Source organism: Nicotiana sylvestris, chromosome 5 (genome assembly GCF_000393655.2).
Source record: "Nicotiana sylvestris chromosome 5, ASM39365v2, whole genome shotgun sequence".
NCBI classification, from domain to species: domain Eukaryota; kingdom Viridiplantae; phylum Streptophyta; class Magnoliopsida; order Solanales; family Solanaceae; genus Nicotiana; species Nicotiana sylvestris.
In genome coordinates, this window is record NC_091061.1 from 27,087,471 (window position 1) to 27,159,335 (window position 71,865).

Genomic DNA, 71,865 nt, shown 5'->3' on the forward strand with positions numbered 1-71,865 from the left:
CAATTAGAAGTCCGAGAACTGGCTAGCCCGTGCTATTTTCACAAATATGTTGCCTCTTTAAATTTCTTTAAAAAAAGAATTATGTATACAGTGAATCCGGGGGGGGGCGATTTCCCCGTCATAGGGTCGTCTCGCGGTCATGCCCCTCGAAGCTCGGAGCCAAGGTCGAGACTCATCCTCGGGGTTCGGCAGATATCGGTCCAAAGGGCATCGCATTCCGACAAATACAGTGGGTTACAACAGGCGAGGGGGGAGTTCCCAAGGCACGCTGCTCAACCTGGCAAGGCTGGCCTATCTGAGGTATATTTTCAAGATGTCACGTCTAGCCATCCTATCTCTGTATCTTCACAGTTGACACGTTTTGTATTGTGACGGATTCCCTCCTATATAAAGGGGGTCCCCATCACTTTGTACGCCCCGACTCATGTTGCTCTAATTATTTTTCCACAAGATCAATAATCTCTCTCTCTCTCTCTCTCTCTTCTTTCTAACTTGCTCGTTCTCACTGGCTCGAGGTCACTTTAATATTTATCGCTTTCTTACTTGTTCTTCTTCCATCGCTTGGTATTGGACATGAAGAGCCTTGTTTAATCATATCTCAACTATTATCCTATTCCCAACTGCCCCCGATAGCTCGAGCTCGACCCAGACATCGACCCCGAGGTTCCCCATCGACCGGTCCTACACCCGGGCAGCCGACCTATCGGTTCGATCACTACCTCGTTTAAGCTTCCATTTCATCATTGAACTTCATCTTCTTAGCATCATCTGCTCAAACAACTAGCGTAAAAATAGATCACGTATTTTTAGAATCCTATTTACAAATTTAATTGTTGTTACCATTTTCACGGTAAACAATTTGGCGTCCACCGTGGGGTTAAAAATAATAGTGATTATTTTCTTGTTGGTTTCATTTCAAAAAAGCAAGTTATCTTTCACACTTTTTCTTGCCCAAGATTTTCGCTTTTAGGACAAAGCGCCTGGCTCGGCTAGTGAAATGGGAAACCAGAACCTCAAAAGCGATAGAGAAAAGGGCACGACCGCCCTAGAGGCCGGTACACCACCGCGTTCAACCCGGACGGAAGGGAAGGTTCTCCAACATAATGTCCTCATGATTATTGGGGGAACCAACATCCACCGAGGACCCATGTCCAAACAAACGAGAACGTCTGCTACGGAAGAGGGACCTACACGAAAACACTTACCCGAAGAAACCCTCGTATTCAGCGAAGAGGACCTCAAGACCATGATGGAACCGCACAACGACGCGCTAGTAATTTCGTTTCTCTTAGACAACACCAGCATAAGGCGCGTGCTCGTGGATCCAGGCAGCTCGGCCAACATAACCAGGTCAGAAGTAGTAGAATAGCTGGGGCTGCTCAATCAAGTTGTTCCCACCCCTCGAGTCCTCCATTACTTCAACATGATCAGAGAAGAAACGAAAGGAGAGATCACCCTCCTGATCAACACGTCTGGCACAATCCAATACACTGAGTTTTAGGTCATCGACGGCGATATGAGATACAACGTCTTACTTGGCATGACTTGGATACACACCATAAGGGCAGTGCCCTCGACCTTGCACCAGGTGATAAGGTTTCCCACGAGTGATGGCATCACGACCATACATAGAGAACAACGGACAGCGAGGGAAATGTTTGTGGTCCACCACAAGACGCCAACCCCTACATGCCCAATCTCGAACGATGTGGGAAGCGTGCAAATCCTTGAAGACGACGAGGAAGACTTCTTCGCTCCCCCGAACCTTCGTCACCCCCGGGGAATCAGATGCGACCAAGTCAACAGTCGAAGAGTTGGAGCAGACCATTTTTATCGGGCACCCCCCGATCGCAAGGTATACTTGGGAATGGGGCTGACCCCCGAACTCAAGACAAGGTTTATTTAATTTCTTAGTAACAATATCGACTGTTTCGCCTGGTCCCACCTAGATATGACAGGTATCCCACCGGAAATAACCTTCCACAAGCTAAGCATTGACCCCAAATTCAAACCCGTAAAGCAAAAGAGAAGGCCGCAATCCGAGGTAAAACATGCCTTCATCAAAGAGAAGGTAGCAAAACTTATCAAAATATGATCCATTAGGGAGGTAAAGTATCCCGAATGGCGATCTAACGTAGTGGTAGTGCCAAAAAGTGGAACAAGCTAAAGATGTGTATAGATTATAAAGATCTGAATAAAGTGTGCCCCAAAGATTCCTTCCCGTTGCCTAATATCGATCGTCTGATCGATGCTACGGCCGGCCACGAGACCCTCACTTTCCTCGATGCCTACTCGGGGTACAATCAAATCCAGATGAACCCCGAAGATAGGGAAAAAACCTCATTCATCAAAAATATGGTACATATTGCTATAATGTAATGCCATTCGGGCTAAAAAATGCGGTAGCAACCAACGCCTAGTTAATAAAATGTTTGAGCATCAAGTAGGTAAATCAATGGAGGTATATATTGATGATATGCTAGTCAAATCCCTGCGCGCAGAGGACCATCTGACCCATTTGCAGGAAACTTTCAACATCCTTAGAAGCTACAACATGAAGCTCAATCTTGAGAAGTGTGCCTTTGGAGTAGGATCAGGCAAATTCCTGGGCTTCATGGTTTCAAATAGGGGTATCGAGGTCAACCCCGACAAAATAAAGGCCATCAAAGAAATCACAGTGGTGAACAATGTAAAAGCCGTTCAACGGCTGACAGGGCGGATCGCGGCCCTAGGCAGATTCATATCTAGGTCATCGGACAAAAGCCACCATTTCTTTGTCCTGCTCAAAAGAAAGAACAACTTCGAATGGACTCCAGAATACCAACACACCCTAGAAGAACTGAAATGGTACCTGTCTAGCCCGCCTTTGCTACACACACCCAAGGAGGATGAAATGTTGTACCTATACCTGGCCGTGTCCGAAATAGCGGTAAGCGGTGTGTTGGTTCGAGAAAAGCAAGGTATACAATTTCCTATTTATTATGAAAGCCGAACCTTGGGGGCGCCGAAACCCGGTACCCCGATTTGGAAAAATTGGCTCTCGTACTGATAAGCTCCTCGCGCAAGGTGAAACCTTACTTTTAGTGACACCGTATCTACATCCTGTCGACTTATCCTTTTCGGAGTGTACTGCATAAACCTGAGTTATCGGGTCGATTGACCAAATGGGCCATTGAGCTCGGGGGTTATGATATCGAGTATCAACCTCGGACGACCATCAAGTCCCAAATCCTAATGGATTTCATGGCCGATTTTTCGCCATCCCTCGTGCTCGAGGTAGAGAAGGAACTTTTATTAAAATTAGGCACGTCTTCCGGGGTATGTACCTTGTTCACAGATGGTGCCACAAACATAAGAGGATCCAGACTCGGTATAGTCCTAAAGCCGCCCGTCGGCGTCATAATGAGGCAATCCATAAAAACCACAAAGCTAACTAACAATAAAGCCGAGTATGAGGCTATGATTGCAGGTTTACAGTTGACCAAAAGTTTGGGAGTCGAGACTGTCGAGGCAAAATGCGATTCGCTCCTCGTGGTAAGCCAAGTGATCGGAAGCTACGAAGCCCGAGAGGACAGGATGCAAAGGTATTTGGACAAAATCCAAATCACATTACGTCGCTTCAAAGAATGGACCTTAGTCCATGTACCCCGAGAGCAGAACGGCGAGGCCGATGCCCTCGCAAACTTGGGATCTTCCGCTGAAGAAGAAGACCTGCTCCCCGGAGCTGTCATTCAACTGTTCAAATATGTGGTCAAGGAGGGTCACGCAGAAATTAACTCCACCAGCCTGACATGGGATTGGAGAAACAATTAAATCGTTTATTTGAAGGACGGGAAGCTACCCGCAGATCCAAGATAATCGAGGACCCTGCAAACCAAAGCGGTTCGGTTCTTACTCGACGAAAATGGGACTATATACAGGAGAATTTTCGATGGCCCCCTGGCGGTATGCTTGGGACTGGGAGACACAGATTATGTGCTTCGAGAGATCCACGAGGGCACTTGTAGAAATCACTCTGGGGCTGACTCCCTAGTCCGAAAGGTGATCAGAGCGGGCCACTATCGAGACAACATGGAAAAAGATGCCAGGGAATTCGTTTGAAAATGCGACAAGTGCCGGAGGTTCGCTCCCATAATCCACCAGCCCGACGAACAACTGCATTTCGTTTTATCACCATGGCCATTCGTGAAGTGGGGGATGGACATCGTCGGCCCTTTACCGACGGCGCCGGGTAAAGCTAGATTCATTCTGTTTATAACTGATTACTTCTCAAAATGGGTGGAAGCACATGCATTCGAGAAAATAAGAGAGAAGAAAGTCATCAATTTTATATAGGAACACATCATATGCCAGTTCGGAATCCCATCCGAAATAACATACGACGACGTGAGGCAATTCATCGGGAGCAAGGTAACACAGTTCCTTGAAGACAACAAAATCAAGAGAATCCTATCAACATTATACCACCCGTGTGCGAACGTCCAGGCCTAATCTACAAATAAAACCATCATTCAGAACTTGAAAAAGAAGTTGGAGAGCGCCAAGGGAAAAAGGAGAGAAATGTTGCCCGAGGTGCTGTGGGCATATCGGACAACTCCAAAGTCAAGCACCGGGGAGACACCATTCTCCCTGGTATATGGTGCCAAAGCACTGATACCAGTGGAGATCGGGGAACCAAGCGCCAGATTCCGGCACACTAATGAGGGATCGAACAATGAAGCCATGGCAATAGCCCTTGAGCTGCTCGACGAAAGACGGGAAGCCTCGCTGGTTCCGATGGCTGCCCAGTAGCAGAAAATCAAAATATACTACAATAGAAGAACAAATCTCCGATACTTCGGGATCAGAGACTTGGTACTAAGGAAGGTTACTCTCAACATCCAAAACCCCAATGAAGGGAAGTTGGGCCAGAATTGGGAAGGGTCATATCGTATCCTTGGGATAGTTGGCAAAAGATCCTATAAGCTTGGCACTATGGAGGGCAAGCAGCTTCCGAGATCAGAGACTTGGTACTAAGGAAGGTTACTCTCAACATCCAAAACTCCAATGAAGGGAAGTTGGGCCAGAATTGGGAAGGGTCATATCGTATCCTTGGGATAGTTGGCAAAAGATCCTATAAGCTTGACACTATGGAGGGCAAGCAGCTTCCGAGCAACTGGAATGTATCGATGCTCAAGTGGTATTACTGCTAGGGATACTTCGGGATCAGAGACTTGGTACTAAGGAAGGTTACTCTCAACATCCAAAACCCCAATGAAGGGAAGTTGGGCCAGAATTGGGAAGGGTCATATCGTATCCTTGGGATAAATGGCAAAAGATCCTATAAGCTTGGCACTATGGAGGGCAAGCAGCTTCCGAGCAACTGGAATGTATCGATGCTCAAGTGGTATTACTGCTAGGGCATCCGGTTGCAAAACCCCACAAATATCCTCAAGCAAACGTCGCACTCTTTTCCTTCGATCGGGTTTTCTATCTCGAAATGGGTTTTTACCGGCAGGGTTTTTAACGAGGCGACGTCCACACACTTCCCAAGAAGGATCCAAATAGCCTACAAGACTTCCTTTGCAACTAGCCCCGCCTTGGGAAAATGACAAACGAGGCTCCAATAGGAAACAACGTACCAGATTAAAGGTCCAAGGAGTCGCGCCCGCACAAGCTGAGCTCACGACAACGAAGCAACGTGTTTTTATGCCAAGCAATAAAAGAATATCTTTTAGAATCTCATACTCCAACAAAGGAAATCTCATTGTACTCTCGATGGGGATCCCTCCATCAAATGCGTCCCGAAACACTCGGAGACTTAGAGTCAACAATTTGACACTCACACGACCCCAGGTCGGAACTCCGGGCTCATAAAGCCCCCGCAAGGTAACTCCGAGCTCACGAATAACGACCCTCGAGCCTAAACAAACCCGATGACTCGGAGACTGTCGCCAATCGCCTCACACTGGAAAACCTGAGGCCGTAAGACCTCGAGCGAGCAGACTCGGTATAACCAGATCTATTATACATAGCAACACAAACTGTAAGACCTCAACAGACATGACAAAACTGTAAGACCTCAACAGGCATGACAAATTGTAAGACCTCAACAGGCATGAAATTTTTGTAAGACCTTACTACAGGTATAAAACTCAAAATCCTGATGTTTAGGCTATACTTCGCATTTGTAAGAATCCCGAAAGGACATACCCTCGGTGTAGATGCCTAAACTATCACTCATGATAAAAAATGTCTCCGACCAAACACAGATGACTACGGTCAAAACGGCTGATCCAGCCAAAATAACGCGACTCGGGGATGCCCGACCGTCGCTAAACAAAATTGCATGCCATTACTTCGAATATACTTTGGAAAGAACCGGTTAAAACAGGCTTCCCTCAACAGGCAAACGAGCTTCGCCCATGTCATCTCCAAATCACAAGTCTTTGATCTACTCGACCTACGAGCTAAAAACCTTCCGAGGTGCTCAAACAGCGCCGCTAACGACTTCAAATCGAGGTTCTTCCCAAACCGACGACGGGTCAGGCAAAATTATTTCAAAAAGACCTTAACGAGAGGAATACAAAGCCTACAAAAAACCTACGGGCAAAAGTGTAAAAGCCATTGTCGCCAGCCAAATAAGCCTCCGAGCTACACACTACAAGGTCTTAACGACCAAAACCGCATAAGAGCCACTGTCACTAGCGTAGAAATTGAAAACTTGAGGATTAAAATGAGCTCGAGTCATAACCCGATTCGGAGACCGGATCCAAAATAGTTAAAATACAACATGCCTAAGGGCAGCGTAAGCACCATTGCTGCCAGCCAAATGAGTCCCCGGGTCACACACTCAAAAGGGCGCTTCGACCCAAGGCGCAAGAGCCATCGTCATCTGCCCATGCAGGCACAAAAAGCTCGAGGGTCAATTAAAGCTCGAGTCGCAGCACGACTCGGAGACTGAACCCAAAACAAGCCAAATACAAATGCCCAATGGCAAGGGATAAGAACCATCATCACCCGACTGTGCAGACACAAGAGAGCGGAAATCAATAAGGCTCGGGGCAAACTCGGTCTGAAAACTCAACGCAAATGGATGGGAAAAAGCGCAAGACCCCTCACAACAGTTCACACCAGAGGCTGCATCGACCAGCCGCATGACAATTCTCGAGCCAGCCTAAACGGGCCACAAAGCTATATTGCAGGTCTAAGGTTCTTTCGCCAAATCCTTGTTGAATTCAGAGCAGAAAGGGGAGCAAGAGAAACGAAGCCACAAGATTCTCTTCATACATATGCCAAAATAAAAGTACTATATACAAATACGAAGATCAACATGAAAAAACAACATATCCTAATCTATTGCCGAACCGACAACCTCAAAGGCTGCATCCAGGCAATTATGAGTCCCCCAACGGCCCCTTCTCGACGGCGTCCCCTTTCTCCGGGGATCCACCCCCATTTTTAACACCGCTCGATTTGCCTTCTAATATGCCCTTGATGGTCAGCCTTCGGAAGTCCGGCCAAAAACGATCTGAGGCTCGAGGTAAAGTTGGGACAGCCCCCTCGAACGTCCCCTCAACGCAAGAATCTGCGATGACCGCTGCTCCCCCATGCAAAGATACAAGTGCCTCGACCTCAGCTTTGATCCTAAACAATGTAACCACCAGCTCAGAATGGAGGTTCTTATACTTGCCACTATCCTCTTTCACGTCCTGGAGTTGACGCTCAATCAAGGTGACTCTCCCCCTAAGGTTGTCCCTCTCGGAAGCCACCTCACTCACATGCCGACTAAGCTCGGATATTTCAGCATCTCTGGCCCGAAGCTCCCCTCTCAGCAGGGCGTTCTCCTTCTCAAACTGCACAAATTTAGGCCCGAAGAGTTAAAAGCGATGGAATTTCACAGGGGCTCAAATGATAGTAAAAACATGGGATGAATAACCTATTCGGTGAAATAGGCTTTCTCACGTTCACCGTGGCTCACCTCATCCTGATACTGGGCAAGAGCCTAGTTGTAAAGCGTTTTGGCCTGAAACCGCATAAAAAAGTTAGGAGAATAAAGGCTAGAGCAACCCGAAGCAACAGACAAGGCTAGCAGGAGTTACCCGCTCACGAAGCCTACCCATCTCGCCAAAAATGAATGAGGCATTGGCCTTGGAACTATCCTCATGAATGATTGTCGGCCTCTCGATGGCGTCTCCACCTTTGGTCAGTGCTCCTGCCATGGAAAGCTCCTTGCAGGACTCGTCTAACACTCCGCAAGATGGAAGGATCTCCCCCTTAGGAGAATAAATAATAACCAACGGGTTAACGGGGTCAGCCAAAATCTCCGTCCTCTGTTCACCCCAAGTCCCAGATCGAGGCCTCTCCAAACTGCTTGCCAAGGGCGTCCCAGCTCGAGGAGGACTCCAGCCACCCGCCAATTCAAGGGTGGTGCTCGATACCCCATCCATTGCCTCACCGCCATAAAGCTAGGCTGCGTCAGCATCAGACTCCTGTCCGGAAGAATCTATCCCCACGGCCCGAGGATCAATCGATCCCAAACACTCTCCGGGGAATGCCGAGTAGCTGCTTTCTCCCTCACCTTCAGCACAAGGATTTCCCATCGCCCTAGAGGTCGGAACCAATGGGTCGACCTTGGAGCTCTCCACCTTGATCCTCTTGGGCTCCGGTGGCTCAGCCGACAGGCTTTCCTGCCTTTTCTTCTCCTCTTCAAGCATCAGAGTGTCCCCTCTAACAGACGGTACCTCCCTCATTGGTGGGATTCCTCCCAGACATGCATATATGCAGAGGTTAAATGCACGAGACGAAGAAAGCTACTAACAGCAAGCTACGTCAAAATGCACGGATGCGTCAAAGCTCAAGGCACACCATAGTCTTTCGCTTCCCACCGAGCTCGGGATAAATCCCGCCACGCTTGATCGATATACGAGCAGATTGAGTACAAATGACCGACCCAACCCTAGAGATCCGACACCGTGCCAGGATAGATTGCTATGGCTGAAAAGACAAAAAGAAGCATAGTTAGACGCATGAGGAGAAATCACCAAGAAGGGGCAAATGCACCATGTTTACTTACGCCCAGCGTTCCACTTCTCAGGGAACGACATATTTTCCACTGGGATTAGGTCTGACGTCCTCACTCGAACAAATCGGCTTAACCACCCATCATCCCCGAACTCCTCAGTGGAGGCAAAAAGGGACCTCGGGGCTCGACAATGAAGTTTGATTAAGCCCCCGTAAAGGAGACGAGGACTATACATCCGGATCAAATGGTTCAGGGTGAAAGGCATTCCCTCTATCATGATCGAATAATGCCTGATCATATAAACCACACGCCAGAACGAATGATGAACTTAACCAGGAATTACCTGGTAACTTCGGTAGAAGTCGAGAATCACAGGGTCAATCGAGGGCGATAATGGACCCATTGGCCCCAAAGTGAATGGGTAGGTGTACACATTCAAAAAACTGGCCCTATAAGCCATAATATCTTCATCCCGAGCGGGAATCTTCACGAGCACGATATTCCCCCAGCAATAGTCGGCCTTCACTCTTTTGACATTCGTTATAGAGCTGATATACCGAGTTACAGGCTCGCGACACCTTGACTTTGAGGAGGGTCTCTCGATCCTAAAATCGAAGGTCATCACAAAGGGTCCCAGGACGCACTCATCAGCACGGGGGAGGGGGGGAGAGGAGTGGCCACTTCGCATTGAGAGAAAAACGAAGAAGATGAGCCCGCAACCTCCTAGGAAGTAGAAGCGAAAATATTTGCCATCCTTGAGAAAATCTGAGGGAAGAAGAAAAGGGGTTTGCGTTCCTGAAGAAGAGCGAGAACGAGGGAAAACAGACCTCACTAAGGGTTTTTGAACACGAGGTAGAAACTAGAAATGAAGGGGTGAGTATTTATAAAAGCACCATGGGTACATTGAAGGAAGCCAACCGCCGCAATCAATGCTGAAATCTGCAGGAACGATGCACATAACACGCCTTGACATCTCGTAACCATTCGCAAGGACACCAGAGGAAGCAAAAGTTCAAAACCGTTTCTTGTTGCCTTCACTCTAAGAAACGCAGAGACTATCTGTATACGGCGAATCTGGGGAGCCTGATTTCCCCATCATAGGGCCGTCTCGTGGTCATGCCACTCGAAGTTTGGAGCCAAGGTCGAGACTCATCCTCGGGGTTCGGCAGATATCGGTCCGGAGGGCATCGCATTCCGACAAATACAGTGGGCTATAGCAGGCGAGGGGGAGTTCCCAAGGCAAGCGGCTTAACCTGGCAAGGCTGGCCTATCCGAGGCCTATTTTCAAGATGTCACGTCTAGCCATCCTATCTTCTTATCTTCAGAGTTGACACATTTTGTATTGTGACGGATTCCCCTCCTATATAAAGGGGGTCCCCAACACTTTGTAAGCCCCTGACTGATGTTGCTCCAACTATTTATCCACAAGATCAATAATATCTCTCTCTCTCTCTTCTTTCTAACTTGCTCTTTCTCACTGGCTCGAGGTCACTTTAATATTTATCGCTTTCTTACTTGTTCTTCATTCTATCGCTTGGTATTGGCCATTAAGAGCCTTGTTTAATCATATCTCAACTGTTATCCATTCTCGACTGCCCCCGATAGCTCGAGCTCGACCCAGACATCGACCAGTCCTACACCCGGGCAACCGACCTATCGGTTCGATCACTGCCTCGTTTAAGCTTGCATTTCATCATTGAACTTCATCTTCTTAGCATCATCTGCTCTAACAACTAGCATAAAAATAGATCACATATTTTTAGAATCCCATTTACAAATTTAATTGTTGTTACCATTTTCACGGTAAACAAATTAACCCAAATAGTCGTCCTTCGAATTAGTCTATACTATATTAAAAGTACAAAGGCCTTTAACAAAATGTTGTTCGCTTTTTTTACCCTTTAAAAATAGGATTCACACTAGATAAAATAGTCAATTAAGCATTTCCTAATATTTAGGACAAGAAAATTAAATTGGTTATTAAATATTTTCTTATTTAAACTAGATATCTAAAATTTAAGACTTTAAAATTGATTAAAAATTTATCTCAACTAAATGTTTAAAAAGTCAATTATTTGATATATGTTAGTACAAAAATTGTAGACGTTCATATTTTACGTAATTACATGACTTCCTAATGGCATTCTAATTTATTCATGACGAAAAATACAATTTTTAACATCAAATAAGAAATTTCTTTTAAGAACTATTTTACTTCATTTAGTATTTACAACAACTTAATTCTAATTATATGGTAAATAATGAGAGATTAAAATTAAAAATTATTTAATATATAGAAACATAACATTTCACTTTTTTTTTGTCTTCTCCGGTTACTTTAAACTATTATAAAAGTATGAAACTTCAATGCAAAATTGATCGACCTTTTTATTATTTAATAATAAATTATACATTGGACAAAATCTTCGTTTACAACAACAACAACAACCATCCAGTAAAATTTCACTAATGGAATTTGGGGAGGGTAGTGTTTACGCAGACCTTACCCCTACCCCGAAGGAGTAGAGAAGTTGTTTTTGAAAGACACTCAGCAAGAAAATAAAAGGACAAAAGGAGAAAATATTAGTATCACCATAGAAATCATATGTAAAATAGGAACAACATGAAATTCAGAAGGAAGATGCAAAACAAAGCAAAAGAAATAGCTATTAAATAGGCCATGTACTGAAAGGCGAGATAGTAAAACACAACATTGCCACTAGCTATTTTAGACAGACCCTACTAGACTAGTCTCACAATGTTACGAAGTAAGGCAAGACTCAACTACTTCCTAACCTACAACCCTAATACTCGACCTCCACAATTTTCTATCAAGTGTCATGTCCTCGAAAATTTGAAGCCTCGTCATATCCTGCCTGATCACCTATCCCCAATACTTCTTAGGCCACCCTCTACCTCTTCTCGTGCCCTCCACAACCAGCCGCTCACACCTCCTTACTGGTGCATCTGGGCTTCTCCTTTGAATATGCCCAAACCATCTTAGCATGGCTTCCCGCATCTTCTCATCAATGGGGGCCATATGCAAATTCTCCCGAATAACATTATTCCTAATCTTATCCATTCTAGTGTGCCCGCACATCCACCTCAACATCCTCATTTCCAAAAAATCATCGTTTAATTGTTAGTAAGCACTTTTTAATAATTAGGACATTGAAATCAACTAAAGTTTTGACTACTAAATCTTTTCTATTTAAACTATATAGGAAATCCTAATATGTAGAAATATATTCACAGTAAGATAAATTATATAATTTGAGTAAGTTAATTTTCACAAGAATTTATAAATTTTAAAAATTATTATTTCACCTGGAACAATAATAATTCAGGTGGCATTAGAAGTTTTCCACTTTAAAATACCAAGAGACGAAAACTTAAAGCAAATTGTATAGAAGTCATACTTACGGGCTCAAGATTATTTTTATATTGCTAAAATCTTAAGATTTAGGGTTGGTAATATTGAAAATGTTAGCTATTTAAGCTTTTCTTTAAAAGAAACTGTTAATAAAATATTTCCAAAAGTGTTGTCGTAGAGTTTCTTATAGTGTCGATAAATTTATCTAGCGAATAGATATTGCATGTAATCACGAACAAATATCAAATTAAGAATGTGTGGCAAACTGATATTACCAATTACTATCGAATTAAAGGGATTGACAATATATATTAGCAAGTATCTTCTCTAATCATGATAATGAACGAATCTACCTAGAAAGTGGCGTGAGAACCTAAATCTATTCCTAACGAAAGTCCAAATAATAAGGCATTTTGTAGAGAAGGGATCTTCTTTTATTGATTTAGATAAATGCGATTAACGTTCATGAATCTTTTCCCCAGTAATTTAGATATTTTTTTTATAATTCGAACACTTCTATGCATACTATCTATGTAATTTTTATAAATTTATATTTATTGATATGAAATACACGCGCAACACGTGTACTCTAAGACTAGTTAAATTGAAAAAAGCAATATACTATATATATAATTATATATATAATAACTGCATAATCTTTGTATACCTATTTAAAAAAAATAGTGAATCCGGCCAGTTATTTCTGCAAAGATTCCAAAATGAGAATGTACTACATTAGGGAAACCTCAATGGGCTTGAAGTGAGAAGCCCGCTCTAGGAAACAGCAAACCCAGTAGCTGTTGAGGCCCAGACACTGAACTATAAATGGCAGAGAGAGAATATGCTCACTTCCTCTCTTCGATCGAATCGGATCTAGGGTTCTTGCTAAATTCTGTGCCTTCTTCGACCTTCAGGTAAGCAAATTGCGCTTTTCAATCTATTTTTTCACAGACGTTCATATAAAACATTTACTTACAAATGGGCAGACGAAATGCGTGTGCGTAATTCATTTAGGAATTGCTTTTTTAATCGACAAATTTGTTGAAGAGGTGGGTTTCTTGTTTCTAGATTCGTTTGATGTTTTAATTGAGCTTCCATTTGTGTTAATTCATTTGAAAGTAATGGAGCTAATTATACTGGTAAGAAAAAAGTAATGGAGCTGATTAGATTGTTTTGTTGCAGAGAAGATGCCGCGGTATGATGATAGGTATGGTGGTACACGCCTCTATGTTGGACATTTGTCTTCCAGAACGCGATCTCGAGACTTGGAGGACGTCTTCAGCAGATACGGGAGGTAAATTTTTAACCATTCGTAAGTTTTGCTTAATGATTGAACACATGTGATCGTAAATTAATTTTGAGTAGTTGTAAATGAAGGTTCCAATAGGACCAAGACTAATTTTTTAGTGGTTTATTTAGTAGTGGAATGAAATGGGCCTGAATAGAGTAGAATGGATATTAAGGATTCTATAGCTGACCCAAGCTTGTTCAGAATTGAGATATAGTTGATTAGTTGAGTGATGTGCATATTGATTATCTTATTGTGATCACTTTTAAGATATGATGTTGCTTTTTTAGTAGTTCAGAGATCTCCGTTCTAGGAAGTAAGGTGGTCTTTTTGTTGGGGTTTGGGAGGGGGGGGGGCAGTGTTGTCAAAGGCGTGCGCACTTAAGCCTGAAGCAAGTCACAAAATATGTTGAGCGCGTCGCCTAGCTTAATAGGCGCTTCAATGTCAACATCAAGGCTCTAAGACATACTTTTCCTTGCCAATGAGCGTAATCTTGAAGAGGCGACACTAAACAATTGATATTTCACTTAATTGTAATCTCCATATCTTTGTCCACATATTTGTTATTCATGCTTATAAGTATTAGTCTTGAACTACACATATATGTTTTTATTTTTTCTCCATTTGTGCCTTGCTTCATTAAAGCCCACGCTTTATTTGCGCTCTGCTTAAAGCCCTAACGGGCCTTAGAGTTTTTTTGTGCTTCTTGCCTTTGATAACACTGGGGAGGGGGGGGGGGCACCCAAGTCGTTAAAATGGCTGTTCTTTGTTTTTTGAATTTGTACAAAATGTGTGAGAGCAACATCCCCCGTGTCGTAGTGTTTTTAACTCGAATGATGTTTATGAAGGTTTCTATGTTTTTGCCCATCCTGGAGGTTTGTGGTGGGAGGTTGCCTTGGTGGAATTGGTTCCCATTCTTGCGGAGTGTGGCGATTCTTTGTATAATGTTATTGCGTGTTTTTTTGATGGAAATGGCACAATCCCAAAGTGGTGTTTAGTTCATCTTTGAGGGGCGAAGTAATCAACCCTTCGGTTCTTATGACTTGATGGCCTTACTCTTTCTGGAACCCATTTACGCAGAGTACGTGATGTGGATATGAAGCGTGACTATGCTTTTGTGGTACGCCTTTCTTATTTTTTTTCTTCCCTTTCTGTTAATGATATTTTTTAAGGTTGCACCGGGATTACCTAATCCTTGTCTCATATATTTGAGATATAAGCTTCTGTCTGCTTTTCATCTAAATCTAGGAATTTAGTGATCCTCGAGATGCTGATGATGCAAGATATGGCCTAAATGGGCGAGACGTTGATGGAAGCCGTATTACTGTGGAATTCGCAAAAGGGGTGAGTTTACACAGACTGCATTTGTTATATGTTCCTAAATGTTATATGCTTTAGTTGTAGTATCTTTATGTTGTTGTTTGTACAACACTAGAAATTTACATTCACATGACATTTGCGTTTTGAATATTAATAAAAAAGATACATGAAAACACTCTCAGGCTGTATGGCCAATGAGTAGGAAAATATCATGGAGCTGGTTTGAACATAATTATTTTTGGGAACATGCTTTTGGAAGATTTGGAGATAATGTTTCAATTCTCAATATAGCTTTTATTTACTTTTGGCATGTCGCCCGGGGGTGGGGGGAGGAGGATCTTGTGTTTATCGCTATCCCTTTAAGTAATTAAGTTGCTTTCAAGGATCTGGTTTTCTTGGTATTTTTCAAGATATGCCTTGATCATGTGATTTCATTATTTTTCTGCCTTGATCTATCTGTTGTTTTCAGATTGTTTAAAACAAGATGTCCTTTTTTATAAAATTTATTTGCATTGCAGGTACCTCGTGGTCCAGGTGGATCTCGAGAGTTTGGCGGCAGAGGTCCTCCTCCAGGTACAGGTCGTTGCTTTAATTGTGGACTTGATGGCCATTGGGCTCGAGATTGTAAGGCTGGGGACTGGAAGAACAAGTGTTACCGCTGTGGGGAGCGAGGTCATATAGAAAGAAACTGTCAGAATAGCCCCAAGAAATTGAAGTATTTTCCTAGTTGCCATCTTCTTATTTCACGCTGTGTATTCTTTGATGCTCTAGTTTGCTTTAATGGTTAAGTTTTTTATTTGTTCTTTAATAAACAGACGTGGACGAAGTTATTCCCGCTCACCGTCTCCTCGTCGTGGCAGAAGTCGCAGCCACAGTTACAGCAGAGGTCGTAGCTACAGGTCTCTCGATTTGCTCTTCCTCCTTTTGGAATGTGCCCCGTTTCACTTCGTTGATGGCTTTGGCCTTATGTTTTGAGATACTGAATTGGCATTGTCACTCATGGTTGAAATAATACCATCAGATAAGTAATTGCATTTGTCATTTCATGATGTATCATGTGGATAATATGTGAAAGCTTGAGTTGCTAAACCAAGAAAGTGTTACTGTTGTGGCCCCAAGGGCCTAGCTCAAGTGGCAAAGGGTGGTGGATTTGTGTCTTAGGTCATAGATTCGAGCCCCCACACCATGCAAAGCAAAGCCTGGTATTTAAGTGGAGAAGGGTAGAGGGGCGGGCCCATTATCCACCGAGTTTCGAAGGCTGCGGTTGGTCCAAAGGATCGGCCCTAGACGGATTTCTCGGTCATTAAAAAAAAAAGTGTTACTGTTGTGCCGTCACTACTAACACATTCTGCTTATCTCATCTGCCTTTTATGATATTAAAACATATTTTTTACCATAACCTTATCTAAATAAATAAATAAAGTATTAACAGATGGTGTGTTTGATTTCTTTGCAGCCGATCCAGGTCTCCTGTGAGGAGGGACTCCAGGTCTCCTGTGAAGAGCGACTCCAGGTCTCCTGTGAAGAGGGACCGTAGCATTGAGCATGAAGAAAGAAGATCAAGAAGTCCTCGCCCTCATAGATCATCACCACCTCCATCAAAAGGAAGGAAATACAGCCCTTCACCTGATGAAAGAAGTCCACAAGAGAGAGGTACGCCGTCCCCTAGGGGTGATAGGGCAGCCAATGGTTCTGATCATAGCAGGAGCCCTACAGACGATGCTGGAATAGACGAACGCAGAAATTTGAGTCCTATTGAAGAAAATGGCCGCAGTCGCAGCAATAGCCCCATCCATAGGGACAATGGAAGCCCAGTGGAGAATGGGAGCCCAATGGGTGATGATGAAAATCATGCTTCTCCAAGGGGCAGCGAGTCACCTTAAAAAGGTGCATATGATACAGTCAGCTTGGCAAGTGTGTTTTAATCACAAGTAATTATTGTCCTTGCCCTTTAATTTTTAAAGTATTTCTCCTTCTATTTGGAAACATGTAATTGAATTATTTGGAATGACCTGAATTTGGAACTGTCTTGCACATGGTGTGTTCGAGACCGCTTTAAGCTGTGGCTTGTTATATTCAGCTTGAATTTGGTTAGAAGTGTGGGACACTATTTGGAAGTGGTTTAACTATGACTGTAAAGTTCCTTGTTGGCCAAGTGTTGTTATATCACTTCCTGAATATTGTACCAGAGCATTCACCAATTGTAAAGTTGAAATACAGCAATTGGTGCAAATTTCAGATTCATCTGGCAAATCGATTGGAAATATGATGAGAGACTCGCATGAATACATTCTGCTATTTGTGTTGACTGTCTCGGTTTCTTGTGATCTGTTGTTGGAAGTGGCAGATAGCATGCTCATGACCGTCTGTTAACAAAATGTTAACCATTCCATGGAGTAGTAAATTTGTTTTAATTACTATATAGACATCGTGTGAATATCGAAAAGCTCTGAGAGCAGTTCTATGCATTAAGAAGTTGGTGTATTATTGTCCATTATTTCTGGTTATGGACGGTCCAATTGGTAACATATAATTGTGAAGCATAAGCCTTGAATATAATGCTCTTTGTAGTTGCAGAAGAAGCTTGTTGTAGGGCAAGTGTTAGCTACCCTTGCCACTACACTAAAAGCTTCACTTATATTAAAGAGATTTACAACTGTTAATTACTAAAAATAGTTTGTATCCTAATTGCAGAGTATAATTCTTCAATGGAATTGATTCGTTCGAACTCCCCATATAGAGGCTGGTTTGTTAAGATTGCCATGAGAATCCATGTATATTTAAAACAAGTTAACCTCATCCATTTCTTGCCCTGTATGCCATTACAAGTATAAGTAATAAGAATGGACCTTGGGTCTAAGTTAATCCCAAAAGCTAGCTCAAAGGGTAAGGATTGCCCCAGCATCCATTTCTCAACTTCGGGGGCCTGGCTTTGATACCATGATGAGATGGAGCTGGGGCCTAATTCAACTCTTGGAGCGTGAGCAATTTACCGTAGGAGCTTAACTTTGGGGGGCCTGGCTTTGATACCATGATGAGATGGAGCTTGGGCCTAGCTCAACTCTAAAGGCTTGAGCTAAGGATTGCCAAAGCCATATAACTAATCACTGAGGGAAACACTAGTACTGAACCAAGAGAAGGCAAACCTTAGAGTTGGTTCTTTTTTGTAATTATTAGTTCTTTGATTATGTACCAGAGAATTTTTGGATGCTGCTGCTTTGAATATGGTAATTGTTAAGGCAAAACAGAAGCTTTTCTGCGGAGCATTATCTTCGTATAATCATCTTCGAAGCAAAATTTGCGTCCAGTCAAGGTGAGGTCTTGCAATGGCTAAATCTGAAAATTCTCTTTGTTCATCTTATCCTTTTGTTCTGAGGTTATATTACACAAGGGCGCATCCAGCCCTTCGGTACCGGTTCAGCTGAACCCAGTATTTTTGTCAACAACAACAACAACAACAACAACTACCCAGTAAAATCCCATATAGTGGGGTATGGGGAGAGTAATGTGTACGCAGACCTTACCCCTGCCCCGGTAGGACAGAGAGGCTGTTTCCGATAGACCCTCGGCTCAGAACGACGGAAATAAAGAAAAACAAGGAAAATAAGAAAAGAAAAGAGAATTCATTAGTAACTCCAGTAAAAACCATTATAGTAACAGAAACATAAAAATCAAAAGATGAATGACTTGCAATAACAGTAACCAGAGTCTAAGGAATCTAAGATAAACAACAAGAATAGTGTGAGTTCAACATAAACTGCAAACCATCTAAGATCAACCCTAATCCAATCCCGCCTCACCCCAGGCATGCAGCAAGGAAAGCTCCACTACCCCTATCCTACAACTCTAATGCTAGTCCTCCAGGCCTTCATATCAAGGGCCATGTCCTCGGAAATCTGCAGACGAACCATGTTTTGCCTGATCACCTCTCCCCAATACTTCTTAGGTCTCCCTCTACCTCTTCTCGTGCCCACCACGGCCAACCGCTCACACCTCCTCACCGGAGCATCGATGCTTCTCCTCTGTACGTGCCCGAACCATCTGAGCCTCGCTTCCCGCATCTTATCATCCACAGGGGCGACGCCCACCTTCCTCCGAATATCTTCATTCCTGATCTTGTCTAACCTAGTGTGCCCGCACATCCACCTCAGCATCCGCATCACTGCTACTTTCAACCTCTGGATATGGGAGTTCTTAATCGGCCAACACTCTGCCCCATACAACATTGCCGGTCTAACCACAACTCTATAAAACTTACCTTTGAGTATCGGTGACACTTTCTTGTCACACAAGACTCCAGATGCAAGCCTCCATTTCATCCAACCCGCCCCTATGCGGTGAGTGACGTCCTCGTCGATCTCTCCGTCCCCCTGAATCACCGACCCAAGGTGCTTGAAACTATCTCTCTTAGAGATGACCTGTGACCCAAGCCTCACGTCCCCGCCTATATCCCTCGACTCAGTGTTAAACTTGCACTCTTAGACTCGAGAGTCTGTCTCCAAACCTCCAATCTCTCGTTAACACCTGCCCTCGTCTCGTCAATTAGAACAATGTCATCAGCAAATAGCATACACCATGACACCTCCCCTTGAATGTGTTGTGTCAAAGCATTCATCACCAGGGCAAATAAGAATGGGCTAAGCGCAGAGCCTTGGTGTAATCCCATAACAACCGGGAAATGCTTCGAGTCACCTCCCACAGTCCTAACCTTAGTCTTAGCTCCATCATACATATCCTTGATCGCTCTTATGTAGGATACCAGCACGCCCTTCGCCTCAAGACATCTCCAGAGCACCTCCCTAGGAACCTTGTCATACGCTTTCTCCAAGTCAATAAACACCATATGCAGATCCTTCTTCTTATCCATGTACTGTTCCACCAACATCCTAATAAGGTGGATAGCTTCCGTAGTGGAGCGGCCCGGCATGAACCCAAACTGATTGTCGGATATAGACGTCGTCTTCCTCACCCTCACCTCCACCACCCTCTCCCAGACTTTCATGGTATGACTAAGTAACTTGATACCCCTATAATTGTTACAACACTGGATATCACCTTTATTCTTGTACAACGGTACCACTGTACTCGACCTCCATTCCTCCGACATCCTTTTCGTCCTAAAAATTACATTGAACAACCCAGTCAGCCATTCCAATCCTACTCTACCCACATACTTCCAAAACTCAACCAGAATTTCATCTGGCCCCGTCGATCTACCCCTACTCATCTTAGGCAAAGCCCCCACGACCTCGTCGACCCTAATACGCCTGCAATACCTAAAATCTCGGAGACTCTCTGAATGCCCCAAGTCCCCTAGCGCTATATCCCGATCCCCCTCCTCATTTAGAAGACCATAGAAGTACGTCTGCCATCTCTGCTTAATCTGGGGATTTCCCACCAATACTCTACCATCCTCATCTTTGATGCACCTCACTTGGTCCAGATCCCGGGCCTTCCTCTCCCTCGCTTTAGCCAGCCGAAACAACTTCATGTCCCTTCCTTTCTCCCCTAATTCCTCGTATATACGGCTAAACGCTGCATTCTTAGCCTCCGTGACCGCCAGTTTCGCCTCCTTCCTAGCCAATTTGTACCTCTCTTTATTCGCTCTCCTCTCCTCCTCGCTTGAGCTCCCTGCCAACTTCGCGTACGCTACCTTCTTCGCCTCCACTTTACCTTAGACTATGTCATTCCATCACCAGTCTCTTTGGTGCCTGCTAGAAAAACCCTTCGATACACCTAGCACCTCTCTCGCCGCCTTACTCACATAGTTCACCGTAGTTGACCACATAGTGCTCGCGTCTCCACTACTCTTCCAAGCTCCCATAGCAGATAACTGCCCCTCCAATTCCTGGGATTTATCCTTGGTTAAAGCTCCCCATCTAATCCTTGGTCGGCCACAAGCATACCTCTTCTTCCTCTTCATCATAATGCCGATGTCCATCACTAAGAGCCTATGCTGAGTCGCGAGGGTCTCTCCTGGGATAACCTTGCAATCCTTGCACAACCCTCTATTACACCTTATGAGGAGAAGGTAATCGATCTGAGTCTTCGCCGCCGAACTTCGGAAAGTAACCAGATGCTCCTCCCTCTTCGAAAAAGTTGAGTTCGCAATCACCAGCTCGAAAGCCTTAGCGAAGTCTAACATCGAAGTACCTCCTCCGTTCCTATCCCCAAGGCCAAAGCCACCATGCACCTCGTCATAACTACCAACAGCCGCCCCGATATGGCCATTAAAATCCCTTCCAATAAATAACCTTTCAGTAGGAGGAATACTACGCACAATCTCATCCAGGCCCTCCCAAAAGCGCCTCTTAACCTCCTCATCCAAGCCCGCTTGTGGCGCGTAAGCGCTAACTACATTGAGGGTGCACTCACCAATGACCAACTTAATAAACATTAGCCTATCATTCACTCTCCTAACCTCAACCACAGACTCTTTAAGATCCCTATCCACCAAGATACGCACTCCATTCTTACCCCTCACGACTCCAAAGTACCACAACTTATACCCGTCCACATTCCTCGCCTTCGACCCTGCCCACCTAGTCTCCTGGACACAAGCTATATTAACCTTTCTCTTCTAGAGAATCTTTGCCAACTCAATAGACTTACCCGTCAGCGTGCCTATGTTCTACGACCTGATCCTCAATCTACAACCTCCCTCTTTCCCCTTACCCTTCTTTCCTCTCGTCCCAACCCCTGACCCCTAAATTCCCACTTCTCACCCCCGGCACCCCTCGAGGACATGACCTTACTCTACCATCCCACTCCACGACCACTATACCTACGACAGACTTCGGAAGGCACTAACCCGGGCCCAAACCAGAAAATAGCCGGTTGCAACTATAAGTATACTAAAAATACTAAAAATACGCTTAAAATGGTGCTAACTAGATAGCCACAAATTATCTAACACAGAGAAAGAGACAAGAAAATGGGAGGTACCAACTCCTGATGGAAAGAACCTGGAAATATTACTTGATGCACCCGGAGATGCTCCGCTCTACTCGCCCGTATGCCTTGCGCTTGCCTGGGCAGCTGCAACAATTCCCGCAAATATAACCTGTGTGCTTTGGAACCCGACGTCCAGCCCTTTGTGACTGTCAAATGGCCTGCTTCGCTATGCTTGTCCGTGCACCTCCCACCCGTCACCAAACAGCCACCAAAAGTGCTACTTGCAACACACACAGCAAACCCCGAGGCCAAGAAAAGGGGGAGGACTGTCACCGGAACGGTCGCCGGAAAACAGTGCCTGCCCGAGAACTAGAGGTACGCCGAGGCAAGGTTTGAAAAAAGGGGAAACACATGGGAGAGTAGTGTGGCTGGGACGGAAAAGTAGAAGATAACTTGCGCCGATGGGTCGCCAGTCGCCGGCCTAGTTGCTGCTAGGGTTAAAAGAAAGGGAAATGAAGAGAGAGACCCGGGAGAGAGAAATGAGAGGAGAGGAGAGAGAAAGAGAGGGCCGAACTTACCTGGTTCACCTGGACGAATCACCTGCGCTGAGATTTGCCGGTGGAAATTTGCCGGTGGAAATGGCAGTGTTACCGTTAGAGAGACAGGCGTGCGTTGAACCCAGTACTTTTCTCGTGGAATATAAATTTATGTATAAAATAAATTACAATTGCAACGAATAATGGATGTGAACTCATAACTTTAAAAATATAATGGATTATATGCTAAAAATCTTAAAGGTTGAACCCGTAAAATTTAAATCTTGGATCCGTCTCTATTTATATCAGTGCGTGTAACTATAGATTTTTGCTATTTTTTTGATGTATTGTGAAGGTTTTTACTTTTGCCATTCGATACAGATAAGATGCATAATAGATGTCAATCGGGGCGAAGTTACACTCTGGTAAGGGTGGTCTTGTCGGAAAATTATACCACGTATATAGGTAAAATATTAGGTTTTGGAGGTATATAACATATATTGAACACCTTTTGTCAATTTTTTTTTTTTACTTTTTTTCAAGTTTGAACACCCTTGAAGAAATTCCTAACTTCGCCATTGATGTCAATCACTGAAAAAAGATTAGTACTATAGTAAGAAAAAAATCAGATACGATTCCCAGTTCCTACATGAAAAAGCACCAAAAGCACATTAGTCTAACATTTTGAGAATTCATGAGTAAAGCAAAAAAGAGAACAACATCCATCAACTGATATTGGACCAAATAGAAAAGAACGCGGCTAGAATTGTGACTAGCCGTGAAATTCAGAGAGGTTTTCATGTGTGCTCTAATAGTTAATAAAGTTAGTGACACAAGTTAAGAGTTCAAATACCTACGAACAAAAAAGATATCACGTCTTCTTTTCATCTGCTTAAATTTTGGTGGATATAATTCCCTAATATCAATATTAGTGGGGCTAATGAGAAACAGCAATTACTCGATCGAATGGTAGAATACGCGCAAATGGTCCAAACATCACTAAAAAAAGCAGTTAGTACTTCGTTGCACTAGATATTCCGTGTTCACGCATAATCAGGAGAGGGATCGCATCTTAGAGGGTATGATATAGACAACCAGGGGCGAAGGTACATTTCTTAAAGGGGGTCAGTTGACCACCCTTCGTCGCAAAATTACACTACGTATATAAGTAAAATATTAGATTTTAAAGGTATATAACATATATTTAACACTATTTGTCGAGGTATATAACTTTAACGTTGCTCCAAACACCACTAACATATGAAAAAGGTTAAGAGAGCCTTTCACGTTGATAAGCAAACACGACCTTAGCTTGGGGGGGGGGAGCAAAAGGTGATTTAGTCATTAGATTCAATTATAGAGGCTTGCATCATTATGTGCCAGAAAGGATGAACAAGCATGATTGCTTAATTGCTCTTGAAACTTTCTTGCATGTTTCTTGGAAATGAATATATTTTAGTGTGAATGCTCTTATTTGGTTTGTCCCTTTATTTATCGAATTTAATTAGTTAATTATATACTAACTTTGTAAATAATTTCCACATTATCTGTATATCTGAGCTGATTATAGCAGATTACTTAGTCAAATTTCTATGTTACCTAATTAATATTACTATAAACAGTTACATATTATTTTAAGTTATCTTAATCTTTTTACAGAGAATGATTGCACAGAAGTTGAAGGTCTGTTCTCGTTGGGATGAACAAAAGACTTTTTGATAACTAAATGTGGAATTTTGCACAACTCTACTTTAAAAATGCATGTGTTAGTGTGTGATTATAATATAATATAAGTAAATATTTATTTGCACCCGACAATCCAATTAATGCAAGACATATATTTTTCTTACACATTTTCTATATAATCGTGATTATGTTAGATATTTACTTTAATTTTTAACCGTTAAAAATATTATATATGTATATTCACGCGTAGAACCCCCAAAATGCACCTTTGGTCAGGGCGGATTTTCTGTGTGACATATTTGTTCACGTGAGCCAGATAAATTTTGCTCAGATATTATATATGTATTAAAAATTTCACTAAATATTTATAAATATTTTATTATGAACCCAATTATTATTGTAAATATACTTAAATATTTTAGTAAAAATTTATAAACTTCAAATTCTAAATCCGGTTTTACCGCTTATGCAATGCTTATTTGTGAAGTTGTATGTCGCAACTCGCATACAACTAGATTTCGCACATATAGATTTTTGTTACTAAACAAGAACTAAGTTTCATATTTCTAAAAGGACTCATTAATTGATAATGTAAATAAGCATTTAAGAATATTAATCTCAAAATCTGAAACAAAACAAGAATTTTGATTAGCTTAAAATTAATTGTTCTCATATATATTGACAAAGTTTTTAGGAATCACAAACCTTTCAAACTACAATTCCTTTGCACTCTAGTATTTTGTAATATAGTCTCTAAATTATTTTTATTTATTTATTTATTTTCCTCCCCTTTTGATTCCTTTTGTTAGAGCTATTGCTCCTTTGATGACTCGAACCCATGACCCTACGATTGTAGGTGGTGGTATGTGTGCGTGTGAGAGAGGCTCTTATCTTAGTCTCTAAATTGTAATTATTCAGCTGAACAAAAATCATTCACTTGGCAAATAAAGTGATGCTTTTTTTCACTGGTTGAACTTTCTAAAAAGGAAACGTCGCATTTATCCAGTATTTTATTATAGGTATTAGCTAATATCAATTCAAACTTTATATCAAAATAATGGTATTAAGTATTTATCCCACATTGAATGCAGGATAATAAATTTAGGATTATAGTACTTAGATTAACTTTATTGCTAATCAAATGATCGCTAAGTATTATGCAATATAAATTTATATATATTTTTCCTAATATATTAGTACTAGTAGTTATTTCAAAAATAAAAGAAAATGAAAAAAAGAAAAGAAAGTCCGCTCCTGAGGCCCACAGCCATAAGCCCATCCAACTAAAAAAGGAAGAAAATGAAACGTTACTTTTTTTTCGACCCTCGCTTTTTCCGCCACATTGAAATTTTAAATCTTTTTTATTTGGACAAATTTACCCCTTTCATTCAATTTAATTCCCTTTAAATCCCTTATTTTATTAGTCCAAATAAACAGTTCCTGCATTTTGCCCTCATCATCATATACATACATACACAAAAACTTCATACTCAAAAAATCTCTATTGAATTATTCTTTGATTCAGTCAACTCCGTCAACTCTTTGATTCAGTAATCTTTTTTTCTTTCATTTTCCTTTTTTCAGTTTGTATTTTTTCAGCACATGCGGATCTTGATTTTAATTGAGTTTTTTTGTGTGTGTGTGTGTGTGTGTGTGTGAGTTCTGACAATTTTATATTTCTGATTCAAGTTTTTAACATATATGCAATTCTCTTAATTACATGTAGGCATATGTGTTCTTTGTATCCTGCAAGTGTTTTCTTGTGATTTTGTGGAGAAATTAGTTAAGAAATTTAATTAGAATTAAATTTGGATTTAACCCTCCAGGTGGGATTTTCCTTTTTTTAAAAAAAATTTAATTATTTGCCATAAATGGTTGTAGACTATTTTTTTTCCCAGAAGGATTTGTAATAATTTTTGGTAACTTTATGAAGTTCTTTGAATTGTTCTTGTACTGTTTGTTTGGGTCTTTTTTATTTATATATTTGCCTCTAACCGAAACTTCAATGCTTAAAAAGAATGGTGATTTTGATTAATTAAGCTGTATAGCTTCTTGTTTTAAGGTTTATTAAAAAGTTTTATTCATCTCTTCTGTTTTTTTTTTTTTTTTTTATTTTCTTACAATTTGATGTGATAATTTATGTTTCATTCTTGGTAGTATTTGATTTAATAATTGATTTGGTATTCTGATGTAATAATTCATAAACTTGTGAAGGGTTTTTCTTTTTCATGTATAATTATATATGCATTAATAACCCCAGGTGGATATGAATAATTAAAGGGTGTTTCTAGGGTTTAAGAGGAATAGGGTTACTCTGGTCTTTTAGATTATGATATAGTATTTTTCTTAGATTGACAGAGAGTACTCATTACTGTTTCTGACACTAATGATTTTTTATCAGGAGTAAGAAACAACTTGATTGATTCTTTTGGGGTTCTCATGAATTTTTTTTCCCTTAATGAAAGGGTTGGTGAAATAAATGCTCCATTTGCTTCTCCCTTGTTAAAACTCATGGTAGGCTTTTCTTTTTGACAACGGTGGTGTTTGGGCTAGTTTGCACGCACATCAACTAATTCCTCCACCGACATAGGTATCGGGTAATTTTGTCCTCATTGTAGCTTATATACTGCACAACAAGCAGATGTGATTTACATTTTTTGCTTTGAGTTGTGCGATTAGTTTTCTTTTAGCCTTCTGAGAGAGTAGGGCAGATACTCGGAAAATAAGTTTGTTAGTTCTTGAAAACTAATTGATCAACTTGTGCCTCAGAACTAGCATGTAAAAAGTTAGTTTTTGGTGGGTTAAATAATATAATGCTCCTCAGTCAGATTGATCATCTGAATGTGTTGAAGAAAAAACATGTACAGGATATATTCTATTTTATGTTGAAGAAGAACCGTGTAGAAGAGAATTCTTTTACTTTGTTTTCTAAGTATTTAGTTAGCTGCAATATTTGCATGAATTTTTTATTGGTGAGTGGTTGTTTATGAGTGTTATCTGGTGGTTTTCTTGAAATGCACTTTTGATGTATCAGTTTTACAATCGAAAACTGTTATTTATTGTGATGTGTGTTAGAATTAAATGGCATCTTTCTAAGCGTGAATTCGATCATTTTGATATAAAGGATTAATGTAGCCAATTGAGGTGTAGTTTATCAATTGCTGATTGTGGGTCAAGGATAAAATAAGGTTCAGTCCAATGTTGTTCCAATATCTCTGTAAACTCCGAATTAATCTTGCAGTATATTCTCAAGGCCTGGAGCACAGTGTGTTTTTCCGCTCTTTGTCCCCTGAAATATCATGGACTTGTTTGTTTGTGCAGATTCATGTGCAGTGTCCATACATAGAGATGAAGAAGTTTTTCTTTTTCCGAACATCATCTAATGATGTAAATAACATCCCTTCAGCACCATCAAAGGACAAATCATCAGACAACATCGACAAATCAAAAAACAAGAAGGAAGTTTCTTCTCCAAGTCTTAGAAGGAGCGTTTCATTGTCATCTGGATCCTTTTATGACAGTGGGTTAGGACAAAGGAATTTCAGGGATCCGAGCAGATCTCCATGTCACAGTAAGAGAGTTCATCCTAAGAAATCAGGTCGTGATCCATGCCGCCAGTATGTATCTCATTTTCTGTAGCAGATTTTTCACACTTACACTGATGTTTCAATTTGCATTTGCTTCTCCAAACTAATGACACATATTTTCGTTACTTTTGTCAGTGGTCGTACTCGTACTCCTGAGAGGCAGCCCCCAGAGAATTTCTCTCAGACATGTGATACAGAAAATGGTTATTTCAGAACACAGTATGATCCATCAGAGAGCTCTTCTTATTGCTCCAGTAATGTCTCTAGCAAAGTTTTAGATCGGTATATAGATGGAGAGCAAGAGCAGGAAAAAAGTGCCTCAGCTAACCACTATCCTACGGAAGATCATATCGAGATTGGATACACCGGCAGACAGCTGCCGCCAAGAGTTCAACATACTGCTCTTGCTTCGCCACCCGATGCTAGGAAGCAGAGACCAATATCTCAATCTTTCAGAGAAGCAAAAGCATCTAAACTATGTTTTACATCTGGAGAGATGGATGAGATTGGTTTTGAGCATGAGTCTCCGCGAAAACTAGCAAAGAAAGTGGTCGAGAGACTCTCTCAGTCTCGGTCGATGGCAAAAATAAGTTCAGAAGATTTTGATGCTGACGGTCCAATTACTATTGAAGATATCTACAGTAGAAATTTAAGTAGATGTCCAAGTGTATGTTCTGATGGTGTTTCCCGGAAGAGTAGTTCTGCAAATGAATCTAATGGTAGGACGTATGAGGAGATTCCAGTCCTGTGCGAGAGAAATTATTTGGGGATGGAAGACGATTCAGATTCGGTATTACTGAGAAAACTTAAGGAAGCTGAGGATCGTGCTGTGTTTCTCTCGGAAGAGCTTGAAGAGGGAAACTTTCTTCATGGCAGAGGCCTTAGTGTTTCAATGTTGATTCAGACTATTAGAAACTTGACAGAGGAGAAGGTACAAATGGCTTTTGAAGTTTCAAGCATTCTGCGAGATCAAGTTGCTGAAAGGGCTTCTGCTAAGGAAGAAAGCAGACTACTAAAGGCAGAATTAGATTCACGGACACGAAGATTGGAGACAGAAAAGAATGAGTTACAATCAGCACTGGAAAAGGAGTTGGATAGAAGATCAAGCGAGTGGTCTCTAAAACTTGAGAAATACCAAGTTGGAGAACATAAACTCCGTGAAAGGGTGAGGGAGATTGCAGAGCAGAATGTGTCTCTACAAAGGGAAGTCTCTTCACTTAATGAGAAGGAGGTTGATAATAGAAGCAAGATATCATTTTCAGAAAAACAACTTGAAGAATTGACTAAAAGAATAGAGGAAGTGTCAAAGGAGAATCAAAATTTACAGCAGCAGCTTTCTCAGTTACAAGAGGAATACCGAGTAGCTCAAGACGATCGAAATTATGTCCGCGAAATCTATGAGGAAAAGGTTAACGAATGCGAGGACCTGAACAGATCTATTGCTAGATTGCAAAGGACTTGCAATGAACAAGAGAAGACAATCGATGTTCTACGAGGATTTTGTGAGGATGTTGGCAAGAAGAGTCCAGCAAACTACGACAACCAGTTGGAGAAGTTGCAAGTAGAGCAAATAAGATTGGTAGGTGTAGAGCGTTCTCTAAGGAAGGAGGTGGAGTCTTGTAGGCTTCAAATTGATTCTCTACGCCATGAAAACATTTGCTTATTGAATCGGTTAAGAGGCAACGGAAAGGAGGGTGGGTTCTCAACATTTAGGCTTGATCAGGAATTGTGCAATCGAGTTTGCTGCTTGCAAAATCAGGGGCTCAATTTGCTTAGGGAGAGCAGCCAGCTTTGTGGAAAGCTAATGGAGTACACAAAGGCGAATGTCAGACAAAGTGGCGGGGGAATTGACGGTCAATTTTTAATTGAAAGCAATGCAAAAATCCAGGGTCTTAAGAGGGGAATTGAGACTTTGACTAGCAGTTTGCAGACAGTGTCATCTGTGATAAATGAGAAGTCCAACCCAGTGCATTCAGATTCTCAGCCATCTGTAAGTTGGTGCTATTATTTCGCAAGCTGCTAATCATGCTCGTGTGTTGTTGATTAATCTTGCTAGCTCTTTGTTTGGTTTTGTTTTAGGAATTGAAGCAATTAGAGCTCAAATCAGAGACTTTGCTGACAACCGTGTTAAGGGAAAAGCTTTATTCCAAAGAGATGGATATAGAGCAACTTCAGGCTGACCTGGCAGCAGCAGTTAGAGGTAAAGACATCCTCAAATTCGAAGTGCAAAATGCGCTGGATACTCTTTCTTGTGCCAAACACAAGATGAAAGATCTCGAGCTTCAGGTAAGCAGGCAGTATTAAGATCTTGCAGCAAAGGGATTTTTTTTTTCCTGTTTTCAACTTCGGATTGCTTAGGAGCTTTTGTTTGCCTGTTACTTTCTCTGCATTAGCTTTCTACTTGTCTTTGGCTTTTCTTTTTAAGGCTCATCTTTGTTCTATCTGAAATTCAGGGTTTTCTTGGTGGAATTGCATACATGAATTACTGGCATGTGAATATATCCGCTGATTCCATTGTGGTTATTCATGATTTTTTCTCTTCTTTTTTATTTTTTATGGTTGATTCTGGTAGATGATAAAGAAGGATGAGAATTTGAATCAGCTCCAAAATGAATTGCAAGAATGTATGAAGGAACTTAGCGTCGTGAAGGACATACTACCAAAAGTATCTCAGGAGAGAGATGCAATGTGGGAGGAAGTTAAGAACTGCAGTGAGAAGAACATGTTGTTGAACTCTGAGATCAGCATGTTGAAAAAGAAGGTAGAGGCTCTCGACGAAGACATTCTTATGAAAGAGGGTGAAATCACAATCTTGAAGGACTCGATGAGCAAACCTTTCGACCTTCTTGCAAGTCATGATTCTAGTAGAGAATTTCTGTTTGAGTGATTGATGGCCAAATAAAGGATTTTGTTCATTAACTAGTGTTCATACTTCTCGTATACTTTCTGGTTTTACTCCCTTTCCCTTTTTGTTGGATACTTGTTAAATAGAAAGTTTGCTTCCCCCCTTTTGAATCCTCAATTCAATTGTAAACAGTTCTTTTACTTGTGAATCTGTGTTGAAGACAATGAATTGTATTTTTCTTTTGTTTACCTTCATTTGATTTTGTAAGTATTTGGCTGCCTTTTTCTGGAATAATAGTTGGCAAAGGACCATAAGAACATTAGATTTCTTATACCACTTGTCACACCTCCTTTTTACACGCCCGAAAGTAGTACAAGGGAGTTTTTCCAATTAAAGTGACATTATTCGAAATGGGATTAATTTATTCAATTTTGTTTAGAGTCGCCACTTGGGATAGTTTATTTGGTGTCCCAAGTCACCGATTTATTTTAAATCCCAAACAGAGGAAAATTTTGACTTTCCTTTTTGAAGTCTGCGAACCAGAAATTCTGAATAAGGAACTCTGTTAACCCGGGGGAAGGTGTTAGGCATCTCCGGATTCCGTGGTTCTAGCACGGTCGCTTAAACTATTATAACTGGTATATTATCTGATTTTAATATAGGTTTTAAACTATTGTGCATTTTTACCTTATAACCGCTTTTATTTAATTATTGTTACATATTGCGAATCATGTCACGAGAACCGTACTCACGATCTACAACATGTTTAATTTTTTTTAAAGATTAAATTGTGGCCGGGTCACATAATTGTACCCCCGGATTTTAGTAACTAGGTGTCACAAACTACGTTACGAGAACCGTACCCGTAGCTATGACAATTATTCAATTAACGCACCTAAAGTAAACTATGAAAGTTCAAGCCAATTTCTATTTTTTTAGCTTGCGTTTTCTATCTCTTTTATACATACACGAACATATACATACTTCAAAAGTTTTTGTAAAAAAAAAAGGAAGATATATATTTAAATTTGCTCGACTTATGTGACTTAATGTACAAGTCATGAAAATACATAGACTAGTAAAAAAAAAAGATTGGATAAATCCGGAGGCAAAAAGTCCAAGAACAAGAAAACGTGAGGCAGAGAGGATAGGGGGGTAAATTTTGACGTTGAACTAATAAAATAAATAAAGTAGATTGTGGTTGTAAAAGCTGGAGCGCACAAACAACTCATTAACAAACTATTGAGGAATCATTATGCCTACGAGTTGAAACATGTGATACTATATATTTTTATATTTTTTGCTACTAAAAAAAAACTATATACCTCATGATGCCGCTTATCTTATTTCTGAAAGTGGAGTATAGAATATAATTTACGGCTTGTTTGCTATTAAAAGATAACAATTGCTGGCCATCAGATCCCGTTTGAAACTCCATTTGGAAGCATTTTGAGAAAGTTTGACCGAACCTTGCTTCGGAGGTTACCTACATATCCTTGGCTATAAAGGAATCAGGTCGGGGTAGTTCTGAAAGTTTTGGTAGCTGAGATTACCGGGAAACTGTGGTTTCACTGCTGTTTCTGCTTGCTGAGCTCCTTATTACACAAAAAAAATGGAAAAATAAAAAGCTAAACTAGCTAAGCCTATCAACTATGAGTTACAAGATTCCCATCTATAAGTCTCTTGAAGCTTGATCTTGAGTCTTAGCTGGTTCTTGCTGTTGGACTCCGATCTGAATCTTGATGCTCGTTAGCTGCAATCGCTGGTTCATTCTTCAACTTTTGGATCATGGCAGGACATGCAAAGCTTGTGACTTCAATCCTATCTTGAGCAGTCCGCATCTTTTCTCCGCTTCTGCACTTTAGAGCTCACTTCTTTTTTCTTGTTTTTCTTTTCTTTTATTTGAAAAGAGACTTCTTCTTTTGGTCGCCTCGAAACTTGTCCCTCAAGGTAAAAACCTGCTTAGGCACCAAAACAAACAAACGAACGAAATTTTTCTGCCCCAGTTTTCACTAGGAAAATTTTGTGAGTTATTGCAACAAAATCTAAATTATTTCTTTATTGAAAGCAATAAAATCGGGATTGTGTATCCCAGAGAAAAAGAGATTAGGGAATGGAGACCCTATATCTAAAATGAAATCAAATGGGGATCGGAGGCCTCAAGTTGGAAAGATTACCAGGTTATGCTGGAAAAATGATCGGGTTATGTCGGAAAGGTCCTCGGGTTATGCCAGAAAAGAAAAAGGTCCTTCGATTATGCCGGGGAAGACCAGGGGTTATGCCGGGAAAGTCATCGGGTTATGCCGGGAAAGTCATCGGATTATGCCGGAAATAAAAAAGGTCCTCGGGTTATGCCGGAAAATTCATCGGGTTATGCCGGAAAAGAAAAAGATCCTCGGGTTATACTGGGGAGGTCCACGAGTTATGCCGGGAGAAGAGAAAAAAAAAAGGCCCATGGGTTATGCCAGGGAAGTCCACAGGTTATGCCGGGAGAAAAAGAAAACGGTCCCTGGGTTATGCCAGGGAATTCCACGGGTTATGCCTGGAGGAAAAGAAAAAGGTCCTTGAGTTATGCCAGGGAGGTCCACGGGTTATGCCGGGAGAGTCATCGGGTTATGCCGGAAAATAAAAAGGTCCTCGGGTTATGCCGGGGAGGTCCACGGGTTATGCCGCGAAAGAAAGAAAAAAAAAATCCTCGAGTTATGCCGGGGAGGTCCACGGGTTATACCGGAAAAGTTCATCGGGTTATGCCGGAAAAGAAAAAGGGTCCTCGGGTTATGCCGGGGAGATCCACGGGTTATGCCAGGAAAGTTATCGGGTTATGCCGGAGAAAGGAAAAGGTCCTCGGGTTATGCCGGGGATCAACTAGAGAGTGGAACTCAATACTAAAAGAGACTACCAGGTTATGCTGGCAGTGACTAGGGAATGCGACCCTAGGTGGGAAAATATTACCAGGTTATGCTGGCATCGACTAAGGAATGGGATCCTATATTGGAAAGGACGTAGCTAGAGATTGGAGACCCTATGCTACCATGATTTTTGAATTTCTCTTCTTCTTCTTCTTCTTTTTATTTTTATTTTTTTTATCAATCTTCATTTTATTTTTATTTTTTTATTTTTGAGTTTAAGAAAATGAGTAAAAAAAATGCAGGAAAGAATTGGGAGGAGACTTCCCTTTTGGGTTGATTATTGCAGCATAGCTATTTCTAACCCTTGCGCATTTCCTTTTGGCTGCACCTGCTTTTTGCATGGTTGCTTTGGATTGCACCTGTTTCAATTTTTCAAACAAAGCAACTGTTAGTTTGAAACAGTGGTCGGTTTTGTGGCCTTCATTGTTTTTGATCACTTAATCTCGGCCTAGCTCTTTTGGTGAGAACCTCTGCTGCTTGCTGAAGATTGATCTCTCTCCTAAAATCGAGGAACTCAACTTTTCAAACTTTCCAAACGGCGGTTCAACCGTGCGGGGCTTTGGCCCTTTCACTTTAATCCACCTCTAGGGCTTTGACTTTGAATTTCTTTCCATTTTCAATAACTTTGGTTTTAGAGCATCGGCTATTATGGCCAGTCGGGATCGACTTGGTGCACCCGCTGAGGCTGGGGTACTTTTCTTTGGACTTGGTTTTTATCAAGCAGAACTCTGTAAAACCAATCTTGCCACCTTTTCTTTGTATTAGTTACGGAACAGAGTTAGACCGAAAGAGGTTCAAGGAAAAGTAAACAAAGGAAAAGAAAATGAATTTAAAAGAGATGCTTCCCTTTCGGGGAGGAAGGACGAACTTATCTGAGGTGCATGCAGACTTCAAATAGACATGACATACTTCTTGGACTAGACAACCGATCCTCACAAATATCCTATCTTCTCATAAACCCATTGCGACCTGTGTTTCAAAACCGAGAAACCTTGCCAGGACTCTTTCAATACCAATGGTTGTGAGGGGTTTCTTCTTTTCGATCGATGACGCCCTTTGTGGGTTTTCACCAATCGATCTCTCTCATTTCTCTTCTTACCGTCGCCTTATAGTGCTCGTTACAAGTTTTCACTAACAAGACTCTCTCATTTTCGATTTCTCTGCTCGCCATTGCCTTATGGTGCCCGTAGGTTTTCACCAATAAAACTCTCTCATTTTATTTCTCTCATCTTGATTGCATCAGATCCAAGCAACTGCGTTCTTTGATTTTGAAAAACCTTTTGCCGATTGATCGAAAGGACTTGAAACAGGTTTGGGTAAAAAGAACTTGAATCGAATTACAACTTTGGAACCGTTCGGGCGGGATCATCGCTGAATTATAACGTCTGCCCCAGTTTCACTTTTGGGGAAATTTGGATTTTTGTTTTGGTGTGACTGAACCCCAGGGAGAGGCTGCCTACGTATCCTTTCGGAATCAAGTCGAACGTAGTTCAGGAAACTTTGTTTTTAATTTTTCTTTCGTTTTTCTGTTTTGTTTTGTTTTCTTTTTTTTTTAATGACACTTTCGGGTTCCAAAGAGGGTAATGAAAGAAAGGTAAACAACTCAAAGGGTTAGCAAAGGATTGGAGTGTTTGGGGTAGCGAGAATGAAAGCCTTCGTCATCCTAATCGGATAATGTTATTGCTACAGAAGGATTAAACATAGTACCTTTTGACCGCATCTGCATTTACAACTGTTTCAGAGTCATTTCCTTCAATGTCTCCCAGATACAATGCCCCTTTTGGCAACAATTTTCTGATGATGTATGGGCCTTTCCAGTTAGGAGCAAATTTTCCTTTGGCTTCTTGATGATGGGGGAGAATACGCCTTAAGATGAGTTGCCCCACTTCAAAGTTTCTAGGCCGCACTTTCTTGTTGTAGGCACGAGCCATTCTTTGTTGATACAACTGCCCGTGGCAGACTGCAGCCATTCGTTTTTCATCGATCAGGGTTAACTGTTCCAAACGAGTTTTGACCCACTCACTGTCTTCAATTTCAGCTTCAACAATGATCCGGAGAGAAGGGATTTCAACTTCCGCGGGTATTACGGCTTCCGTGCCATAAACCAAAAGGTACGGGGTTGCTCCGACCGATGTGCGCACAGTAGTGCGATACCCAAATAATGCAAACAACAACTTTTCATGCCACTGCCTGGAACTTTGAATCATCTTTCTCAAAATCTTTTTGATGTTCTTGTTTGCTGCTTCGACGACACCATTGGCTTTGGGACGATAAGGAGTAGAGTTCCGATGCGTTATCTTGAATTGTTCACATATCTCTCTCATCAAATGACTATTCAAACTTGGAGCATTATCCGTAAGGATAGTTGCAGGAATACCAAAACGGCAGATGAGGTTGGAATGCATGAAGTCTACTACAGTTTTCTTGGTGATAGATTTGAGGGTAATTGCTTCAACCCACTTTGTGAAGTAGTCGATAGCGACCAATATGAATCTATGCCCATTTGAAGCTTTCGGCTCAATCGACCCAATGACGTCCATACCCCAGGAAACAAATGGCCAAGGTGCTGACATGGGATGCAGTTCTGTAGGCGGTGCATGAATAAAATCACCGTGCACCTGACATTGGTGACATTTTCGGACGAAACTGAAGCAATCCTTTTCCATAATCATCCAGTAATAGCCCGCTCGCAGGATTTTCTTTGCCAAAACATACCTGTTCATGTGGGGTCCGCCCACTCTTGCATGTACATCATACATGATTCTTCCGGCTTCTTTGACATCAACACATCTTAACAAGTTGAGGTCCGGAGTCCTTTTGTACAAAACATCACCGCTCAGGAAGAAACCACTTGCGTACCGTCTGATGGTTCTCTTTTGCTCCCCACTGGCTTGCTCGAGGTACTCTTTAGTTTTCAGAAATCTTTTGATATCATGATACCATGGCTGAATACTTGGTTCTGCCTCAGCCGTATTACAGTAACCGTGCCTTTCCCGAATTTGGATTTCCAAGGGATCAATGTGGGCATTTCCTGGGTATGGCAGCATCGAGGCCAAAGTAGCAAGTGCATCGGCCAGTTCATTGTGACAACGAGGGATGTACGTGAACTCTATTGACTTGAATCGCCTGCTAAGATCTTCCACATGTTGCCTGTAGGGAATAAGTTTGACATCTCGAGTCTCCCATTCTCCCTGAGCTTGTCGGATAATCAGATCTGAATCTCCCATGATTAACAATTCTTCGACATCTTGGTCGATTGCCATGTTCATACCCATAATGCAGGCTTCATACTTGGCAGTATTGTTTGTGAAGAAAAACCGAAGTCGGACTGTGGCTGGATAGTGCTGACCAGTGGGTGAGATCAAGATTGCCCCAATTCCAACGCCTTTTGCGTTCACAGCTCCATCGAAGAACATTTTCCAAGCACTGGTGTCTTCAGATGTCATCTCGATTGAATTCACCACCTCATCTGGAAAGTAAGTACTCAGAGGTTGATATTCATCATCCACAGGGTTTTCAGCTAGGTGATCTGCTAAAGCCTGGGCCTTTATTGCCGTGCGGGTGACATAAACTATGTCAAACTCAGTGAGCAGGATCTGCCATTTTGCTAACCTTCCTGTGGGCATCGGCTTCTGGAATATGTACTTCAAAGGGTCCAACCTGGTAATGAGGTAAGTGGTATAGGCCAACAAGTAATGCCTAAGCTTCTGAGCGACCCAAGTTAGAGTGCAACAAGTTCTTTCCAACAAAGTGTATTTGGATTCATAGCTGGTAAACTTCTTGCTTAGATAGTAGATGGCCTGCTCTCTCTTTCCGGTCACATCATGTTGCCCGAGGACGCAGCCAAAGGAATTTTCCAAGACTGTTAGATACAAGAACAGAGGCCTTCCTGGTTCAGGTGGGACCAAGACTGGCGGGTTCGACAAATATTCTTTGATTTTGTCAAAGGCTTCTTGACACTCATCTGTCCATTTAATCGCTGCATCTTTATTTAACAGCTTGAAGATGGGTTCACATATTGAAGTCAACTGAGCAATGAATCGGCTAATGTAATTCAACCTTCCCAGCAGGCTCATAACCTCTTTCTTGGTTCTTGGAGAAGGCAAATCCCGAATAGACTTTATCTTTGTTGGGTCTAGCTCGATGCCTCTCCGACTGACTATAAATCCCAAGAGTTTGCCAAACGGAACTCCGAATGCACATTTTACCGGATTTAGCTTCAACTCATATTTACGTAGCCGCTCAAAGAATTTTCTTAGGTCCCGAACATGGTCGTCCTGGGTTCTGGATTTGATGATCACATCGTCCACATACACCTCTATCTCTTGGTGCATCATGTCATGAAATATGGCAGTCATGGCCCTCATGTAAGTTGCCCCGGCATTTTTCAAACCAAAAGGCATGACCCTGTAACAGTAGGTGCCCCAGGGTGTGGTGAAAGCTGTCTTTTCCGCATCTTCTTCATCCATCAACACCTGGTGATATCCTGCATAACAATCCACAAAAGACTGTATTTCATGTTTGGCGCAGTTATCAACAAGGATGTGGATGTTTGGCAGAGGGAAATTGTCCTTGGGGCTTGTTTTGTTCAGATCTCGGTAGTCAACGCACACCCGAATTTTCCCATCTTTCTTTGGCACGGGAACTATGTTAGCCAGCCATGTAATGTATCGGACCACTCGGATCACTCTCGCCTTTAACTGTTTTGTGACCTCTTCTTTAATCTTGTCACTGATATCAATTTTGAACTTCCACTGTTTTTGCTGGACATGGGAATAATCAGGGTAGGTTGGCAATTTATGGACCACTAAATCGACACTTAATCCTGGCATGTCATTGTATGACCAAGCAAACACATCTTTGAATTCAAACAAAAGTTGGATCAATGTGTCCCTGGTCCTTTCATCTGTGTGAATGCTTATCTTGGTTTCTTTGACTTCTTCAGAGCTACCCAGATTAACCGGCTCGGTTTCATTTAAGTTCGGCTTAGGTTTATTCTCAAATTGTTCCAATTCTCGATTTATTTCCTTAAAAGCCTCTTCTTCATCATATTCCATTTCTTGATTCATTATTTCACAATTAGACAGCATGTTTGGATCTGGGCATGAAGTCCGCAAGCATGTCATGTTATTTAAAGCCGCATTATTAGAACTGAAAGAAGAAATAAGAAAAAGTAACAAAATCAGAAAGAATAAAGAGAGATGAACGATGAAATATTAATTTCATTTCATTGAATTTTGAAGATAACAGGGTTTACATTAGCATTTAAAGACAGGAAACTAAAAGAAAAACATCCGAGTTACACCCTGAAATAACTCGTGATGCAGAAAAGGTGGCAGGACTGGACTACCGGGATTCCCGCCTGATTGGGAACGGAGTAGCCTTCCAGTTTTGCAACTTGGCATTGGGCCCCATATACAGCACCTCAGCGGTGCTCGAGCCTTCTCCCGGCTGAACCATGTGGGTTTCATACAACATTTGCCTCATAGCCCCACACATTTCTTCAATTTCCTCGGCCATGAAGGCCTCATCTTCTTCTTCTTCATTGTACTTGGGCCTGATAAATGTTCTGTAGAGATGCGGAATTGGCTGAGATAAAACCCAACCATTGCTCTTTCATTGATTTGCCCACGTCACATCAACTTCTGTGGCGTGAAAACCCACACCGAAGAACTTCTTGGTGGCAAGTAAGGTGATAGGTTCGATGATACCTTGCAATGATGCCCCGAGCCCCTTCCCGGGTTTATAACCATGCCTGATCATTTCCTTGGCAACCATAACTGACGCTTTTGAGAGAAAAGGTTGAGGGCAAGGGCTTCCTTCTTCATATTGGTCTGTGACCACAACCTCGAAAACTTGATAGACTATATGTTCACTACCTTCCCTAGCTTCGAGGCATGGGACCGACGGGTCCCGATAGATCGATTGCTCATCCTCTCCGTGGACTATGATCTCCTGATCTTCATATTCCAATTTCACCATCTGGTGGAGAGTGGAAGGTACGGCTCCTGCCGCGTGAATCCAAGGCCTTCCCAAGAGGAAATAATAAGAAATATCCATGTCTAGGACTTGAAAGGTCACCTCAAAATCCACAGGTCCAATAGTCAAAATCAAATCGATCTCGCCTATGGTGTCTCTTTTGATGCCATCAAAGGCACGAACACATACGTTGTTGGGACTGATTCTCTCAGTCTCGATATCCATTCTTTGCAGAGTTGAGAGAGGGCAGATATCTACTCCGGAACTGCCATACAGCATGACTCTCTTCACATAGTACCCCTCACATTTAACTGTTAGGTGGAGGGCTTTGTTGTGGGTGGCCCCCTCCGGGGGCAGATCATTCTTGTTAAAGGAGATCTGATTGATTGTGAAGAATCTTTCTGCCATCCTCTCCAGTTGTTCCACAGTAGTTTCAATTGGAACGTAAGCTTCATTGAGGGTTTTGATCAACACTTTCTGATGTTCAGTTGAATTCATTAATAGAGACAACAAAGAGACCTGAGCAGGAGACTTTTGGAGTTGGTCAATTATCTCGTAATCCGCAGTTTTTATTTTCCTGAAGAACTCTTCTGCTTCTTCAGCACTAACTGGCTTCTTGAGTGGGAAACGCTTCTTCGTGGCATTATTCACTTCCTCCAGATTGAGGTATTTCTTAGCCGGGTTAGTTTCATTTACTTCTCCTAGGACTTCTTTTCCTTTGTAGGTTACTACCGCCTCGTTATAATTCCATGGGATGGCAGTAGGATCTGTCATGGGCCTCTGCGGTGCACGGCCAATAACCACGGGCTCATTCAGCCTTGGTGAAATTATTGGCCCCCGTACCATATAGGTCCCTTTTGGCACATACATTTTAGATCCTTTGTTCAGCTCAAACCTTCTTGGAGGGCTCAATGTCACTTGTCCTTTCCTAGGACCCCGGGGCACATAAAGGATGACATCTTTTGAGGGTACTACCTCAGTTTTGGTTTCCACTGTTTTTTCTGTATTTTGAGGGGTAGGTTTACTCTTATTCTCCCCTTTTTCTTGCTTTGCATCAGCCTTCGGATTTTTCTCGACGTCGGCGATTGCAATGATGGCTTTCAAGGCAGGATCAAACTCTTTATCTTCGTAGATCATTCCAATAACCGGTCCATTGTTGTGAGCCAGTAACGGGTTGTTGGTCACATTAGGAATGTCTTCATCCTTTAACACTATCCGTTTTTGTTCTATGATATTTTCAACAACCCTTTTCAAAGTCCAACAGCTCTCAGTGTCATGCCCTTCCACCCCAGAATGATAGGCACATCGGGCGCCAAGTTGGTAAGAGGGTGACTCTGGGTTTTGCCTATTTGGGGGTACGGGTTGTAACAAACCCATTTGGACCAATTTAGGGAAAATGCTAGAATATGACTCACCAATAGGTATGCAGTTCGTCTTCCTGGGCGGCTCCCGAGCATGGGCATTGTAGGGGAAATTATTTTGTGGAGGTCGGGGATTATACTGAGCTTGGTGAGGAAGTTGATTTCTAGGAAATTGAGCTCGGTTTTGGTGAAATTGTTGTGGTGGCCTAGCGTATGGTTGTGCATTCATCACTACATATGGATGAAGATCCATAGCATAGGCCGCATCTTGATGGGGGTAGTAGTGTTGTGGGGTTCTTTCAGAGAAATGAAGTCTGGTCGACGGGGTTTTCTTACACTCGAAGTTGCCATTGCTACTTCTTCCTTCTTCTTTCAGTTTTCTACTCCTCCAGACCCGCCTTGGATTGCTTGGGAGCTAGCCCTTATAGTAGACTGACTCAAGATTCGCCTTGTTTTCAACCCATTCTCAACCATTTTACCGATTTTGATGGCTTCGGCAAACGACTTTCCCATTGCAGACATCATGTTTTGATAATAATCAGCCTCTTGGGCTTGAAGGAAGACACTGACCATTTCTGTTTTGTCTATTGGAGGCTTGACTCTAGCCGCTTGTTCGCGCCATTTGACAGCATACTCTCGAAAGCTCTCCGAGGACGTCTTCTTTAGATTTGATAATGAATTCTTGTCAGGGGCAATGTCGATGTTATATTGAAACTGCCTGACAAAATTCCGAGCCAAGTCGTCCCAGATATGCCAACGAGATATATCCTGATCCATATACCATTTAGAAGCAATGCCGACCAAAGTCTCTCAAAAGTAGGCCATAAGAAGCTCTTCTTTTTTGCCCGCTCCCCGCAATTGGTTGCAGTACCTTTTGAGGTGGGCAATGGGATCCCCATGCCCGTCATATTTTTCAAACTTTGGGGTTTTGAAACCCAAGGGTAGATGTACGTGCGGGAACATGCACAGGTCAGCGTAAGATACGCTCTTTTGCCCACTCAGACCCTATATATTTTTGAGACTTTGCTCCATGCTTCTCATCTTTCTGGTAATTTCCTCTTGTTCAAGTGTTTTTTCTACTTTTTCCTGCCCTGCGGTAAATTCGTACCGGGGCGGCTGAGGGTAAACATTGGTAGTAAACTGGGTAGGTTCCAGTGGGAAAGATGGCGCTTGAAATGTGAAGGAAGATAGGCCTGGGTAAAGCAGGTTGTGCCATAGCTGAACAAGCTGGAGCGGTGAATATGTTTGAAGCTGCACCTGAAGCTAACACCTGGGGGCGAGACTCAGAAGGTGTTCCAGCAAAGTGGGCTGAAATGGTAGGATATCCCAGTGGGGTATTTGGATAACTCATGGGGATGTTGGAGGTCCCACTTGCCCTGGGAAAAAGCTCAGGGAATCCAGGGATCGCACTTGGTGGTTCTTTTCCATTGACCCATGCGTCCCACATTTCCATCATGCGGAGACGCAAAATTCTATTTTCCTCAGCAGTTGCTGACTTAGAAGTTGGGATGGTCGAGATCGGACTATCCTCTGGAATGAGAATTGTTGGCAGAGGAATTTTCGAAGACATTTCAATGCTTCCTTTTGACCTTGTGAAGTATGAATGTGAAGCCAGACTACCACAAAACCAACCACCTTACTATAGAACCTAACTAACAGAAAACAACAAACCGGTCAGTTTGAAGCAATTAACACATAGGTAATCGCACGTTGGGGTGTGATACACCTATACAGTTAAATGTGTTTCTACATGTTTCGCAACGGTTGCATGTTTCATCCCGGCTCTGCTTATTTTCCCCAATTTTCGTTTTCTTTTCACTTTTGGCTTTTGTACTTCTCCTCTTATTCCTATTTTCCACTCTTTTCTTTCTTTTCTTTCCTTGCTTTTTTTTTTCCGTTTTTCTTTTGGTTTTTATTTAGCTCTCTTTTTCACATCCCTCTCTTATTTGAGTTATTTACAAATATGTGACCGGATCCGATGAGGATTGCCTACGTATCACGATGCCGCGTGAATCAGATCATTACGTAGTTCAAGAAAAACAAATGCGAAAAATAAAGAAACAATTTTTGGGAATTTTCAAATTTTCATTAATAAAACTCCTAAACTTTCTATTACAAAAGACTTCCAACTACTCATTTTCTTGGAATTTTAAAAACTACCAACAGACTCAGAAATAATTTCCAAAATACAGACTCAATAAATGAAAAATCATGAATACATCAATGCTTTGACTCCTGGGGCCCGTGGGACATCATTCGGTCTCACGGGCCTACGTGCGAGATACCCTTGAAGCCGCTCCAAATCACTCATTATCTGGCGGACAAATGTCATTACAACAACGAAGAAAGTGGTCTGAGTCATATCCTCACATGCGTGGCATTTCATGATGATATAGTAGGCAATGACTCTAACTCTCTCTCGGACAATACCCTTTTCCTGAAGTAAACGCCCGATTTGCTGATTCCGAGCTTCCAACACTTGAGTGTCATGATGATTTTGATTCCGCAATTGTTGCATATCTTCGTCCATTTGGGCCATCAGAGCATAACAATGTTCCCTATCGGCTTTAAAATTCCTGGCCTGTTTGTCCGTCTCATTTTCAAGGGTGGTTAGCTTTCTCTTTAAATTGGCGATTGTCCCCTCATATTTTCTTTTCATTTGTCGCACAAACTCTGCCCGCCCTTCTGCATTCTCTGCCAATTGTGCTCGGACTTTTGCTAGACTAGCCTCACATTTTTCTAGGTCATCTTGACACTCATGTACTTTCTTTCTCATACCGCTTATAAGCATTTCATCTGCCCGGCTTCTTTCCAGGTTTCTAGCAACTATTCTCATTTTGTAGATTTGAGCTTTGAGAGCTTCGTTCTGAGTTAGCTTTTTCTTTTCCCATTCATCTGCGGCAGCTTGGATACTGTGGCCAAATTTGAGGTCCCTGATTTGTCCCTCTAATTTACTTATCTTGGCCCTATAACTTTCTTCTTTTGCCAACCAGCCCCACTATTCCTGCGAGTTGTTAGTGAATTGTTGGACATGAGGTCTCTTAGTAGGTCTCTCGGGCTCTCGAGGAATTTGAAACCTTTTGCCAAACCAAACCATATAATTGGGGTCCACCTCACCTCTAGCTAGATCCCGCACCATAGTCTTGGGTTCGAGAAATCTGCATTCATTCCAAACTTGGCGAACTCTTCCTTCTGGAAATACAACCTTTGGGCCCAATTCGACGACATGTACACTCAAATCTTCGTCATGGGGGACGGTTTGAAATCTTCCCAGTTGGCGCAAAACCCTGTGAGGAGTATATGGCTGGATGCTCCGGATGCCCATTAGGAGAAAGTAGCACACTTTAGCTGACATGTATACGACTTCGGTGGCAGGAAGCCATCCGAACGTCCACTCAATTTTATCAGAAGTTAAAGAACTCAAGTGTGCAAACCAAGCTTCGGTACCCTCTGGAAATTCAACCCCCACCACTCGGCTTTCAAATTCTTCGATGCAATCCAAACCGGTCATGCCGTAGTTCATATACCCGACACGGTGGCAGAGATGTTCCAGTATCCACAATTGTAGTAGTAAGTTGCAGCCTTGGAAGAATTTTCCCCCTTCTCGACAGATGGTCAAAGCTCGGTAAATCTCAGATAAGATCAGGGGAATCAAAGTACCATTAGCTTTCTTGATTGCAACATCAACCATTCCCACGAGGCCCAATTCTATGTTGCCGTCTTTTCGCGGACATATTATAACACCCAAGAATGCTACTATAAAAATCAAACCCCGCCTTGCCTCCCATTTATCTTTATTTCCGGCATGGGTCAGACCAGTATTCGGTGCTTCGAAACCTTAGGGATTGCCATAGCGTTGGTACAGGAACTGGAAAGTGCAAAACCCTTCAGATAAATTCCCATTCTGAATATCCCGGCTAATGCTTCAACATATCCAGAAACTTGTGAGGAGATACTGATCTTGGTGACACCGGGTACCGACTTCTAAAGTTTCCGCTAAGGCCGGCGTAACCCTCAATTTCTCTAGCGTGGGTGTGAGCTCAAAATCAGAAAAGCGAAACACATTGCGAGTCGGATCCCAAAAAGGTATCAAGGCTTCAATCACATCCAATCTTGGCTTGATGTTCAAAAGTCCGACAAGACCACCCAAAACGTTTATCACAATTCCTCGGCTACCTTTTCCTAGGCCATTCCACCACATGTGGAGCTGTAAGGGGATCTCTTCAAGAGCTGCGAAGGGTTCGTTTTCATCTGTGTTCATCCTGCACATTTATTAGGGTGATTTAATTTAAAAGGTTATGACTCATTTTGACTCAAGAAAAGGTTATCACTATTTTTTTTTTTAAATTTTCATAAAAAATCCGGCTTTGCAAATCCGACCTTTCAGCACTTCGGGGAAGAAGATTTTAACGCTGTGTTTGCTAAACGGCCAAAACCTTAAACAAAACTACTAAAGGTGGCTGTTCTTGCAAAAACGGCCTTCCGGCGCCCTTTTGGGGACATTCAACTATTTTAGACAAGAATGACATCACCTTACTTATTTACAATCAAAATTTTTTTTTGTTCTTTTTGGGCTATTTTTACAAAAATGAAGTTGGACCCGATGGGGGTTGCCTACGTATCCCACAAGTTAGACTTTTAATGTTTTTGTTTTTGGAATTTCGATAGAAAAACTTCTAAAGAAGAAAGAAAAATATTTTGGAATTTTATTTTGAATCTATTAAAGAAATGCTTCTAAAAATAATAAAATATTTTTGAATTTTGAATTTTCTTTTCAATTTTGAAAGAAGAATGAAAATATTTTTGGATTTTTGGAAGAAATTAAAAGAAAATATTTTTGTATATATATATATATATATATATATATATATATATATATATATATATATATATATATATATTTTAAAATAATTAGGGTCTAAAGAAGCAGTAAAAGAAAATATTTTTGTATATATTGTTTTTAAATAAACAATTAGTTTCTAAAGAAGCAAGTAATGGAAAATATTTTTTTTTGGATTTTTTGAAAATTGGAGTCTAAAAAAAAGACTTTTCTAGAGAGGAAGTAAAGGGAAATATTTTTGGATTTTTTTTTTGAAAATTATCGGCCGGAACCGATGAGGTTTGCCTACGTATCTCACATCCGGTGAGAATCAGACCCGCGTAGTTCGCCAGTTTTGACAGAACAGGGAAAACATGGCAGTTGAAAACTTTGGCTCATTTGGAGATGACTTTTTTTTTTTCGAAATTTCGGCAGAGTTTCAGAATTTTCTAAATACCTACCTCTCACTCCTATATTATTATTATTTTTTTGATTTTTTTGATTTTCTTCCTCTGTTCTAGAAGCCGGTCAACATGCAAGCCGAAACAAACAGACGCGCAAGTAGCACGTAAGATGCATCAGGATGGTCTTTTTCATTTGGGTACACGTGTCCTAGACAGACCCAACCCCTGTGTTTAGTCTCCAAGGTCAAATGCACGTGATGCAAACAAACGTTCCTACTAGGGATCCGGCATGAGGCTTGTTATACTAGGTTTAAAAACCTGGGTTTATTATTCTAGATCTGGCTTACCCGAGCGGACAACTCGAGCCGGGGAGGGGGGGCAGCGTACCGAGAATATAGAAGCTTCACCGGCTTTGCAACTTGTCCGAACCTCGTTCTAAAATTGGGATAAGACTCTAATAGAAAAGAAGTCACACGAAGTGCACACTTCCCAGATGATTTAGAAGACTCAGAGAGAGGAGGGTTTCGTAGCAATTTATATACAGTCCAAACAATATCAAAGCGGTAAAAGCGACATTTAGCACATTAGGCTCAACATGTAAAAATCAAATAAAACAAGCCAACTATAATAGTTATTCTAAGCTCGAATTCTTGAACCCTGAACCAGAAATTCTAGGTTCGTTCCCCAGCAGAGTCGCCAGAGCTGTCACACCTCCTTTTTACACACCCGAAGGTAGTACAAGAGAGTTTTTCCAATTAAAGTGACATTATTCGAAATGAGATTAATTTATTCAATTTTTTTCAGAGTCGCCACTTGGGATAGTTTATTTGGTGTCCCAAGTCACCGATTTATTTTAAATCCCAAATCGAGGAAAATTTCGACTTTCCTTTTTGAAGTCTGCGAACCAGAAATTCTGAATAAGGAACTCTGTTAACCCGGGGGAAGGTGTTAGGCATATCCGGATTCCGTAGTTCTAGCACGGTCGCTTAAACTATTATAACTGGTATATTATCTTATTTTAATACAGGTTTTAAACTATTGTGCATTTTTACCTTATAACCGCTTTTATTTAATTATTGTTACATATTGCGAATCATGTCACGAGAACCGTACTCACGATCTACAATATGTTTAATTTTTTTTAAAAGATTAAATTGTGGCCGGGTCACATAACTGTACCCCCAGATTTTAGTAACTAGGTGTCACAAACTACGTTACGGGAACCGTACCCGTAGCTATGACAATTATTCAATTAACGCACCTAAAGTAAACTACGAAAGTTCAAGCCAATTTCTATTTTTTAGCTTGCGTTTTCTATCTCTTTTATACATACACGAACATATACATACTTCAAAAGTTTTTGTAAAAAAAAGAGGAAGATATATATTTAAATTTGCTCGACTTATGTGACTTAATGTACAAGTCATGAAAATACATAGACTAGTAAAAAAAAAGATTGGATAAATCAGGAGGCAAAAAGTCCAAGAACAAGAAAACGTGAGGCAAAGAGGATAGGGGGGCAAATTTTGACGTTGAACTAATAAAATAAATAAAGTAGATTGTGGTTGTAAAAGCTGGAGTGCACAAACAACTCATTAACAAACTATTGAGGAATCATTATGCCTACGAGTTGAAACATATAATACTATATATCTTTATATTTTTTGCTACTAAAAAAAAACTATATACCTCATGATGCCGCTTATCTTATTTCTGAAAGTGGAGTATAGAATATAATTTATGGCTTGTTTGCTATTAAAAGATAACCATTGCTGGCCATCAGATCCTCGATTTAAGAGCAAATTTGCTTGGATTTTACTCTCTTCCTCGATGATATGAAGTGGAAATTAAAGAAAATGAGTAAAGACTCCCAAAGCAAATAACAGATTCCAAAATCTTTGCAGCATTTACTTCGTCAACATTTAATCTAAAGTTTAACATTTTCGATTCATTACACTACTTTATTCAAATGGAAACCAAACATTCATCCATGACACACTAGAATAGCAGAAATCGTATTTTGAGCAAATCCAAAAATCTAAAAGGAATTCAATAACTTTATATAGCCATTCAGCAAAACATAATACAAAGGATTTGGGACTGACCTAACAGAGTTAAGCGGACACCAAGAGATAAGCCAAAGAAAAGCAGAATCCAAATCACATGAGGAGCTCAAGAAGCAATTTCAACAGTAGCAACAGAGCAACAAACTTTTACCGAATCCAGCTGAAAATTTTGAATTTTGAAGCCTTTGCTTTCAGCTCTTTTGAGTGTGAAAAACTTTCAAAGTGAGTCTCTCAAATGTTGGGTGTGAATTCAGGTGTGCATTTTCAGAGAAGCTTCCGTGGTAAAATGAGTGTGTGCGGCCGTTTTTCTTGGGAAGAAAGGGTGAGATCTGTTGTATTTGTCTGTTGCTTGGAGAAAAAATCCAAGAAGAAGAAGAGAGCTTTCTTGTAAAATGCGCCCTTTTCTATATATAATTTTTTTAAAGGTGAGGTCTTGATGTGTGTGTTATAGGTAGAGAGAATGATGAAGAGTGGGTGGGGGAAATATTTTTTGGGGAGAGTAGGGAACATGAGTGGGGAAAATGGGGAAAGTGGGTGTAAGCACGTGATTTTTGCCCAATATGAGAATTACTCCCAAAAAATTTAAAAATGAAATGATTTTTTTTTGGTGTGCAATTTTGTGATATTTTGAATAATTATTTGTATTTGTCTGTGCGTGTTTATTTGCTAAATTAATAAAAATACAAAAATATGTCGCATTTTGCATGTAGGATTTAATTCTACAATTGTTAGTAATTAAATTTGTTTTACAAAAATTAAAAAATTACAAAAATAGGCATCGTTTGCATTTTTAGCATTTAATGTCCAAATATACAATTTTATGCTTAATTATTACTTAATTGTGCGTTAATTGTTATTGGGAGTTAATTTGCGCTTTTATAACTTAATTTAATTCTTAATAATAGTTTAAGTATTTTTATAATTTAGTTTTAGAGAAATAAAAGAAGAAAAGAGAGCGAAAATATAAAGAAAGTCGGAATTGGGCCTCTTCTTCGATTTCAAGCCATAGGCCCAAAAAATGGCCCAATCTTCCCTACGACCCAGTCCATTTCGAACTGGGTCGACCCAGTCCATAACCCAACACCCCTATCTTACAAAACAAAAACAAAACAAAAAAAAAAGAAAGAAGAAAAAACCCTAAAATGCTAACCCATCCGCCACCCCCCACTTTTGCTTCTTCTTCTCCAAGTTTCTCCAAAGGTCATCCATGGCTGCCCCCCCCACAAACATCAGCCTGCAACGTCGACCACCCTCCCCCACGAATGCCCCCTCACCCCGTCACTCACGCACACACGCACCAACAACTCCATAGTTGCCCTCCTCCATCAAGCTTCGTCATCGTCGAGTTTGAGCTCATCCATGGCTTCCCCTACTGCGTTCAGCTGCTTCTCCTTCTTGCTGCGTTCAGCTGCTCCTTCTTCTTCGTGTTTTCGTCGTCATCCATGTCGCTGCTGCTTCTGTTTCAACCAAACGCGATCGAACTGTTGCTGCTCGCGCAACTGCGTTTCAGCAACCTCATCGACGCGCCGCTGCTGCATCTTCCATCTCCTCGACCAGCTGCTGCCATCCGCCATAGCTGCTGCCGCGATGTTGTTGCTGCTCGTCGCAGCAGCTCCCTACTGCTTCATGCCTCTCCATCATCTTCGTCTTCGTCGTTGTTTTTGAATCGGTTAGTTGGTTTATGTTTCAAATTTTGTCCATATTTTTTGTTCGTTGTTTTTCGGATCCAAAATCGATAAATGATTCAATTCTTGTTTTGTTTGTCCGTCGTTGAAATAATTTTAGTTTGTTCATGTGTTTTGTTGATTTTAATTTTCAGATTCAAATGGTAAATTAATTAATTTGTTTTTCATGTTTGTATTATTGTTTAAGTGAATATTTGTTAGTTTAATATTAGTTAGATACAAATTGAAGTTTAATTAATTGTTTCTTCAATTTGTTTCATGTATTTTATGTATTTTCCGGAAATTGTTAATATTGTTAAGTTCAAGTTTAAATTCATAATTGTTTCTTCTTAGGTTTTGTTTTGTCATTTGCCTAAAAGAATTTAGTTGTAATAAGGGAAGTATGTTGGTTTTAATCATTTGAATCCGTCGTTTTTATTTTTAGATTTAATTCATGTTCATATTATGTTTGTTTGATCTTGAATCCGAAATGTGTATAGTTTGATTTCTTGTTTACCATTTATGATTATTTCTTGAATTGGTCTCATAATCTTGTTTAAAGTTTAATATAAGAATTGTTTGTTGTAATGTTGTTAGAGTTGATTTTAAGTTCAATATGATTGAATTTAGAAATCTAAATATACTTGTTTGTTGTTGTTGTTGAATCCGAAAATAGGATTGTTTGTTGCTAAAATATTGTTCAATCAAATTTTAGTTTTTCTTTGTTGTTCAATTTGTGTTCATGTGATTTGTTGTTGAAATGTTGTTGAAATCATGTTCATGTGCTTTGTTATTGAAATGTTGAAGAAATCATGTTCATGAAATTTGTTGTTTGAACATTGTTAGAAATTAATCATATTGCATATATTTTGGTTAAGTTTGATTAATTGATGTGTTATAGCTGATGGGTAGTTTGGTAATTTATAGTACTTTCGGGGGTAAAATAGTAATTTGCAATAGGGTCAGAGGGGTAGTTTAGGAATTGTACATTTTGTAATTGTTTATATGAAGCATGGGGGACAAAATAAAATGGGGTGGGTTGTGATATAGTTGTTTAATATAAAGGGGGGACAAGATTTAATTTAAAGGGGGAATCTTGCATTATTTTATGTTAGGCATGGGGGACAAAATATAATGGGGTGGTGTGATATGTTTATTTAATGTAATGGGGATGAGTGGGAAGATAATGGGTTGGGTAGAGAAAAAGTATGGATTTTAATTAATTGAAAGGTTTATGGGATGGGTTATATATATGAAGTCTTGAAATCAGATTTTAGAACAGAAACACAGACAAGAAAAAACACACACAGATAGAGAGAAAAAACGGACAGAGAATAGAAGAGAGAAAAAAGGCTGAACATTTAAGAGAAAGAAAAATTCCGAAAAATATTTAAGCTTTCAAAATAAAAATAAAAAACTAAAAAATCTTCTGCTTTCTTTCTTTGTTTGAAATTAGTATTAATGGTTGTTGTTTCATTCAAAGCTTAAGGCTTTTGTTTTTGGGATTACTACTCCACCGGTCTGTTACTGGGTTGTTACTGTTGCTGGGCAGTTGTTGCGGTTGTACTGTTATTACTGCTGCTGATTCTCATCTTCATTTTCTTTTGCTTCCAATATCAGGTACATATCTGTAAATTCATGTCATGAAAAGCTTCAACATGGCAAGTAAATGAAGTTTGGAATTATAAGGATGTCTTCTACTCATTTAAATTTTATTAGTTTAAATTTCAGTTTGTTTCAGTTGGTTAACAAAGTAGTATGCTTGACATGAAGACTATTATCTAATCGTTTTCTTTTTAAAAGTTTGCATAAGTTTTGTAATAATATTGTCCATTTCGAAATCTCATTAGTATAGTTATATTTGAATTGTCAAAATAGGGAATATGACATAAAAATGGGCCATTGATTACATCCCGTAACATTGTTAGCTAAATGTAAAGTAGAATAGAAATATCAAGAAAACTACATTCTAACCTCTGTTGTTGAATAAGGTTAAAATGATGTTGATTGTATTTTTTCATATATGGTAAGATAACGGGTATATGTATAACCATAAGAAAGGTGAATTGATTAGCTTGTTACGACGTTAAAATATTATGAATGGTTCCGACGAATTGATTAGCTTGTTACGACGTTAAAATATTATGAATGGTTCCGACGAACAACTACGTTGTATATAAAGCAATTTTATTGAATCAGTTTGTAATATTTCTTTTTTCTTATCAACTTGACTCTTATCTTCCATTGCAAACATTAACCAAACCATTATAACTTTGGACTAAAAACAAGTAGATGAGAAGGAGATATAATTTCTTCGAAAACTATTAGTTTGTTTATCAAATTAATTCTCTTTCCTAGTTTTATATGCAATTCATTTTTTGGGTATGCATATATTGTATTTACGGAAAAATGGTATTATTAATCCCACGTTTATTTTTACCCTTTTAAATTTGAATGGCTTGGAGAAATATAATTCTTACGCAAAAAATATAATTTGCGGTTAACATTCAACAATTTATGGAAAATCTATACTACTATTAAGAATATTTTGCGTGATTAGGGATGCGTTCGCGTAACCTGATTATATTTCTAAAAGCAATTCGGATTATGCGTTCGCGCAACTTCGAACGAACATTTAATAAAAAGGGGGCTCTTCGGAGAATATCAATATTAATTTCATATAACTCGAGATGTGCGGTTCAATATTTAATTATACAAGAGCGACGAACGTTCTTAATTTTATTTTTAGCACAATTTCGAACTTAAGTCTTCTTTTTTTATAATAAAAAATTTCGAAAAAAATAATAATTATTATATTATCAATATCATTGTGTATACGTACGCGTGACACGATTTTTCACGTTAAAAAATATATAATATATAAAACGAATACACGTACGCGTGATTCGATTCGAAGAAGGGTCTTTAATTATAAACAATCTAAATAGAAGCGGTAACAATAAAATCATGCAATAAAAATGTATTTAACAAATCAAAATAATCAAGCCGAATATAACAGTTGAGCGACCGTGCTAGAACCACGGAACTCGGGAATGCCTAGCACCTTCTCCCGGGTTAACAGAATTCCTTATCCGGATTTCTGGTTCGCAGAATAATAAACAGAGTCATATTCTCCTCGATTCAGGGATTAAAATTGGTGACTTGGGACGCCTTAAAATTCCCAGGTGGCGACTCTGAAACAAACAAACAAATCCCGTTTCGACTGTCCTTTAATTGGAGAAAACTCCCTTGTACCCTCGCAGGCGCGGAAAAAGGAGGTGCGACAGTGGGTAGTGAGTGGAGAAAGTGGGGAAAGTGGGTAGTGAGTGGAGAAAGTGGGGAGAGTTGGGAACATGAGTGGGGAAAATGGGGAAAGTGAGTAGTGAGTGAAGAAAGTGGGGAAAGTGGGTAGTGAGTGGAGAAAGTGAGGAAAGTGGGGAGCATGAGTGGGGAAAATGGGGTATGTGGGTAGTGAGTGGAGAAAGTGGGAAAAATAGATAATGAGTAGAGAAAAGTAGGAATAAATTCAAACATGGTCAAAAATAAGCTACTAACACCACTTGTTGTTGAAACTCCAAGTACATAAATAATGGAAAGAAACTGTGAAATACTCCTTTGCACGTGTATGACGAGTCATGCAGTACACGGTTTTTGTATTCGTTAGAGGTCATTGTTACAGAGATCCATAGAAAGTGTTATGAAAAAGATATTTATATCTTCTTGAATCCGTAGATAGTGGACGTTGGATCAACCTGATTATGACATCCAAAAAGAAAAAACTAAAATCATTAAAAGGATTGATAATCTCAATCAATTCAGGAAATTCAAGTGACCTGCAACAAATTGTCTTCAAAATTTTGTATTAGTCTTTACAACTGTATATTTTCAGTCTTCCCTTAAAAATACCAGCTCGTTGAGATTTTATTGACAAATATTTAGCAGGTACCAAACATTACTGACGCGTATTTTGACTGATTGATTTAAATGTAGACCACTTTCGACAGCACTTCAATTTTACCATATATGGAGATTTATAGCATGTTTGGTCAAGCGGAGAAATCTAACTTATTTTGAGAAGTGTTTTTTTCAAAAATGCTTTTGAAAAAAGTATTTTTGGAGAGAAACAGTTTGTGTTTGGCCAATCAAAATCATTTTTGAACAATAATTTGTGTTTGACCGAACTTTTCATAAAGTGCTTTTAAGTATCAAATTACGAATAAGGACATGAATAAATTTACTTAATAGTTAATTATATAAGTAAATAAATAATCTCAAAAATTTATTATTACAGGCAATAATTAAATCTTTTCAAGTAAAATATGAAAATAAAATTAAAAAATACTTAATTCTTTTAATATAGGTTAAATATATTAAAAATCATTCAACAAATATAAAAGCATTCACCCCTAAATTCACTATATATTAGAAAGCTATCCTAAAAATAAGAAGAAATACTTATACATTGATATCCTAAGTATTAGGTTTAACGGTTATTTTGGTATATACTATATTTTGTTAAGGGTATTTTTGGTAAGAAGAAAAGTCAAAACTACTTCTGCTTTGGGAAGAAGCTACTTTTTTCTGCTTCTCAAAAAACTGCTTCTGCTTTTTCCGAAACACTTTTTCCCCCTCCCAAAAAGCTTGGCCAAACACCTCAAGCTAGTAAAAAAAAAGTGCTTTCCGCTTCTTGAAAAGCGTGACCAAACAGGCTATTACTGACCACTTAACCATGCACTTCCTCGTTACTAAGAGCTGTAGTAAACGCATTTGCTTTGCAGAGGTGCAATAAGGAAAAATAAATTAATGAAAAGAGCTTTGGCTTATTTGGGGCCACATTCTTATAATCAAGCTGCATAATCTACCGAATCCATTACTGACTTTACTACATCGATTAGGTAAAAGGGTAAGGCAATTTTTTTTCCCATACAAGAAACATAGTTATATACTTCATACGCCATTGTCCGAGCCATGTACTTTTTGACCATAAGGATGGAGTTTTCATTGGAAGTTTAGTCTAGAGTTGATCGACTAATCCCTTCTAAATATACTTACAGAAAAGGAGAAAAAAGATCCTATCATATCCTTATATCGATTGTGATCATGAATCATGAAGTCCAAAATGGAGATGTCCCTCGACACTCTTGACTTTCCCTTGATGGCCTTTATATGCCAAATTATTGATACTAATGATTCATTAGAGTTGACAACTTAAGTTTTCCCGTCAGCCACTTACTGTTGCTAATAAGGCGCTTTTTCAGATGCTGAATTTCTCCACTATCTTCCGATGTTGTTATTACTGCTTCTTACTTTGTTAATATTACTTGGAGACAAGCCCCGTCATTGCTATATATACATGTAACGACTCAACCGGTTGTTTTGAGCTTTTGCACTTCGCTCGCCAGTTCTCGGGTATGTCTAGCCCCGTGTGATGTATTATGACTTATATAAATCGTCGGTTTTGGTTTTCAGGGTAACCGGAATGAATTTTGAAGAACAGTTCTGAGTTTGAAGCTTAAAATTTGAAAGGTTTGACCAAGATTTGACTTGTTAGTAGATGATCTCGGATTGGAATTTTTATGATTTGGTTAGCTCCGTTAGGTGACTTGGGACTTATGAGCGTGGTCGGAATGTGTTTTGAAGGTCCGGAATAGAGTCAGGCTTGAATTGGCGAAATTGGAATTTTGGCGTTTTCTGGTTGATAGGTGAGATTTGGATATAGGGGTCAGAATGAAATTCTGGAAGTTGGAATAGGTCTGTTGTGTCATTTGTGACATGTGTGCAAAATTTCAGGTCATTCAGACGAGGTTTGGTAGACTTTTTGATCGAAAGCTGAATTTGGAAGTTCTTGGAATTCTTAGGCTTGAATTCGATGTGATTTTGGTGTTTTGATGCTGTTTTGAGCGTTCTGAAGGTTGGAACAAGTTTGAATTGAATGAGGTTATAGGATATGTTGGCATGTTTGATTGAGGTCCCGAGGGCCTCGGGTGAGTTTCGGGTGGTTAAACGGATCAAATTCTTATTTTGAAAGTTGCAGATTTCTTCAGATCAGTGTTGCAGAGTTTTGCTCTTCGCGAGAGGGCTCACGCGTTCGCGAAGAGATGTTGAGTGAGGCAGGACAGTTGCCCATCGCGTTCGCGACTGAGGTAACGCGTTCGCGTAGGCGAAGCTGAGTAAGGCATCGCGTTTGCGAGGGTGTGTTCGCGTTCGCGTAAGAGGAAATTTGAGTTGTGAATTATTTGTGCTTCGCGAACGCGAGGCTTTGACCGCGTTCGCGACTGAGGTAACGCGTTCGCGTAGGCTAGGCCGAGTAAGGCACCGCGTTCGCGAGGGTGTGTTCGCGTTCGCGTAAGAGGAAATTTGAGCTGTGAATTATTTGTGCTTTGCGAACGCGAGGCTTTGACCGCGTTCGCGAAGAAGGAATTTTTGGCCTAGGCAGAATATTAAATAGCCATTGTCTGCGATTTTGGGTCTAACTTTTACCATTTTGAGCGATTTTTGAGATTTTTGAGAAGAATTGAAGAGAGAATCAAAGGGAAACACTTAAAGGTAAGATTTTTGAACTAAATACTCGATTCCATGTTGATTCTTACTTGTTTAAACATGAAATATGTGGAAATTAAAGCCTAATATTGGGGAATTAGGGCTTGAATTTAGAGAGTGTAAATTGGGAATTGAGGGGCCATTTGAGGTCCGATTTTGATGTTCTTGGTACGTATAGACTCGTGGAAGGATGAGGATTCTATTGATGTGATTTTTATCGGATTTCGAGACGTGGTCTCGGGGGCCGGGTTTGGCCAATTTCGGAATTTTTGAGTTAATTCGATTATTTTCGCTTGGGCTTTGTTCCTTTAGCGTGTATTAATGATGTGGAACTGATTTTGGTTAGACTCAGAGCAATTGGAGACTGATTCGAGAAGCAAAAGCACTGCGGGCTAGAGTTTGGACCGGATAGAGGTAAGTAATGATTGTAAATGTTTGTCCTGAGGGTATGAAACCCCAGATTTAACATCGTTGTGCTATATTGAGGTGACGCATATGCTAGATAACGAGCGTGGGGTCGTGCACTGTTGGGGATTGAGACTTAGTCCATCCCGAATGACTGTTTTACTGTGTATTTGATTGAAAAACTGTTTGCTATCATCATGTTTTGGGCTGAATGCCATATTTAGGCCTCGTGCCAACTGTTTTGGACTCTTAAGGGATTTTAATGTTATTCCTCACTGTTTTGACTTTATACGTGTACTCAGTCATGCTATAATCTACTATTTTCATAACTCAACCATTTTTACTCCGTTTATGACATTTAACATCTAAGTTGTAATATTAAAGTGAGGTCCATAGGTTATTCAATTATGGATGTCACACTTCAATCTATTTTTAAAGAATTGTACTTAATTAATGCGGACTAAGAACACTCAAGTTTAAAACTAATTGGAAGTTTTTAATAGGGTCGTGAATTGGATTTAGCATAGAAGAATTGGTGCTCTTGACTTATTCTGTAAAGATGGGCCCAACAACAATCCCATTACTCTATTTAATTAGAAAACTCACAACTCCTCAAGATAGCCATAACACTAATGCTGCCTGGGCTTAGAAATTAAACCCAAAAGTAGGAAAACAGAACATCATGGCTCGTGCCAAATCTGGTTTTGACCAAACTAACCCCTTTTTAGGCTAATATATGGCCCAACAATTTAAAAAGAAAAACTTCCACATTTCGAGCCATTTCTTAAAGAAGTAACATAAGATGCAAAAAGGAAAAGAGACTGAGGCTGAAGACTCTTGGGCCTGGAATTGGGCCCAAGACCAAAAAGAACCAGATATGATCGCTTTGGGCCTCAGTGTCAAACATGCTAACTTAACAGGCCCAATACTGAACTGAAGGCCTTCCTGATATTAAGGTTGATCTAAACACATAAATCACAACAACATGATACTAAAATCTGAAAACTACTATGCTGAATCGAATATATTATCCATATGATATTCAAAGCCTTGATGTTAACTAGATTGATTAATTATAACAACCCTGAGTTAAACATGCTGTTCAAGAAAGAAAATTCCAGCTAGCCTCAACTTTAAGAACCAAGACAACTAGAATAGTGTTCAAAGACCAATAACACTATAAACTATCAGATAATCATGTTCTCAGAACCAGGCAGATCTGAATAATGACCTCCTAAACTATGATAGTTGTCCACAAACAATACATGGAAGAGACTGAACTAAAATGACCATGAAAACGTATTCAGAATATTACATAAACCAAAAGGCAAACTATAACTAGCATACATATGAAGCCACAATTTTAACACCTTAAACATCTGAATCTTATATTACAAGCTCAAACAAAAATGCATTCTTTACAGCTTCGTTTTCCATTCAAAGAATTCATGGGAGTACCTGGAAGTTAAGAACAAAGCATAAATGGAGTGAAAATTTTAGCCAGCAAAGATAATAGTAGTTAGTCAGCAACAACAGTTCCAGTTTAATCCATATTTGAACCAGGAAACCCAGAAAATCCAAAGGAAAACTTCACAGTTTTTTTTCCAGAAAAAATCCGAAGCAAATCAATTCAGCTCTTCTCTATCAAACAGTGCAAAAACCTTTTGTGTATTTTCTAGGGTTTTAAGATCTGAATGTATGTGTCATTTTCAGAATGAGAGTATCTATATATAAGCTGCCTAGGATGGACATTTTTTAGGAATATTCCTTATCCTAATTCTGAAAATAGTATTGTCCTTTTTTATAGCCCTGGTACAGTTGTCCCTTTTATCCTATTTTTTAGCATCTTTTTACAACAACTAGGACAATTGTACACTTTCTAGAAAGTTCTTTTTCTTAGATATTTTATGAAAACTTATCCTAAGTTTATTTTAATTCAAATAAGCCCTTACAAGTTTCTATTGTTTTGCAAACTAAGGCAAACCAATGCAACAACCAATCAACAAATCAAAAAATGCAAATTAAAATGACAACATAAAAGAGATGATGCAATTTGAACTAAAACTAACCTAATTGGTAGACAAAAATATTTATCTAAATTAAACCTAAACAAGACTAAATTTAAATGGCTAAATGTATTTACACAGTAACTAAACAAGAATTGTCAGAAACCCCCCCAAAGAAATCCTAGAAGTTAAACTACTCAATTTATGAATTAACATGCTGAAATTTAATTGCAGAATGCAGGAGGGGAGCAGTTTAAACAAGAGAAATGGAAGCAAAGACAGAATGAACAATTCATCAAAAACCCTAGTTAAGCTATACCTATGCAAATTGAAATAAAATCTTAGCATGCTTTGATTAATCTAATGATCAATGTGTAAACAAACAATTAAGAATTTTAAAAGAGGAAAAATCCTAAAATCATGCGGTTAAACTGAAACAAAACATGAAGAGGGAAAAGAAAAACCTAAACAAGGAAGGAATAACATAACAAAAAGGGGATTGCCTACTCTAAACGTAAGACACGAACTGGGCTTGGTGAATCTGGCCGGAGTTTGGAACTGATTCTGGCAAGCTTGAAAATAAATCAAAATCAATTGTTCTCGTCAAAAGCAATTGACTCATGTAGGTTTGAGCCATTAATTCTTCTGGAATCACTTAGTAAGACCTCTAGGGTTTCAGATTTTCGATATGAAATTGCTTGATTTTGAGGGGCCCTTTAGGAAAATCAGTAAGATATTAGGTGTGAGGGGAGTGAGGAGATGACCTGGTGAAGTTTTAGGTTAATTTAGAGAAGTTAGGGTTTTTGGGATTTGAAACTCAGATTTGAAATTCGGGGGATTTGAGGGTGTTTTTGGGGACATGGATGATGAATTTAGGAAGAGGAGGGAACATGGGTTATGGGGTGTTAATTTGGGGGTGTTTGGAGCACCGGAACCGCCGTGAGGTGATTTCCGGTGGTGGTTATCGGCGGAGGATTTTAGGGCGGCGGTTTCTAAGGTTTGGTTAGAGAAGAAGAGAATGAGAGGGGTCTGAAGGGTATGGGGGAAAGGGTTTCGAACAATCTTATACGTAAACAACACCGAGTTCAGAGCCGTTGCATCACACGAGATCAACAGCTGTGATGAAACGAAGCAAAACAAGGTTGTTTGGTTTAATGAGGGAACCTGGACCGGGTAAGGCTGGTTTGGACCTGAGTTGGGATGTGTTTGGGAACGGGCTTTGGCTTAAAAATGGCCCAAATTCGAAAAATAAATCCCTTTTTCAATTAACCAACTATTTCCTTTTTCTTTTGTTTTTTCTTTTTCTTTAATTAAATTCCTAAATTAATCTAAATTGTAAAACTAACAAATTACCTAATTATAAAAATTATAAAATTACTTGATCCTAAATTAAAAGAGAAAAATCAACAATCTAAAAATTAAAAGGTAAAAAATGTAAAAATGGGCCATTTTTTGTGATTTTTATTTATTAAATATAAAAACAAAACCTAAATGCAATGCATGGTATTTTTGGCATTTTTCATGATTAAAAATTAAGAAATGCAAATAATTAATAAAATCTACAAAATTCATATGAAATGGCAAATAATTGGAAAAAAATCTATTTTCTTGGATTTTATAGGAGTAATTCATATAGGGCAAAAATCACATGCTCATAGCTGCCCCTCTTTGCTCGGAAACACGAAGGATTTTTGGGCAAAGATAAAATGAGCAATTACGATCGATTTTTTCCCGTTTGAAACTCCATGAGAAGCATCTTTTGAAAAAGTCTGACCAAACCTTGTTTCGGAGGTTGTCTACATATTCTTGGCTATAAAGGAATCAAGTCAGTGTAGTTCTGGAAGTTTTGGTAGCTGGGACTATAGAAAAACTGTGATTTCACTGTTGTTGTTGCTGTTTCTGCTTGCTGAGCTCCTTATTACACCAAGATGGAAAAACTAAACTAGCTAAGCCTATCAACTACGAGTTACAAGATTCCTATCTATAAACCTTCTAAGCTTAATCTTGAGTCTTGGACGGTTCTTCCTGCAGACTCTGATTTGAATCTTGATGCTCGTTAGCTATAATCGCTGTTTCATTCTTCTTCAGCTTTTCGGATCAAGGCGGGATATGCAAAGCTTGTGACTTCAATCATATCTTGAGCAATCCGCATCTTTTCTCGGATTCTCCACTTAGAGTTCAACTTCTTTTCTTGTTCTTCTTTTCTTTTATTTGGGTTGAGATTCCTTCTTTTGGTCATCTCAAACCTTGTACCTCATGGTGAAAACCTTTTCAGGCACCAAAGAAAACAAACGAACGAAATTTTTCTTCCCAGTTTTCACTAAGAAAATTTCGTGAGTTATTGTAACAAAATCTAACTATTTCTTTATTGAAAGCAATTAAAATCGGGATTGTGTATCCCTGAGAGAAAGAGATTAGGGAGTGGAGACCCTATATCTAGAATGCAATCCAATAGGGATAGGAGGCCCCAAGTTGGGAAGATTACCAGGTTATGCTGGAAAAATGACCGGGTTATGTCGGGAAAAGAAAAAAAGGGTCCTCGGGTTATGCCGGGAAAAGAAAAAAGGGTCCTTGGGTTATGCCGGGAAAAGAAAAAAGGGTCCTCGGGTTATGCCGGGAAAAGAAAAAAGGTCCTCGGGTTATGCCGGGAAAAGAAAAAGGTCCTCGGATTATGCCGGGGAGGTCCACAGGATATGACGGGAAAGTCATCAGGTTATGCCGGAAAAGAAAAAAAGGGTCCTCAGGTTATGCCGGGAAAATAAAAAGGGGTCCTCGGGTTATGCCGGAAAAAGAAAAAAGGTCCTCGGGTTATGCTGGAAAAAGAAAAAAGGGTCCTCGGGTTATGCCGCGAAAAGAAAAAAGGTCCTCGGGTTATGCCGGAAAAAGAAAAGGTCTTCGGGTTATGCCGAGAAGAGAAAAAAGGTCCTCGGGTTATGCCAGAAAAAGAAAAAAAGGTCCTCGGGTTATGCCGAGAATCAACTAGGGAGTGGAACCCTATAATGGAAAAGGCTACCAGATTATGCTGGAAGCGACTAGGGGATGAGACCCTATGTTGGAAAAAATGTAACTAGAGATTGGGGATTCTAGGCTACCATGTTTTTTAATTTTCCTTTTTTATTTTATTTAGGAAAAAATGAGTAAGAATGCAGGAAAGAATTTGGAAGATATTTCCTTTTTGGATTGATTATTGCTGCAAAACTGTTTCTAGCCTTTACGCGGTTTTTTTTGGTTGCACCTGCTTCTTGCAAGGTTGCTTTGGATTGCACTTGTTTCATGTTTTCAAACAAAGAACAATTGTTAGTTTGAAATGATGGTTGGTTTTGTGGCCTTGATTATTTTGATCCTGGTCCAACTCTTTCGATGAAAACCTCTATTGCTCGCTGGCTTTCTGGAGATCGATCTCTCTTCTAAACCCAGGGATCTTGACTTTCCAAAATTTCTCATGTTGGTTCGCCCGTGTGGGGATTTGGCCTTCTCATCTTATTTTGCCTTTATGGGTACTTGACTTTGGATTTCTTTCCTTTTCAATAATTTTGACTCTAAAGCATCGGCCATCATGGACAGTCGAGATCGACTTGATGCACCTACTGAGGCTGGGTGCTTTTCCTTGAATTTGGCTTTTGTTAAGCAGAATCCTGTAAAACCAATCTTGCCATCTTTTCTTTGTATTGTTTCGGATAAGGATTAAACCGAAAGGGATTCAAGGAAAAGTAAACAAAGGACAGGATAATAAATTTAACAAGAAGTGTCCCTTTCAGGGGAAGAAAGAAAGACTTATCTGGAGTGCATGCATATTTCAATAGACATGATATGCTTCTTGGATTGGATACCCGATCTGCACCACCATCCAATCTCTCATAAACCCATCATAACTCGTATCTTAAAACCGAGAAACCTTGCCAGGACTCTATCAGTGCCATTGGTTGTAGGGAATTCCTTCTTTTCGATCGATGGCGCCCTTTGCTGGTTTTCACCATTGACCTCTCTCATTTCTCTTCTTACCGTCGCCTTATAGTGCTCTTTGCGAGTTTTCACTAACAAGACTCTCATTTTCAGTTTCTCTGCTCACCATCGCCTTACGGTGTCCGTGTGGGTTTTCACCAATAAGACTCTTTCATTTTATTTCTCTCATTTGATTGTATCGGATCCAACAACCTCCCATTGTGAACTTCTTTACCGTTCGATTCGAAGGGCTTTGAACAGGATTTTAGGTAACAAGAGTTTGGATTGAACTACAAATTTGGAACCTTTCAGGCAACTGTCGTCGAACCATTATAAATTCTGCCCCAGTTTCAACTTTTGGGGAAATATGGATTTTTGTTTTGGTGTGACTGAACCCAAGAGAGAGGTTGCCTACGTATCCTTTCGGAATCAAATCGAACGCAGTTCAGGAGAAACTTTGTTTTTTGATTTTGATTTAGATTGATTTTTTTTACAAACGTTTTCGGGTTCCAAAGAGGGTAATCAAAGAAAGATAACCGATTCAAAGGGTTAGCAAAGGGTTGAAGTGTTTGTGGTAGTGAGAATGACAGCTTTCATCATCCCAATCGGATAATATCGGTATCGTAGAAGGGTTAAACGTAATTTTGACCGCGTCTGCATTTACAGCTGTTTCAGGGTCATTTCCTTCAATGTCTCCCAAGTACATTGTCCCTTTCGACAACAATTTTCTTATAATGTATGAGCCTTTCCAATTTGGAGCAAACTTTCCTTTTGTTTCCTTGTGGTGTGGGAGAATACGTCTCAAAATGAGTTGCCCCACTTCAAAGTTCCTAGGCCGTACTTTTTTGTTGTAGTCATTGGCCATTCTTTGTTGATACAACTGCCTATGGCAGACTGCGGACATCCGCTTTTCATCAATCAGGGTTAGCTGTTCTAGACGAGTCTTGACCCACTCACTATCCTCAATCTCGGCTTTAACAATGATTTGGAGAGAAGGAATTTCAACTTCTACGGGTATTACGGCTTCAGTGCCATAAACCAATAGATAGGGTGTTGCTCCAACTGATGTTGCACAGTTGTGCGATATCCCAACAATGCAAATGACAACTTTTCATGCCATTGTCTAGAACTTTGGATCATCTTCCTAAGAATATTTTTAACGTTCTTGTTTGCTGCTTCGACGACACCATTAGCTTTGGGCCGATAAAGGGTAGAATTTCGATGCGTGATCTTAAATTGTTCACATACTTCCCTCATTAAATGACTATTCAGACTTGCAGCATTGTCCGCAATGATAGTTTTAGGAATACCAAAATGGCAGATGATGTTGGAGTGCACGAAGTCTACCACTGCTTTCTTAGTGACGACTTCGAGAGTGACTGCTTCAACCCATTTTGTGAAGTAGTCAATGGCAACCAATATGAATCTATGCCCATTTGAAGCTTTTGGCTCGATTGGCCCAATGAAATCCATACCCCAAGCAACGAATGACCACGGTGCTGACATAGGATGCAGTTCTGACGGTGGTGCATGAATCAGGTCACCGTGCACCTGACACTAATGACATTTTCGGACAAAACTGAAGCAATCCTTTTCCATAGTCATCCAGAAATAACCTTCTCGAAGGATTTTCTTTGCCAGGACGTATCCATTCATATGGGCTCCATACACTCCTGCGTGTACTTCATTCATGATTCTTCCGGCCTCTTGGGCATCCACACATCTTAGAAGTTTCAGATCCGGAGTCCTTTTGTACAAGACCTCTCCGCTCAAGAAAAAGCCACTAGAAAGCCTTCTAATGGTTCACTTTTGGACTCCATTGGCTTGCTCGAGATATTCCTTTGTTTTCAAAAATGTCTTGATATCATGATACCATGGCTGAACATTTGGTTCCACCTCAACCGTATTGCAATAACCATGCCTTTCTCGGATTTGGATTTCCAACGGGTCAATGTGGACATTGCCTGGATATGGCAACATCGAGGCCAAAGTAGCGAGTGCATCGGCTAACTCATTCTGAAACTGAGGAATGTACCTGAACTCGACTGACTTGAACCGCTTGCTAAGATCTTCCACATGTTGCATGTATGGAATAAGCTTGACATCCCGAGTTTCTCATTCACCCTGAGCTTGTTGGATAATCAAGTCTGAATCTCCCATGATTAACAATTCTTCCACATCTTGGTCGATTGCCATGTTCATACCCATAATGGAGGCTTCATACTCGACAGTGTTGTTGGTGCAGAAAAACCGAAGCCGGGCTGTGGACGGATAGTGCTGACCAGTGGGTGAGATCAACATTGCCCCAATCCCGACACCTTTTGCGTTCACAGCTCCATCGAAGAACATTTTCCAAGCATTGGTGTCTTCTAAAATTACCTCAAATGAATTTACTTCCTCGTCCGGAAAGTAAGTACTCAAAGGCTGATATTCATCATCAATAGAATTTTCCGCTAAGTGATCCGCTAAAGCTTGAGATTTCATTGCCATGTGGGAGACATAGGCTATGTCAAACTCGGCGAGCAGGATTTGCCATTTTTCTAACCTCCCCATGGGCATCGGCTTTTGGAATATGTACTTCAAAGGATCCAACCTGGTGATGAGATAGGTGGTGTAGGCCAACATGTAATGCCTAAGCTTCTGAGCGACCCAAGTTAGGGCACAACAAGTCCTTTCCAACAAAGTGTATTTGGCTTCGTAACTAGTGAACTTCTTGCTCAAATAGTATATTGCCTATTCTTTCTTCCCGGTCACATCATGTTGCCCGAGAACGCACCCAAAGGAATTCTCCAACACTGTCAAATACAAAAACAAAGGCCTCCTAGGTTTGGGTGGGACCAAGACTAGCGGATTCGACATATATTCTTTTTTGTAGAAGGATTCTTGACACTCATTTGTCCATTTACTCGCCGCATCTTTCTTCAACAGCGTAAATATGGGCTCACATGTAGAAGTCAACTGAGCAATGAACCGGCTGATGTAATTCAACCTTCCCAACAGACTCATAACCTCTTTCTTGGTTCTCGGAGGTGGCAAATCCTGAATAGACTTTATCTTTGTTGGATCTAGCTTGATGCCCCTCCGACTGACTATAAATCCTAAGAGTTTCCTAGATGGAACTCCAAATGCACATTTAGCTAGATTTAAGTTCAAGTCATACTTACGCAGACGCTCAAAGAATTTTCTCACATCCCGAACATGGTCATCTTGCATTCTTGATTTAATCTTTACATCGTCCACATACACCTCGATTTCTTGGTGCATTATGTCATGAAAGATGGCAGTCATAACTCTCATGTAAGTTGTCCCGGCGTTCTTCAAACCAAAAGGCATGACCCTATAACAATAGGTGCCCCAGGGTATGGTGAAGGCTATCTTTTCCGCGTCTTCTTCATCCATCAAGACCTGATGATATCCAGCATAACAATCCATGAAAGACTGTATCTCATGTTTGGCACAGTTGTCAACAAGGATGTGGATGTTTGGCAAAGGGAAGTTGTCTTTGGGACTTGCTTTGTTCAAACCCCGATAGTCAACACACACTCGAGTTTTCCCATCTTTCTTTGGAACTGGAACCACATTAGCCAACTATGTGGTGTATTGGACCACTCGGATCACCCCTGCCTTTAACTGTTTGGAGACCTCTTCTTTGATCTTGTCACTGATGTCAGTTTTGAACTTTCTCTATTTTTGCTGGACAGGGGGATGATCGGGGTAAGTTGGCAATTTGTGCACCACTAAATCAGCACTCAATCCTGGCATATCATCGTAGGACCAAGCAAACATATCTTTGAACTCAAACAAGAGTTAGATCATTGCATCCTTGGTTCTTTCATCAGTATGAATGCTTATCATGGTTTCTTGGACCTCTTCTTAACTACCCAAATTAACTGGATTGGTTTTATTTAAGTTTGGCTTAGGTTTATTCTCGAATTGTTTCAGTTCTCGGTTTATTTCCCTAAAAGCCTCATCTTCATCATATTTTAGTTCTTGATTCATTATTTCACAGTTAGACAACATGCTATGATCCGGGCATGAAGTTCTCAAGCATGTCATGTTATTTAAGTCCGCATTATTAGAACTGAAAAGAAGAAATAAGAAAAGTAACATAAATCAGAAAGAATAAAGAAAGAGATTCATAGACAATGAAATATTGATTTCATTTCATTGAATTTGAAGATATAAGGGTTTACATTGGAATTTTGAAGATAATAAACTAAAAGAAACATTCGAGTTACACCCTGGAATAACTCAAAATGCAGAAAATGTGGCAAGACTGGACTATCGAGATTCCCGCCTGACTGGGAATGGAGTAGCCTTCCAATTCTGAAGCTTGGCATCGGGCCCCATATATTGCACCTCAGCAGTGCTCGAGCCTTCTCTCGGCTGGACCATGTGAGCTTCATACAATATTTGCCTCATGACTCCACATATGTCCTCAATTTCCTCGGCCGTGAAGGCCTCATCTTCCTCCTCTATGTATCTGGGCTTGACGAATGTTTTGGAGAGATGCGGGACCGACTGAGGCAACACCCAACCATTGCTCTTTTGTTCATTTGCCCATGTCACATAAGCTTCTGTGGCATGAAAACCCACACCGAAGAACTTCTCGCTGGCAAATAAAGTGATAGGCTCTGTGATACCTTGCAAAGATACCCCGAGCCCTTTCCCGGGCTTATACCCGTGCTTGATCATTTCAGTAGCGACCATGATTGACGCATTTGACAAAAAGGGTTTAGGATACGGGCTTCCTTCCTCACATTGATCTGCAACCACAACCTCAAAAGCTTGATAGACTATGTGCTCGCTACCTTCCCTAGCCTCGAGACATAGGACTGACAGGCCCCTGTAAATTAATTGCTCGTCCTCTCCATGGACCACGATTTCCTGATCTTCGTGTTCAAATTTTACCATTTGGTGGAGAGCAGAAGGTACAGTCCCTGCAACATGGATCCAAGGCCTTCCTAAGAGAAAATTATAAGAGGTGTCCATGTCCAAAACCTGAAACGTCACTTCAAAATCCACAGGACCGATAGTCAAGATCAAATCAATCTCCTCTATTATGTCTCTCTTAATGCCATCAAAAGCACACACACAAATATTGTTAGTGTTGATTCTCTCAATCCCAATTTCCATTCTTTGCAAAGTTAAGAGAGGGCATATGTCGACCCTAGATCCGCCATCCAGCATGACTCTTTTCACATAGCACCCTTCACATTTAACTATCAGATGAAGAGCTTTGTTGTGGGCAGCCCCTTCTGGGGGCAAGTCATTTCTGCTAAATGAAATTTGGTTGACTTCGAAGAATTGTTCCTCCATCCTTTCCAGTTGCTCAACAGTGGTTTCAATCGGAACATATGCTTTATTGAGGGTCTTTATCAACACTTTCTGATGCTCATTTAAGCTTATCAGTAGAGACAAGAGCGAGACCTGAGAGGGAGACTTTCGAGGTTGGTCAATTACCTCGTAGTCCACAGTTTTCATTTTTTGGAAGAATTATTCTGCTTCTTCGACACTGACTGGCTTTTTAAGTAGAAAACGCTTCTATTTGGCATTGTTCACTTCTTCCAAATTGAGGTACTTCCCAGCGGGGTTTGTTTAATTTATTTCCCCCATGACTTCTTTTACCTTGTATGTCTCTACCGCTCTGTTGTAATTCCAAGGGACGATAGTGGGATCCTTCATGGGCTTCTGTGGTGCGCGACTAATGATCACGGGCTCGTTCAGCCTAGGTGGAATTACTGGTCCCCACGCCATATAAGTCCTTTTGGGTACATACATCTTAGGTCCCTTGTTCAGCTCGAACCTTTTAGGAGGACTCAACGCCAATTGTTCTTTCATGTGAGCCCGAGGAACATAAAGAATGGCGTCTTTAGGGGGTACTGCCCCTGTTTTGGTTTCCACCGTCTTTTCTACACTTTGAGGGGTGGAGTTACTCTGCTTCTACCCCTTGTATTGCTTTGCAGCCGCCTTTGGTTTCTTTTCAACATCGACGATGGAATGATGGCTTTTAGAGTTGGGTCAAACTCTTTATCTTCACAAATCATCCCAATAACTGGCCCATTATTGTGAGACGACAATGTGTTATTGGTCACATTGGGGATCTCTTCATCTTTCAGCACTATCCGCTTTTGCTCTATTAGACTTTCAACCGCCCTTTTAAAAGTCCAACAATCTTTAGTGTCATGCCCTTCCACTCCTGAATGATAAGCACATTGAGCACCGTGTCGGTAGGAGGGCAACTCTGGATTCTGCTTGTTTTGGGGTACAGTTTGCAATAAACCCATTTAGACCAGCTTATGGAAAAGGCTAGAGTATGATTCACCAATAGACATGAAGTTGGTTCTTCTGGGTGCCTCCCAGGCGCGGGCATTGTATGGAAAATTATTTTGTGGGGGACGGGGATTATATGGAGCTTGGTGAGGAAGGTTATTTCTAGGAAGTGGAGCTCAGTTTTGGTTAAACTGTTGTTGTGGACGAGCGTATGGTTGGGCAATCATCACCGCATAAGGCTGAGAAGCCATGGCATAAACCACATCCTGGTGAGGATAATAATGTTGTGGGGTGTTTGGCGGGAAGTAACCTCGGAGTTGACGGGGGTTTCTTAGACTTGAAGCCACCATCGCCACTTCTTCTTTCTTCTTTCTGTTTGCTACACCTCCTGACCTGCTCTGGATTGCTTGGGACGTAGCTCTTATAGTAGACTGGCTTAATATGCGGCCTGTCTTCAAACCATTTTTGACCATCTCCCCAATTTTGATAGCCTCAGCAAACAGCTTTCCTATTGCAGCCATTATATTCTGGAAATAGTCAGCCTTTTGGGCTTGTAGAACAACACCTCGGTCTCATCCATCGGGGGCTTTACCCTGGCCGCTTGTTTGCTCCACTTAACATCATATTTTCGGAAACTCACCGAAAACTTCTTTTTGAGATTAGACAGGGAATTTATGTCTGGAGCTATGTCTATGTTGTACTAGAATTGCCTGAAGAAATCTCGAGCCAAATCATCCCATATGTGCTAGCGAGATATGTCTTGATCCATGTACCACTCGGATTCCATGCCAACTAGACTCTCTCCGAAATAAGCCATTAGGATCTCTTCTTTTCCACCTGCCCCTCTCAGTTGATTGCAATACCTTTTGCGGTAGGCTATGGGGTCTCCATGCCTGTCATACTTTTCGAACTAGGGGGTCTTGAAACAGATGGGCAAATGAACATGCGGGAACATACATAAATCAGCGTAGAATATGCTCTTTTGGCCACTTAAACCTTGTATATTCTTAAGGCTTTATTCCATGCTTCTCATTTTTCGAGTGATTTCCTCTTACTCGGGATTATTTGTAGCTCTCTCTTGCCCCGCAATAAACTCATACTGGGGTTGTTGAGGGTAAGAATTGGTGGTAAAATGGGCAGTGTCTGGTAGAAAATATGGTACTTGGAAAGTAAAGGAAGATGGATCGAAACTTGGCCTGGGCAAGGTTGGCTGTGCCGTAGCCGAAGTTGGTGGTGCAGTGAATATGTTAGAAGCCACTCCCGAAATCAATGCCTGGGGGCGAACCTTAGAAGGCATTCCGGCGAAGTGGTGACATGATGGGGTATCCGAGTGGGGTGTTCGGGTAACTTATTGGGATGTTGGAAGTTCCACTTGCTCTGGGAAGTAGCTCAGGGAAGCCAAGTATTGCACTAGGCGGCTCTCTACCATTGGACCATGCGTCCCATATTTCCAACATGCGGAGGTGCAATGCCCTATTCTCTTCAGCAGCCACTGACTCTGATGTTGGATAACCGATATCGGGCTATCCTCTGGGATGGGAATTGTTGGTAGATGACTTTCTGATGATATTTCGACACTTCCCTTGGATATTGTAAAGTAAGGGTGCAAAGCTAGGTTGCCACCAAACCAATCACCTTAAAACAGAACCTAAACTCAACAGTAGACACAGCAAACCGATTAGTTCGATGACATAGGGAATCGTACATTGGGGGTGTGATGCACCTATACAATTAAATGTGTTTCTACATGTTTTGCAACGATTGTGTGTCTCATCCTGGCTTTTGTTTATCTCCCCAATCTTTCTCTTGCTCTCTTTTGCACTCTCTCGTTGTTTTCTCTCTTGTTTTCGTTATCTTTTTCTTGTTTTCTCTTTTCATCATTTTTTTTATTTGAGTTATTTAAAACCATGACCGGATCCGATGGGAATTGCCTACGTATCACGATGCCGCATGAACCAGATCATCACGTAGTTCAAAGGATAAATGCGAAATAAACAATTTTTGTTTTTTTTTAAATTTTCATTAAAAAATTCTATTACAAAGACTCAATCATACATACTTAAGATCATCCATTATCTGGCGAACAAAGATCATTACTGTGGCGAAGAACATAGACCTGGTCATGTCCTCACACTCGTTTCACTTCATCACAATGTAGTCGGCGATTCTTCTAACCCTTTCCTTAATGATGCCCTTTTCTTGCAACAACCGCCCAATCTGCTTAGATCTGGCCTCCAAAACATGGGTGGCCGTATGATTCTGCTCTTACAAATGCTGTAGGTCTTCCTCTAGCTATTCCATCAAAGCGTAGCAATGTTCTCTCTAGGCTTTGAAGCTCTTGGCTTGTTTAGTCATTTCACCCTCAAGGCCATTAAGCACTTTTTTCCAACCCATGACCCCTCTGTCATATCTTTCCTTCAGCTGTTGAACGAAGGTTGCCCGTTCTTCTGCATTTCTAGCCAACTTTGTTTGGGCTTTCGCTAGCTCAGCCTTAGTCTTTTGCAAATCATCCTCATAGTCACGTACTTTCTGCATAAGGTTGTAGATGAGTTTTTCATCTTTTCTGCTTTTACCCGGGTTATCAACTGCTATTCTCATCTTTTGAACTTGGGCCTGGAGAGCTTCATTTTCTTGGGCCAGCCTTCTTCTTTCACCTTCAGCTTCTTATGCCTATTGATTATTATTGAATATGACTCTTCTCAATTCTTCTTGCAAAGCGTGAATGGTGGCTTTATATTTTTTCTCCTTCTCTCCCCAGACCAACCTTTCCCGGACTTTATTATCAAAAGCCTGAACATGAGGTCTTTTGGCGGGCCTTTTAGGCTCGGGCTCTGACTCTGGCTCATCATTTGCACAAAACCTTCTTTCAAACCACATAGCATAATTTGGATCCATCTCTCCTCTCGCAAGATCTGGTACCTGGGTGTCACTTTTCAGATATCGGCAACCATTCCAATCCCGTTG

The 71,865-nt window shown here is 40.6% G+C and overlaps 3 protein-coding genes across 6 annotated transcripts; 2 read left to right on the forward strand and 1 right to left on the reverse strand.

The window, feature by feature from the left end:
* The first annotated feature begins 13,203 nt into the window (after nt 1-13,203).
* Nucleotides 13,204-17,229, forward strand: LOC104226220 (serine/arginine-rich splicing factor RS2Z33-like). Of its 2 annotated transcripts, none has more exons than XM_009778187.2 (7): nt 13,204-13,291; nt 13,560-13,671; nt 14,746-14,785; nt 14,914-15,009; nt 15,504-15,700; nt 15,801-15,884; nt 16,442-17,229. In XM_009778187.2, exons 2-7 carry the CDS (start codon nt 13,565-13,567, stop codon nt 16,866-16,868), a joined length of 951 nt encoding a protein of 316 aa, XP_009776489.1. In that variant the 5' UTR covers nt 13,204-13,291; nt 13,560-13,564; the 3' UTR covers nt 16,869-17,229. The 2 variants fall into 2 exon arrangements, with proteins under 2 accessions (XP_009776489.1, XP_070030411.1); XM_070174310.1 differs by having other exon boundaries at nt 13,232-13,291; nt 14,514-14,785.
* Nucleotides 17,230-25,553: 8,324 nt separating this feature from the next.
* On the forward strand, nt 25,554-30,781 carry LOC104226046 (MAR-binding filament-like protein 1). Of its 3 annotated transcripts, none has more exons than XM_009777955.2 (5): nt 25,554-25,651; nt 27,423-27,718; nt 27,824-29,678; nt 29,768-29,974; nt 30,261-30,781. In XM_009777955.2, the coding sequence occupies exons 2-5, from the start codon at nt 27,450-27,452 to the stop codon at nt 30,573-30,575; spliced, it is 2,646 nt and encodes an 881-aa protein (XP_009776257.1). In that variant the 5' UTR covers nt 25,554-25,651; nt 27,423-27,449; the 3' UTR covers nt 30,576-30,781. The 3 variants fall into 3 exon arrangements, with proteins under 3 accessions (XP_009776257.1, XP_070030412.1, XP_070030413.1); XM_070174311.1 differs by lacking the exon at nt 25,554-25,651 and adding an exon at nt 26,246-26,698; XM_070174312.1 differs by lacking the exon at nt 25,554-25,651 and adding an exon at nt 26,246-26,691.
* Nucleotides 30,782-65,361: 34,580 nt separating this feature from the next.
* Nucleotides 65,362-68,385, reverse strand: LOC138868419 (uncharacterized). Its single transcript, XM_070145971.1, has 3 exons — nt 68,257-68,385; nt 66,988-68,016; nt 65,362-66,033 (listed from the first exon to the last, which is right to left on the reverse strand). Exons 1-3 carry the CDS (start codon nt 68,383-68,385, stop codon nt 65,362-65,364), a joined length of 1,830 nt encoding a protein of 609 aa, XP_070002072.1.
* Between the last annotated feature and the right edge of the window lie 3,480 nt (nt 68,386-71,865).

Bases quoted from the DNA above. Each gene is read 5' to 3' on its own strand.
- LOC104226220 (XM_009778187.2), top strand. From the start codon at position 13,565: ATGCCGCGGTATGATGATAGGTATGGTGGTACACGCCTCTATGTTGGA. The intron at 13,672-14,745 runs GTAAATTTTTAA...CCATTTACGCAG, and splicing joins GTCTTCAGCAGATACGGGAG to AGTACGTGATGTGGATATGA. The intron at 15,885-16,441 runs GTCTCTCGATTT...ATTTCTTTGCAG, and splicing joins AGCAGAGGTCGTAGCTACAG to CCGATCCAGGTCTCCTGTGA.
- LOC104226046 (XM_009777955.2), top strand. From the start codon at position 27,450: ATGAAGAAGTTTTTCTTTTTCCGAACATCATCTAATGATGTAAATAAC. The intron at 27,719-27,823 runs GTATGTATCTCA...TACTTTTGTCAG, and splicing joins GGTCGTGATCCATGCCGCCA to TGGTCGTACTCGTACTCCTG. The intron at 29,975-30,260 runs GTAAGCAGGCAG...TGATTCTGGTAG, and splicing joins TGAAAGATCTCGAGCTTCAG to ATGATAAAGAAGGATGAGAA.
- LOC138868419 (XM_070145971.1), bottom strand. From the start codon at position 68,385: ATGGCGTGGGGACCAGTAATTCCACCTAGGCTGAACGAGCCCGTGATC. The intron at 68,017-68,256 runs GTAAAAGAAGTC...AATGAGCATCAG, and splicing joins GAGCGGTAGAGACATACAAG to AAAGTGTTGATAAAGACCCT. The intron at 66,034-66,987 runs GTGCAATATATG...GGATATCATCAG, and splicing joins AAGGCTCGAGCACTGCTGAG to GTCTTGATGGATGAAGAAGA.